Below are 69,494 nucleotides of genomic sequence, written 5' to 3' on the forward strand. Positions count from 1 at the left end.
CTACCAATAATCACATTGGTTGAAGTTTGAACCAGTGCGCCATTATAGACCATGTGATACTTGGTTGCCCAAAACCAAAGTGTTTCGAAAAGAGCTACGGTGGAAAGCACCTTAGGGGAGAAATCAAAGCCATGGTATAACGTTTCGTTGAATTCGCGGGATAGGATCCTCATGTTTGTATGCATTTTCTCTAAAGAGAGTTTCAAAATTTCGTAGAACGTATCACAAGCATTTTGACAACTTAGTTTCTTGCAGATATTACAGAACACGCGTTGTGAAAAGGATGACGTCCTTTCCATGCAGAGGAGCACTTTTCAGCGAGCCTGTACGGCTACACGATCAACCCGGTAGCATTTCATCGTACCGTAACCGGACTTAAATAAGCCCTGTCAAGGCCGGGAGGAGAGATCTGCTCAACTGGGCGCAGTGAGGTCGGGCCGAGCCCACGGCCGCTGGGCTCGGCACGATCCTCCTCGGTCGCTGGCGGGGCCACGTCACGGCCTGTCCCAAGCTGCGGCCCGTGACGTCACGCGGTGCGGCAGCGGCCACGGTGGTTACCCTGGTCGGCGGGTGCAGGGCCAGCGCGGTGACGCGTCCCGGTGCAACAAATGGCCGCCGCGCCTGCAGGGGGGGGGGGGGGGGAGCCGGGAGCCGCGGATGTAACGGGAGGGGGAGGCTCAGGTGAACCCCGGCTAATGGAGCAAGAGCGATGGACGGGTGGGGAAGGAACGGCGCGTGATGTCTGGAACCGGGACATGAAGCAGCAGTGGTGTTCCGGCTGGAAGGCTTTGACTAGTCACTGACATGTGGTATCGCATGAAGCGGTCATGGGGCTCCAAAGGGCCGATGGACGCCATGTTGTAGTGTTAGCCGTGGGCCAACTGTGGCGACGTGGAAGCAACGTCATCAGCCATTCGCACCTGGGAGGACGGATTGGGTGATCAGCAGTTTTCAAGCTATGGTGCACGATCCTGCGGGTGATAACGAAATACAGTCACCATTTCGGTGTACCGCCCGGGCTGAAAAATTCAACCCAAACCAAACGGCCTGCATAACATCAGTAGTGTATACATTTCGGCATTGTTATCATAGCTTGTATAATTCCAGGAATAAAACGTCATGCGGGCTATTTTAGGACGTCTGCTACCATCGGCCCTCGCCTGTTATATAACGACATCTGTCGGGCCGCGCGCACGGCGCGGTGAAGGTCTCAGGGCTGTTTTCAGTGCTCATTTTCCTGTTGACCCAGTGAGACCGGGCTGCCACATGGCCGGCGCTGTGCAATGCCAGCGGAAGTTGCACTGCAACTGACATTGCATTGGAGTGCACCGACTGTGCAGCGATCGCCGCGGTTGCGTCCGCCGGCGCTGGTCTCTTGCTTGATCTGTGCCACGGAAGCGGCGCACAAGGCAGCTCACGTGGATTCAAAGTGAACCGAGCCGCTGGAGGGGCCGTTGTCCCGCTGCCGCTGCTGATCACGCGGTAGCGCTTTGCTACCATGTTCTGTGCCAGCACAAACAGCAGGGAGAGGCCCCGTGCCCATGCTGGGCTGCCAGCTAAACCATGCCACGAACGCCCGATCGTTGCCAGGTACACCAGCGGGGGAAAGTCCCGCGTCGTCGTGACTGGCACGTTTTCTGGCGCCCACGGCGTTTCGAATGCTGGTGGCTGACGCTGCTGAATTTTACTGCGATGCGGTCCACGTGGCCTATCCGCATGCACTTAAGATCTGTCCACCCCGCACTTCCTACGTGCGCTGCCGGCATGTGCTTTTTCCCTGACCTGCCTTCGTGCTGGCTACTCGTGCAAAGTGCGTGTCTCATTCTGTCCACCACTCACATACTGTGCGGCGTCCACCGAGACTCTGAACGGGCACACTCCACCCGCACGCCCTATCCGCAGTGTGGAGCAGTTCTTTTGACCCACGCTGTCGGTGTCGGGGAGATCCTAGGATAACGTCACTTAATCGTGCCGTTGGGCTGCGAAACTGCACTGCCGTAGGTGAATTTGCTCCGGTCGTGCATGCGCTGTGGCTTGTGAGGAAATGACCGCCGGTGTGGTGCGCCCATGTGCTAACAATGGCACGGCCGCGCCCGCAACGCCGGCTGACTCACCTTGAGATGACACGGCAGATTTTTGTCGGCCAGCTGTAACGTCATAGGAATCCTTGCGCCGGAAGAAATATGTTTGTCGGGATTGCAGCTGGTACACGTGCCATTTGTCGGCGGGCTATCGCCGCCTTGCGAGACCGCCGATTCCAAGCTTACCAAGCGCTGATGTCCGGGACGTGAGCTTTGTCTGCCCCGGATGATAGGCTGGTCAGAGTGGCTGCCGTCGGATTCACCCACCCGTGGCGGGCTGGGTTCGAGTCGCCTCAGGCGCTCACTGTTCGCCTCTGGGGTCGACGGCGGCGACCGCGCGGAACGTCAGGTGGCGTCACGGGTAGGACGGACCGTGCCGGGCATTATGGTACGACGTCAGGGGTGGGACAGACCGTGCCGGGCATTATGGTACGCTAAGCTTTCGCCGCAATACCCCGCCGTCGACTGGGAATTACGATCGGATGGTGGGCCATGGCTCACGCAGCGAGCACTGCTTAACGTGTGCGCTGATCCAGAAATCCATCAAATTAGAATGTTTGGACCGAACTTTTGTAAAGAGCCCGACGCTGAGCCCGCCGGATGATAGGTCGTGGTCAGGGTCCGGGTCTCAGATCGGCGCGCGCAGACCTGCAACGGTGAGGCGTGCAGCAGGCTGAATTATCTGCAGGAGCGCGGGAGCGAGACCGATGTGAAAGCCGGCATGTTGCGTAACAGAGGCCGTTTAGAAGTGGTGATGAACGTCATCCAACGAACGTTATCCAACCTAGCCAACAGCACCTAAAGTGGTTGAGGCAATGCTGACGTGCGCAAAATCTGATGAGGTAGCAAACATAGCTCATTTGTTTTGAGGACGTGACGTTTCCCAGACTTGGCGGCACTTGGGACCTCATCGTATACTCCAGTGACTTGTGAAACATTGGCTGCTGTTCATTTTTCACGCTCTCTTCTTTCCTCCGCATGGTTTAAGTTGGCAGGGTGGGGATCGGAGTCTGAACTAAGTCGATCTAAGCTGCTTTGACTTCAACCAGTGCTCCAGCGCCATTCACAAGTTTTGAGGAGCGATAGCTGTGGCCGTGGAGCTATACAGCTAACAATGTTTACCTCGAATACATGTAAGCTGCCTGCAATGCAATGCTGGATGCAAGGTAAAGTCATCATCTCTAAGTGCATAGTTCACGGCGTGCCGTTCAATATTGATATTTCCTTCATCACTGGGCAAAGGACGGACGACTGCGACCGGACGCGAACCCGCATGGTGTAGCGTCTCGAGCGTATGACGTCCGCCGCCCGTTGAGACGAGACCGGGACCGCCAGACCGCGGGACCAGCATTCGCCTAACACCCGCGCCGTTCTGTCCGTTGCAGTGGTGAAGCAGCGGATGCAGATGTACAACTCGCCGTTCCGCTCGTGCCTGGACTGCGCGCGCTCGGTGTACCGGCAGGACGGGCTGCGCGCCTTCTACCGCGCCTACGGCACCCAGCTCACCATGAACGTGCCATTCCAGTCGATCCACTTCGTCATATACGAGTGGGCGCAGCGCGTGACCAACCCGCAGCGTCAGTACTGGCCGACGGCGCACATGCTGAGCGGCGCGCTGGCCGGCGCCGGCGCCGCCGCCGTCACTACGCCGCTCGACGTCTGCAAGACGCTGCTGAACACGCAGGAGGCGCGGGTGGTGGCCGACGCCGGCGCCGGCCGGCCCATCTCGGGGCTGCCGGCCGCCGCGCGCGTCGTGTACCGGCTCGGCGGCGTGGGCGGCTTCTTCCGCGGCCTGCAGGCGCGCGTAGTATACCAGATCCCGTCGACGGCCATCTGCTGGACCGTGTACGAGTCGATGAAGTACGCGCTGAGCCGGGCGGGCGTGGCCGAGCGCGCCGCGGCGGCCGAGAGCGCCGCCTCCGCCGTGTACCCGACAGTGCCGTTCAACAGGGCGCACGCCCAGGCGTCCGACTTCTCACCGCGCTCCTTGTGAGCGCGCGCGCCCCGCGAGATTGACCGATGACGGCTCGGCTGGGACGCGCCGGCCGCGCGAGACCCGGGCTGTTGTCGGAGGCTGCACGGCCGCGCCGGGCGCGCTGCTCGCTGGTGATGGTGGATCCGTGCGTCTGGACTTTAAACACACGCACACCTCTATTTTGGTGCTCTGGTGCTTTCGGAGTGCGGCTGCAGCCCTGACCGGCGCGAGCGGTATTCTGGCCGCTGCTGTTTCCCCGGGAGTGTAGCTGCCCGTCGGAGGTGACGACCGGCGCCGGCCGCGCGCCGGCGCCGTCGCCGTCGCCGGCCGTCAGTCAGTCCGTCAGTATTGACTGGCCACAACGCGGCAATATTTTAGACCGGTGATCGCTGATGTACCTGATGCTAGTCTCGTCGCGCAACATCGAGACTGGGCGGCGCCTGCCGCCGCCGCCCGACTAGCTGGGAACTGTTAACCGTCGCTCGCCGCAGCCTCGACCCCCGTCCCGTCCCTCTCTCCCGACCTCCTTCTGCGCCGATCCGGCGTCCGACGCGCGTGTCTGCAGGCGCTGATGGCCCCTGACGCCCCGCCCCGAGGGGCCACAAGCGGCCCCGGTTCGCGATTCGGCGCCGTGAGGGCGGCCCTTCTCACCTCTGTTACCTCCTGTACGGTGTGCGTTCAGGTTTGCTTGTTTGCTTTGCAACGGCCTCGCCCGCTTTCAGTCGCGTCGCCACGGTTCTGTCCGTCTCGGTTTTCGGAGCAGGTGCGATGACCGCGGGCGTCCGCGTCCGTGGCCGGGCCCGGGCCTCTCGAGCGGTGTGGCGCGGCGGCACGGTGGCCGCCGACCGCTGGGCAGTGTCGCCGCCCCTCCGCCGGGTGCCGGCGGGCACGGTCTCCTCGCGACCACGTCCGCGCACGCAGCGCATGCCTGTTCCACGCGCACGGATGCGACTCTGGAGGATTGGAGTGCAGCTGGTGTCGCCGCTTCATTTGACCACGGTGCGTGATCGGCGCGCAGCGAGAGAAAAGGTTTTTGGGCCCCCTATCGACGACGCCGCCAGTTTGGTGCTGGCGGCCCTTCTGGTTCAGCATCACCGTCCGGTGCTCGCCCGATGCATAACCGCAGGGTTGATCAAATTGGGTTCCGGGTTTAGTGGGGCGAGTTCGCAGCGCGGTGATGCTGAACCTCTCATTTATTTACCTAGTTAAACCCTATCCGTAAGGCAACAATGGGCAGGGAGAGAGATTCAGGTCCAGAGGCGGCTTAACCTTTCCCAGCACCGTTGTTATAGCTGTATGCGTTTTGTTACTTGCTGATAGTCAATACATGAACAAGGAAACATTGGCTGTGTCGTGTGAGGGAAAGAGTTGCATGAAACGCGACCCAGCGTGGAACAGATACATGTTCGTTGCCATGGTTACTTAGGCCATGGCGTGCTTAAAATGACTCGATCTACGATTTCGGGCGAAGTCGCCATTGTGAGCCTCTTGTGCGTTCCTGGGCCTGAAAGCCTGTTCGAATAGGACATCCGTTCATCAGCTACGTTCCATACCTGCATGGAATGCATGGAATGCACGGAAAAAGCAAGAAGGCGCAGACGGCGGTCAGAACGCTTGCAGACGGCCGGAACCTCAGTGGAGTCATCCCAGCACACCTTGTCGGTGGTGCGGCCGACTGGCTGGCAGGCCTGGACTGAGTGGATCGGCGTCAGAAACTGACTGGTCTCAGTGTGCTCTGGACCGGGGAAGGACGCGTCTAGCGTTGGCTGGCTGGAACGCCGATGAAGGCAAGTCCTGGTAAAGGCGGCTGGGCTTTTGATTGTCGCTGTGACCAGCTATGGGCAAGTCAAGCCATAGTTACGCCCTGCAGGTTACAGCGGTTGGGCTTCGCCATTGAGGCTTTCCGACGCACTCAGCTGCTGAGGCTCTAACGCGTGCCGCTGGTACGCAACGTAGTTGAAAAGGACATTCGCACACGACACTCCGTTCGCCCCACTTCTCGGCGATATGACTTGGTTAAAGGGAATATTTCACATTTGAAGGTATTAAAGCAAGCATCAGATATGATGGAACAAGCTCACTGATAAATGTCGGTATACCTTTCAGTAGAAGACTATTCTAGACAACACAATTTCACTGTTGAGTAAGTATGCTCCCGGACACGTCATTGTTTGATTACGTCATCGTACCTTGCACGACACCGAAATTGGCGGCCGTTTTATCGGGAAATCTTGCTGACGAACGCCAGTTATGATTCGAACATTATATTTTTCTCGGCATTGGTCACCACGCGGCGTATTAAATGGCACGAATCGAATGACGTTATTATGACGCCATGAATGTCAGGGTGACCTTTGAATGCTTTCCAAAATTACTTTCCCACATCTCTGCGGCTTTTAAGCGCAAGAACCAGAGGGCTTTAGGTCTTTAAAATGCATAGCTGTGAACTGCAACAAGGTTCTACAAGGTGGCTTTATCAGTTCAGAACCAAGTACAAATGTGGAACGCTTTCTTTAACGGAAATGATTTGCCAGAGGAGCCGTGGGGTGAACAGTCCGAGCATGGCCCATGCAGTTGAGGACTAACTTGTCTGCCATTGAAACAATGCGGGTGCAATTTTGTACGTGAGTGCGAATACCTCGCAAGGGCAGATGTCGCAATCCCAGAGCCGACAGTCGCCTGGGTATTGGAGGCCGGAGATGATCCAAACGGCTCTCGCCTCGATCCGACAATAATAGAACCACTCTTTCTTTTTTCTGACCACCAGGCGTCAGCTGAACGTTGTTTTATCTAACTTACCGGCAGGACAAGTAAATGATTCTTAATAAGGATTTGCTACAGTAACGCTACGGATTTTCGAACCGAGTTCGTTGCTGCTTGCGAACAGCAGGACCCAAAATCAGTACTCGAATCCGATAGGGAATATCCGACTTAGAGAGACTTCAGCTGTCTCACGTCCGTTCGTGACAAATGTAGGCCCACGTGCTGTGTACATGAAGTCAGTTGATATTTTCAATCTCTAGTGGCACCTTTCAACCAACGTTGCTGAAAATCATTTCGCAGTTGGAAACCCGTCCTGATTTTTACATTCAAAATGGCGTGCGGACAGAACGACGGCATCACGCCTACGTGACATGACTGGGTGGCTGATTTTGCTCAAATTCCTGCCAGCGGCCGCTTGACCATGCGCATAATCCAGTGTTTCTTCAGTGATAGGGAATAACCCAGTGACAGCTCATGCTGACTTTCAATACACTGATCAACGAAGTAACGTACTAGTTAAGCTGATACAGATCCACATGTTCTGTATATCCTTGGTCATAGAATTGTATACTGAGGCTGAAAATGTCTTCGTGCCATCCAGAAACATTCATGCTGGTGAGTTATTCGGCTTTGAAGTTTGCTGCAAAACTTACTTTATCTAAGCTGATTATCTTCCACTCAATGCCCGTTTTGGTCGATTACCATCAAAGCAGGCATAGGTGATAAAAAACAAGCAACACATTTTCCTCCACTGACTTAGGTTCCGGACTCGCCTTTGACCCACTTTTCACAGATTACTTCGGGTTTAGACCCTTTTAAAGCTGAATTCAGCTTAGGCTTCACCCTTGGAGCATTTGTCACAGTCAGCTTCGGCGTCGTCTTCATCTTCGAACAATTTCTGGACCATGGCCCTGGATTCGGCTTCATTTCACCTCACAAAACAGTGTCGTTCGTCCGGTTATCCCAATGTACCGCACGCCTGTCGAGCCTGGGACACATACATGGCTGAAAGCCAAAGCACGGCCGGTCATTCTATTCGGTCAAAGGCCAAATAAAAGAGGACGACGGGCGGAAAGCAAACTGTTCAAAACCTTGTGTACATACAACATATAAGACGGGGACGACAGTCCGTATCCGTAACACTATCACCTCGTCTCAATCGTATCTCGTCACTTCGTCTCAATCAATACGTCTCAGTCACCCCCAAAGCCCTGATAATGTTCGCTGATCACATGCGGTTTTAGCAGACATCCGAACGGTTTTTGATTTAGCTGTGTGGCACACTGATTTCGGCTTTGGCTTCGGCACCGTGGTTTTACACTCTCAGGCTCATCTTTGATATCGCGCTTTCGAAGTTCTGACCGTTGACTTCGGCTCCAGCTTCGCGTGTACAAGTTTGAAGTCGCTGGCTCCGGCTTTGACTCCGCAGTTCCAAAATTCAAAACTACTAGCTTCGGCTTTGGCTTCACAGTTCCAAAATTCAAATCCACTGGCTTTGCCTAAAGACTTCGGCTCCATGTCATTGTCATGGCGTCGCATTCGGCTTAGAAGCCGGAATTCCGGCATTGCCCCCCATATATATATATATTATATATATATATATATATATATATATATATATATATATATATATATAAAATCATCAAAATAGCACAGGCGGCTAAGTGCCCCCGGAGAAATGATGGACCATATTGTAATATGCCATATCATATCCATATCATATCATATCGACCATATCAAAATATGTACAAGTCTGGCTTGTAAGTTGTGAAGTGCATTTGCGAGAAAACACTATTCACAAAGGTAAGGCGGCAGTATAGCCTTATTCCTCGAAGAAAAAAAAACAAGGGAGTGGAGATATAGTTATATATCTTTATTCTCCTGGTTTTTCTCCGGGGAATAAGGCTATTACTACTGTCTTATCTAAGTCCGGTTCGTCGCAAAACATAGACGATCTTAACATAGTCATGAAGTTTAAGATCAAGTCCACGACTTTCTATAGTACAGTCACGTCATGTCTAACCAATGTGTATTTGGCAGAAAAATACAAGATGAGATGTCACACACTGCAATGTACCAGTGGATGTGAACAAACATTTTACTATATTGGCTAACATGAATCAGGGAAAGCGAACGATTCGACGGGGAACAGCAACTTAAGAATGAACGCATATACCAGCCAAAACAACTGCATTCAAGCTACGTGGCCTCTCGCTTTGATCGGTGCCGGCAATGCGATAAGCATCGTATAAAAGAATCCCTGGAATCACGACACTTAACCATTCGAGTGGCCGCTTCTTGGCTTGCCCGCGCTAAATCTCACAGTAGAATACAAACCGATCATCCTCCTCACATCGCGAAGCCAACTGGGGCTCGGCGAAAGCCCCGCCAAAGCAGTTAACAAGTTCCAACATGGAGCGGGGTCCGGTGTGGAGCGACCCAAACCCGGCGACTCCGTCCTCTCGGGCGCCGCGCCAGCTCGCTCGCTGCGCCGACCGCCAGGCGCTCGCCGAGGGCCGGCCCGCGGCGGCCGCGGCGCATCTCCGAGACGCGCTCCCGGCAGCGGCGGAAGCCGCCCCTCCGGACCAGCCGTCCGTCAGCCCGGCGCCGGCCGGCGGCTAGAACTGAAACAAGACGCGCGTCTCACACGCAGCACGGACGGGCGCGCGCCGGCCGCGCGCCTCTGCTCTGGCGACCGAACAGGCACGCATCGCTTGCACAGCTGCCACGACCAACCCGGCGAGCAGAGGTCAGCAGCGCTAGCTAAAGATGCGTCCTCGTGAGCTGACTCCGATCAGGCGATCCATACGTCACGCCGCTCAGCTTCGACGAGAGATATCGAAGACCGCAAGAACCTGCTCTCTCGTGAGGCCTCATGATCTCTCCCCGCCATCACGAAGGACGTAGAATATACGTTTTACATTGTACATTTTTTCCACGACGGCCGTCGTGGCAATAAGATGTCACCTTGAACCACAAAGCATGGGTTGGTGTCACAGCCGTGCGTGAGGTGAAAACAATCCGATCTGGCACCAGACCCCTCTGCCCAAGGACCGGGGCCAAAACCCCGTCCAACTGGACCGGCACCACCTGGCAGGTGCACTCAGGGTACGAACAACTGGCCCCGCTCGGTTTGTAGCCGGCAGCCTGTTCCAGATGTAACCCTCGCAAACCTTTTGAACTTAACTCACAAATGGGATAAATGAAAAGGCATCCCTCATTTTGCAGGTGGGCAAGTTCTCAGCAGTTCAACAGATACAAAAGAACTGGCAATTCAAGAACAATGATTTCAACGCATACTAAACAATTATTGGCAAGGCACGTCCAATTTCTGTAACGTATTCGCACACAAGCGTTGTCGAGGGTGCAATCAAAATATTTCAGCAGTCAACCGATATGATTTAGAAATCAACAATGTAATATACTCGTATATAAAACGGTAGTATTTGCCTTATTCCTCGGAGAAAGCCAGGAGAATGGAGATATAGTTGGGTTGATATTTCGGCAACGTGCCTCTATCGAAACAATGACATAAGCCTGCTGTTCTATTTTTCTGTTGTTTCGATAAAGGCATGTTGCCGAAAAATAAACCCAACCATATCTCCATTCTCCTGGTTTTCTCCAAGGAATAAGGCTAGCACTATTGTCTTATCTATGTGAATAATGCTCCTCGGTAATGTACTGAACAACTTATGTAATACACCCGATTCAACCCACGTAATATACCGTGATTCAACACATTTCTCACAAACTAGCGTAAGCAGACCAGCCAGCAGACAAATGATGGGTGACATTGCATACCAAAGAGTGTGTCGAAAACCGTTCACCCATTCACTCAGTGTGCGCGAGGTCCTGCGCCTCTACGCGCTCACCGCACCGAGGTTTAACGGCAGCTATCCCTCGAAAAGCGGCCAAAAGAGTTGAGATATTTGTTCGCATTACAATTTTCGGTGCTGGCGTGAGCGAAGTATGTATCTCACAAGAAGAAGAAACCGACCTTATGCTCGAGAATCCAGCAACCGAACTAAAAAATAAATGAACTGCTTCAAGCCACCGACATTCTTAATTTTGAATCATAACGTAATCGGCACAAAAAGACGGAACAATGAAGCTCAACTGACCCGTTTAAGAAACTCCTCGGCGCATATCCTGGCGCGCGCGTTTACCGCCAGCTTCATCTCGCTGATCTCCTTGTCGATCTCCTCCATGAACGTGATGACGAAGTCCACCAGCTTATGTTTGTACATCGCCTCCGTATGATGGTTCGTGATCAGGAAGCTGATGTCATAGCCCTGAAATCAGAGGCGTTAGCCTGCTCAGTACGTCCAGTCGACCTTCAAGACAACGTAAAGTTACACACGGCACACGGCCGAAATACAGCCAGCGTGGCGTGCAGACACATTTCGAACGCCCGCACCAGTTCACCACCACTCCGGACCGAGAACTCGTTTCGGCGGAAGAGCGGCGCCCCGCCGTGTCGACGGCCGGGATCCACCCCTGACCGCACGTCGGTGGAAAACCCGGCTCACAGCACGGGACGCTGCACCGCCGCCAGCTTCGGTGTCCTTGCCACCCTTTCCTAGCCTTGGGGCGGGTAGATAGGAGGAGTGAGCGCTCTATCTTAGGTGACCAAGTAACCTCGGTAATCTCGAGAGGGAAGGGAATGGGAATGCATGCCATTTTCGACAGGGAATGCATGCCATTTTCAAACATGTGCGAAATTTTTAACTAAACCTGAGGTCTGGGATAGCTAAACACTTTTCCTTCGCCAGATATCCAAGGTACCAAAAAGCCCTTTGGCCAAATAAAAAACGTCTAAGATCTCACAAGATCATTCCACAACATCTGAAAAATCTGGAATCCCAGCGGATACTTCGCAGAGCTTATTATTATCCTTACATAACGTTAAAAAGAGATCCAGGATCCCAGAAGAGCCCTCGATAAAATTTCAAAAACAAATCCAGGATCTCAGAAGAGCCCTCGGTAAAATTTCAGAAACAAATCCAGGATTCCGGAAGATCCAGGATACAGATGAGAAATCCGATCCCGGGATATTTGCTGCGACCTTGGCGCACGGCCGTCCATCACGGTAAGAGATCCTGACGTCGCTTTCTGCACACTTTTATATGATTAGTTACAGCAATATGATGGGCTAACTTGACGGTCACTCCAGTACTTGACCTGAGATCACTGTAACCTTAAACAGTTCACCCGTGGGTCACCAGTAAGAAGGTCGGCAGGGCGTGAGGTCAGATCGAGCCAGCCGACGCTCTGAAGAGGAACGGGCCGTATCTCGGCAGGCGAAGAGGGCCATATCTCGGAACGCGGAGGGGGACGTACCTCGGCGGGCGGAGGGGGCCGTACCTCGGCGGGCGGAGGGGGCCGTATCTCGGCGGGCGGAGGGGGCCGTACCTCGGCGGGCGGAGGGGGCCGTACCTCGGCGGGCGGAGGGGGCCGTATCTCGGCGGGCGGAGGGGGCCGTACCTCGGCGGGCGGAGGGGGCCGTACCTCGGCGGGCGGAGGGGGCCGTATCTCGGCGGGCGGAGGGGGCCGTATCTCGGCGGGCGGAGGGGGCCGTACCTCGGCGGGCGGAGGGGGACGTACCTCGGCGGGCGGAGGGGGACGTACCTCGGCGGGCGGATAAGGACGTACCTCGGCGGGCGGAGGGGGACGTATCTCGGCGAGCGGAGGGGGCCGTATCTCGGCGGGCGGTGGGGGCATATATCGGCGGGCGGAGGGCGCAAGACGGCTGTGGGCTCCAAGGGAGCAACAGCCCCTCCCCCCAATAAGTGTCAATCCTGGTCACAGGCATCAAATGATGGCCGCACATACTCATTACACCCTTCAGAACCACTAGAAAGTTACAGACAATGCAGCCTGTGCACACAGTGTGCGGCGGATGACGCCAATTTTCGACATTTTCGCAGCCAAAAACACCTGATAACGAAATCAAGGTTCATAGTGGCATTGCCTGCCAGAAAACTGAAACTTTCAGCCTGGTTACGGGCCAAGATGCCCCAATTGTACAGTTGTCCTTCACACAGTTCAGGAGATATCTCCGAAAAACGACACGGGTTGCATCGAACCCATTGGGTTAGCGAGGGATAACATTCCAGGCATCAAACGAATACTTATTTCGTAGCTGCATCCTTACAAAGTTGGAGTATGGCTCATTGTTCCTATGCTATCTTCTTATTTACAGCTGTTAGCCTTTGCACTCGAATGCCTTTAAAACCGTTGGCGGTAGAATGAACCACATGGTACCACTACCATGTTACTGGCGGTGGGGCGCCACATTCAGGTCATAGCATTACAAATAAGCCGAAGGCTGCACAGCAAAAGTGGCAAATGCGCCAACAATGCATCACGGAACCCAGCTTTGCTACATTTTTGCTGTGCAAAGCTTTGAGTACGATGTCACGGCGCCGTTACCTAACCAGTCACAAAGCCAAATCTTTCAAACCGGCTGTGAAACGATCAACACTCAGACAGTGCCAGAGTTGTCACGATCTGCCGGACCTTTAGGGAGGCACTTCCGATCATATGGAATGGCCAAGATGCAGCCCTACGCTGAACTACAAGCCCTACAGCCTTACAGGCTGACGCTCTCCCAGGAAGCTCGGTTGCCGCCCATCCCCGCCCAGCCCCCCAGCTGACCGCACCCACACCGGGCGCCGCCACCCATCCCCGCCCAGCCCCCCAACTGACCGCACCTACACCGGGCGCCGCCACCGCTCCCCCGCCCAGCCCCCCCCCCCCCCCCCTCAGCTGACTGCAGCTACACCGGGCGCCGCCACCCATCCCCGCCAGGCTCAGCAAGCCCCAGGATCCTCCCAGGCCCCAGCCTGTCCCAGGAGTCCCCAGCCCCAGCCGGCCCCAGGAACCCCCAGTCCCCCCCCCCCCCCCCCCCCCCCCCCCCCCCAGCTGACCTGCACCGGCTTCCGCCGCAGAATGACGAAGTTCTCGGCGCGCATCATCATGAAGCGCATGAACTTGTGGCAGAGGATTTTCTCGATTTCGTCCGCCTGCTTGATGGCGATGCTGACGCGGATCGAGTTGATGGACGCCTCGATCAGCACGCGCTCCTTCTCGTTGCGGCTGATGATGACGGGCGTGAGCAGCAGCTCCTTGCTAGTCCTGCCGGCCGGCCGGACGCGCCGCCTTAGCGTGCGCCTCTCAAGCCAGCGCGAGCCGTGCCCACAACAGCAGCACGGCGCCGCGTGCTCCTGTGCTCGTGCGGGTGATGCAACAGCATGGGTTTTGTGTGAGCGCTCCGTGCTAATGCTCGTGATGGTGTGAGTTCGAGTCGGTTTAAGCACTCATCGCCACTGCAGACACGGTCTGCTGCCAACTGGGAGGGCCTTCGCCGGCGGCAGCCGCTGCGCTAAAGATCAGGTGACGTCGGAGGGCAGGAGGACCGTGCCGAACACCGCGGCACGTTCACCTTTCGCCACTAAAATCTGCCGTTGAGCTGGAATATCATGATCGGGTGGTGAAGTCATGGCCACACACACACACAAAAAAAAAACGCTGCTCAGCGCGGGTTCTGGTGCCCAAAACCCATCCAATCAAAAGATAAAGTCCCGGTCATGAAAACATGACGTCCATTGCTCCCACGTGTGCTGACGGGCTAGACACAGCGTCACGGCCAATTGACGTGTCCCTTTTGGTGATTCAAGACACGTCCAGATCTGCGAGTGTATGGTCACAAGAGCGGGCCCGCTGGTGGCCCTTGCCGTGAGTGTGGCCGTCAGCAGACCTAGCCTCGCGACGACGCACCCCAAACTCGGCAGCTTCGGCACCCCGACCCAAACAGGCACAGCGCGTGACCCAGCCTGCCACACCTCTGACGGCCGTCAAATCTGCGCAGCAAATGACCGCACCCACGGGCGGCGAACCAGGGGGTGGGGGGCTGACCCTTATCCTGGTCAACACTTAATATTAACCCTATGACAGTGCATAGAAACAAACAACGTACATATCACGATTTCCCCATCTCAACGAAGGCTTCAACGCCATTAACAGCAAGGGCATGCCATTATTCAGAACATAGCGCGACATACGTTACGCTGGACTTATTTCCAGGCATGTGCACGCAGCTGTTTGATCGGGTTTTTAGTATCAATAAGAAAGGTATTCCGATCATAACCAAGCTGAACTCATTGCATCAACAAATAAAGCGAATAGCATAAACATGTCCTTTGTGCGGCAGTCGTCTGTCTATTAGTGCGTCATCTTCGTAAATATACGTTTACTCCGTATTGTTCCATATAACAGCTAAGTCATACACTCCGAAATGTAATCGAAATCCCCCAGCTCAACAGTCTGCAGCCCGACCAGTACCTCAAGGCGGCGTCGTGGTGTCTGGCATTAAGCGCGAATTTGTTCATGAACGGGTAGATCGCTTCTATGGACTGAATTTTAAGCAGGCTTCCATTTAAGGCTATGGCCCGGTACAGCGCAATATATAAAAGCCAGGGCATGGTGCTGGATTTCATTTCTTATGGCCGCTTTTCCGAATATTTGGGCAGGAGGACCGAGGCATAGTTCCCAAATATTTATGAGATCCGAGGTAGCTGTAGAGCCCACGCCGTTCAAAAACTCGTAACCTTCTGCCCCGAGATACTTTCTACACGCTTTGCAGCAGTTGTTGGCCCAGGCAGTACATCCAAACATTAAAATAAAGATGCAAAGACCGGGCCCTGTGCCAATGAATGGCACAAACACAAGCAAAAAAAAAAACAGCATTCATTTAAACCAGCAATATCGATTTCCCAGTTTGCTTCACCAGCCACCTAAAAGATGGTTGTGGGAACATCGCAATGGTGGAGACCAAACTCTCCTGATCGGTGCACGACGCCCTCCTAGCCAAACAGGCCCGCACGCAGATGCTTAAATATTTATACAACACACGAGGTTTATAAATCTGCGCCTCTTGCCGAAAATTCCATAAACCTAGCACCAGAGGGTGAAAAACATCGGCCCCTAAAAAAGTGTGACGAATTGGGCAGATTACTCATACTTCAATTTGACGAGTTCACGCAAGCCTCCCGTCGGCTCGCCACTCAGAAAAATGCTCGCCATTAGCGAACTAATGCGTACACGCCACACCAGCAAACCTACACATCAACTTGTAAACCCAGTAACGTGACAGGCCAATGGCAAGACTCATCTACGAGGGTTTCAAACGTGCCTGGCTGCATAAGCTTAGGTGTTAGCACCCTGGTACTGAGAACTCATTCCTGTCCGGACAGGAATGCGTGACCGTGACCGGACAGGACCGATGCGTGACCGTGACCGGACAGGAATGTGTGACCGTGAGCGGACAGGACCGATGCGTGACCTGATCAGACAGGACCGATTCGTAACCGTGACCGGACAGGAATGCGTGACCGTGAGCGGACACGACCGATGCGTGACCGTGACCGGACAGGACCGATTCGTAACCGTGACCGGACAGGACCGATTCGTAACCGTGACCGGACAGGACCGCTGTGTGACCGTGACCAGACACAACCGATGCGTGACCTGACCGGACAGGACCGATTCGTAACCGTGACCGGACAGGACCGATTCGTAACCGTGACCGGACAGGACCGATGCGTGACCGTGACTGGACAGGACCAATGCGTGACCGTGACCGGACAGGACCGATGCGAGATAACTGCAGCGACCGCAATCCCTGCACGCCAAGAACGGCACACTAAACATGTCTTATTGAGGACAGCTTCCCGCTGATCAAGCGCGTGCACAGCCAGCAGAGAATGATGCCATTCGCGACGAAGGGGCAGTGCGTAACGTTTCAGCACATGGGCTTGCAACCTGGACGAGGATCATGGCCAGCGTTCGTCAACAGCGTGTACACGGTTGTGCCGCATACATCACAGCCGCCCCACATACCGCATCGGCTACGAACCTGACTTCCACCTCCGGCTTGTTGTGCCGCTCCACCACCTGTGAGGAGAAGTCCTCCAGACACATGGCCGCCGTCAGAGTATGGCGCACAGCCGTCAGATAGGGCTTCAGGGTGGCCGCCTGAAACGAAGACACCGACTGGATGCGTGACTGGCGACGGTGGCTCTGGACAGAATGCACGCTGGTCATGTGATGCAAATGCGCTTATGTGAATTCTTTTGAAATTGAAAATGAAAGTTCTAATTGAAATATAAAACCAATCTTAAAATTGAATTGAAAGGTCTGACTGATACATTTCCTTTCTTTTTTTCATAGATTACGTGGTGACGTGAGACATGTTGCAAGTAAAAATCGATTGACTCATATTACCGCACCATTCGTCGAATATAGAGCGGATAGATGTCGCCACCCAAACTTACCATTTTATGGTGGGTTTTCCTGATATTGCTTATTCAAGTCACTTGGAAAACCTTAGTGAATGGTCAAAGATTGATACCAAGTCTATATTGTGCAAAACCGGTGAAGCAATTTGGTCAACCCGTCTGAAAAAGAGCAGGATTGACATCAGAAGACATTGCTTCAGCTCATAATCAGTAAGTGTTTGGCCTAGGGCCTCGTGCATGGTGCTCCAAAGTTCGAGCTCCGCCTCCGGCCAAAAAGTTTCATCGGCCACGCGGCAATCACCAGGACAAAAGAAGGGGCCAAATAATAATAATAATAAAACCGTGAACGCATCGTTAAAGCCATAGGATATTAAAGGTGAGGCTGCACAGCACGTAAGCACATACGCTGGAGACATGTGGTGTCTGCGCAGCGCTGCTTGGGGTTCTTCTCCATAGGTGGGAGTCCGGATCGGTTTCAGTACTGGAGAATTCCGGAAGGAAAGCTTAACTGCATCATGATTATGAAATCGACACCAAGTCACGGGCGCAGATGATGGAGCAGGTCGGCACAGGAAGGCCAATTTTTTGCCAAGATATAAATAAAAAAGGATTGAAGCCAGTGAGACTGATTCGCCTTCGTACGCGCATAGACAACCATGGCGCGTTTTCTTGCATCCCGTCCAGTAATTCGTATAGCAAGCCGACCTGTCCCAACACCGCCAAATTCCTGTTCAGTGCTGCTTTCAACATGGGCCCGAGGGAGCATAGTACAGGAATAGTGTACCTGTGCTGCCGTTTAGCTCGCTTCCTCCATGACTCGCATCCGGTGTTAACGAACCAAACGTGCCCAATTCCTCATCAGAGACGGATGGAACCCAGACCTCGTACGGATGGAACCCAGACCTCGTACGGATGGAACCCAGACCTCGTACGGATGGAACCCAGACCTCGTACGGATGGAACCCAGACCTCGTACGGATGGAACCCAGACCTCGTACGGATGGAACCCAGACCTCGTACGGATGGAACCCAGACCTCGTACGGATGGAACCCAGACCTCGTACGGATGGAAACCAGACCTCGTCGGATCACGTGGATAACCTTAAGGGAGCGTGCATGTTCCCCCAGCATTGCACGCTGCACGTTTACAAAACGTTCCTCACTCACCCCCACCTTTGATTCCCGCGATCTTACTGATGTAGGACGTTCGGCAAAACATTTTTCGTCGCAGCTTGTTACCAAAGGCAGCCCTACAGACAACAACCTTCAGCTCGGCAAATTTGTTTTGGCACATCACAGTGGGCAAGCCATTCAATCCACGCCGCTGCACGAAAGGGCGTGACGTCAGCCGCGAACAAATTGCACAGGCATCTTAAAAATACCTCGCACAGTTCCCGAGTCATACAGGACCAGACGAAGCCAAATCAAGTGTATGTCAGCTGTGCGGACCGTTTCCGGCGCGCAGACATACTTGGAAGCTATGCCGGAGCTGGGGACGAGCCTATGCAGCCCTCACGCTATCTCAGTTGACGGCGGGGGTGGTGGAGGGTCATACAAAGGTATTTCATTATTAACAGTGGTTGAAATACAGCACTGCTCCATACCATTCCTACTGCATTGGTGAATGGTGCACACGTCGTAGAAGATTCATATGGCTACCAATAGGCTAATACATCAGATAATATACAGATACCTGTGCTGATGACAACCCTGGTAATGCTCACCTTTTCAGTCAACCAGCCAGTGATGTGCAGTATGTATTTTCTACAGGATGCCAATACATACATACATACATACAATATATATATATATATATATATATATATATATATATATATATATATATATATATATATATATGACAGGGCTATATTGGGGTAACAATGCACACACACACACACACACAACTTTAAGAGGGAAGCAAGCCAAAACAGAGTAGAAATTCGTTTTTCAGTCAATTTTGAGGCAAATTTTAACCCTTTTCCCCACTCAGCCTCCCCAGCTTCATTTATTCAACTACACCCTCAAGTGTGAACTATAAACCAGGTTCTAGCCATTGAGAAGAAGCATTGAGAATTGAGAACCCATAATTTTTTTGTACAAGAGCCAGTGAGGGCACTGACAAGGTAAAATGGTGCAGTGTTTGCAAAACAACAGATGGGATCTAGGAGGCGGGGATGGAGATTACGATAGAACCAGCCAGAACCAGAATCTACTATCTGGTTTTCAGGAGGAGGAAGTGGGAACCAGCAACCAACATTGGGAACCAGGAACATGTCTGTCCAGCAACAGCACTAACGAAAAATGGATTTTGAAACGGACGGCGTCACTGTTCGCTACCTTTTGCTATGAGCACCTCTGTTGCTTCCAGCTGGCCCAGCCCATGGCTAGAGAAGGAGCTTTCAGGAGCACGGATAGAGGCTAGCAGGGTGCTCATAGTGCATCAGCCCCCTGATAGTCTCAGGGTGCCTTGCGCGTGGTTCGGTAATGGAGGCACGAAGGCTAACTGCCGTCGGCAGCGTTTGCCAGTTGGGGGCGGGCTGGCCAGGATAACAGGCGAGCAGGCCATGGTTCATGCTCGGGGTGTAGTCTGACAGTGTAAGTTGGGGAACGGGAGGCTGAGTAGAAAAATGGCCGAAGTTGGCTAAATTTGGCTGAAATGGCTCAAAGGCCAAAGAGGTTTCACCACAGACTTGGCCCACTCCTCCCACAGATTTGGAGGGGGAGGGGGGGGGGGCAGGGGCTACAGGGCTGGAGTGCCCAGAGATGCAAGGCATCAAAACCCACTGATTCATGAGCCCATCTGATGCATCTGGGAGACATCATCTCTCATGCCACTTGCATGCCATCAAAACCTGCTATCTTAACTTTTCAAATCTTTTGACTACCTGTTTGTTTATTTGGATGTCACTAAAATTTTGTGCATGTTGTCCTCTTGTCATTCAAAACAATCCCTGACCCACTTTTTGCCATCAGTTTTTACATGTTTGAAACTTTTGCCCTTCAACATCATCAGATTTCACTCTTGCTCTTGAATTTTGTCTTTCCTTTTGTGGACAAGGCAACATTGAAAGAAAAAAATTCATCCAAAATTTCCACTCCAGCCTTTTCATTCAAATATGACATAAAACAAAATTACTCCATTTCTATCTGGCAGGGTGGTGTGTTGATTGGCACTAATATGGTACCAACCATGTCCCAACAAGCATGTTGAGGCCTTTAAATGATGCTAGATGTTTGAAACAAGCTAGCTGCCAAAGAGCTTGCTTATGTGGTCATTTGACTAGCTTCTAATGGCTACCTTTTCTTAACATGTCACATAACCTGTGTTGTGCCAGATAAGCAATACATTCAAAAATTTTATTCTGAAGTTTTCTTTCCTAAATAAGAACAGCATTATATACATTTTGTGACACCCTACCACACAGTGGCTTCTTCAGCAAAACCTCCTCAGTGACAGCTGAGCATGTTTTGCACCATACACTGTCACTTGGTTGTGGATTGTTCAGCCAAAATACCAAGTGTTCAGTCTGCAACATATTGCAGACTATGACAAGATCTTGTTGGGGCAGGGTTGTGCATTTTGGTCATGTTTTGGAAATTTTGTGACAGAAATTCCTTAATTGAAGCAGCTCACATTATTTTGGGGTCACCCTGGCATCTTGGGGCAGGTTATGTAGAACTGGGGTAGAGGTCAGACAGAGCCTCAAACCACACTTATGAGTTAAAAACAGAAAGGAATAACACTCCCCAGAGGCAGGGACAGCCCAAAAACCAAGTTCCTGATAAGCATCCCAACCACATCATAGTTATGCTAAATGCTGGAATATTGTTCTGTCCAATCCTGCAGCAGCTGCTCACAAAAAACCTGCAGCCTGAAATCCACCAATGATATTCAAGCACTTAGACTAGCACAAATATGTTTTCCTTATTCTAGATTTTGCTGCTTGCACTTGACAAATAAACCAGCCCTGCCAACAGCCATACAGCAGACAGCATTCTGCATGAAAACTTGAAAGCTTTTCTTGTTGATACTGAGAAATGTTCAATGCCCTTCCTTAACATTTTAACTTTGTTTGGAAAATACAGATGCAATGCAAAACATTGGAAAGCAAATTTGGTGTAATTTGGATCCTTCTTAAAGACACCAGAAGAGGCAACCAATAATAGATGCAAAACATATCAATGGGAAAATATTGTAGACCACCTCACTAGTCATCACATCACAAGCCCCTGTCCCAACTTGGGACTCCCTTGCATAGAAGCTAGCTGTCCCATTTGAGGCAGGCAGGGTCAGATCTGCCTAAACATCTTGCTGTCTGATCTGCCACCTTTTGACAACCGGCCGTGACTGATGAACTCAAATCAACTATGTGGTACTGTTCCACTAATGCCCCCAAAATAGTTTCGACCTTGACATGTGCAAGCTCTAAAACATATTTTTTTGTAACAAGTTCTTGAGATAAGCTCCTACGAGTCATTCAGGTAAATAAATGGTCGATGCGCAAAGTTACCTGCGCTCTACCATCACGCGTATCTTATTCGACATTCTTACTCAAGATCAAAACGCTTCAACGGCCAATTTGAGCCACACTCCACGAAGCCTAACAGAGGTCGCGAAGGAACGAAACATTGCACTGTTGCTTAAATCTTACCTGAATATTTTAGTCTGGAACTTTAACCGCACTGAAAATTCGTAGTCTCAAAAGGCCACCACGTAACGCCTGCCGGAATGATGCATTGTATGAAATCTGCAGTCCGCACCCATTGTCGTCCGGTCGTTGCAAATGTCTCAGCAGCTGATGTCGTATTCGCTCACGACTGCTAAATTGCCGTTCAAACAATTTTCATCTCGCCACCGTCCAGGGACGGAAATTTAATTGGAAAACTAGCTCATCCTGTCATGAAAACATGCAGAGATATCCGTGTTTTCAAGTTTTGTTAAGGCTGTTATTTCCATCTTTTGAACTAAAATCTGGCTTAGAGCCAAGTTTGAATTACTTCCGAACAATGTCACGCAACTTTTTTGTCCCGTCCTGCAGTGCGCTTGCATCGATCAGATTTTGCCCTCGTTGGGTGAGGGGCTGGAGCTTCAATGGGGAGGAGAAAAGGGCTCAGCTCCCTCGCCCGGATAACTTGTGAAGGACTCTGCCATTCTCACATATGTCGCTTCGCCTGCAGATCGCTGGTCAGTCACTAAACGCAGTAAGCAGACCAAATGGCCTTCGAATGCGACTCACAACGCGTGGGTTGGATTTGAACTCCGAGCGGCTCCGGATTCAACTCCGGATTTCAACTCTGAGGGCAGCCTTGGGTGGGTGGCCTCCGATCCCAGGTCAAGATGAAGGGCTGATTGTGAAACCGACGCCGCGCAAGTGCACCCCCGCGAAAACAATTTGTGAGACAATTCGTGGCTATCATGATATAGGGCTTTCCATGCTTTGGTCGTCTCAGCTCCAACTAACTCCAGAACTCGATGTGGAGGTGGGCTCCATCACCATTGAAAACAATGGATCCACGATGATTGAAACGAAGCTCGGACGATCTCGGAGGAGACCCGACTGGACTCACAAATATGTGCTTACCAGGCCTCGAGTCCGCTCTTCCCTAGCCACCGTCAGCGTACCTCATCCGACCTCCTCCGCCCAACACTCTCCGTCCAACTAGCGGAGGTGCGATCCGACTCAGCGCAACGCATTCGCAATCTTTACTAATGGTTAACGGAAGACAACGCAGTGAACGCTGCCGGCTAGATAATGATGACGATTATCGGCCACCAGTACCGAATTGGCAGGGGCGCAGCCTCACAAAGTAAGTTGGGAGAGCAAAAACGAGAAAATGCCTAACAATACCTCCAAAATACGTCCCCCAAACAAAAAGATTTCTCACTAACTGTGGCCAGCTTTCTCCTCGACGTTGGAGGGGCTGGAGGTTCCTATCCAAGAGGGAAACTACGCCCCTGTGAGTGGATACATTTACGCTGCATATTTTTGGCATCACCAATTAATTGCATATGAGCTGTAGATGAAAGACGGTGCACCAACTGACTTTCGGATCCTCTCGTAAGGAAGCGTCGGGCTTCAGTCCTGCCGAACCAGTACCCAGCGTCCACGGCCACGATACTGGCTACCACTGGGCGAAACCAGCCGATCACGCGTAGTCTGTGCCCACCCATCCGAAAGCACGTGAGGTCCCATACATAGCATGGTAAACCTGTGCGTTGAGTAATTGTTTTGCCGTTTCTTACGCCAAACACCGATCACACTCCAGCATCAATGACCTCGGCGACACTCCCCCACCAGTCGCCTAAATACGTTGTGCAAGAACACAGGCATGCGATGTGCGTCCACGCATCGGACAGACAAACGATGTCATTCCCGGATCGTCATATTTCTGAGCACGCTGCTGCACGCATTCCACAACGGGCAAGTATCACGAGACTGTAACCAATATTATCCGTTTAACTGGCCACAGGCATAACAGGGATTCATCATGCCATCGTAACCAAGACTTGGTATTTAACAGACTACAAGCAGTAAAACACCCATCTACCGACAGTCCACACCGGCAGTGCTTCCGTAAAATGAAGGCGAAATGCGCGCAGTTCTCACTATTACTGCTTCTATAATACACCACAGCCGCGTAACTCCGATCCCAGCTCCGCCAGCTGAGCACGGCGGTGCTGGCAGCCGCGTGCGGGGCGTCGGCCGGCCCGCCGTCAGCTGGAGTCGCACGCGCGCGCTCTAGGCGGGGAACTTGGTGACGGCGTCGTGGATGGCGGCTGCTACGTGGTCGAGGTTGGCGCTGCTGAGGCCGGCCATGTTGGCGCGGCCGCTGCGCAGCATGTAGATGTGGTGCTCGCTGATCAGGTACTCGCACTGCTGCGCTGGGGAGCGGAGCCGGGCCGGCGTCAACACTAGCTGGGGAGCGGGGCCGGCGTCAACACTAGCTGGGGAGCGGGGCCGGCCCGGCGTCAACACTAGCTGAGGAGCGGGGCCGGCCCGGCGTCAACACTAGCTGAGGAGCGGGGCCGGGCAGGCGTCAACACTAGCTGAGGAGCGGGGCCGGGCCGGCGTCAAGACCAGAAGGAGCCGGGCCGGCGTCATCACTAGCTGGGGAGCCGGGCCGGCGTCAACACTAGCTACGGAGCGAGGCCGGCGTCAAGACCAGCGGGAGACGCCAACCAACGTTTCACCAAGAGCTGGTTCATGCGTGGGCGCTGATGGACCGCCCACGTGATCAAGCTATGCTATAGGTTTGCACTGCTCGCCAAGACGCACCGGCGCTTTGGAGTGCGCCATCCAAAGTCATGACATGACTGCCTGCCATAAATGTTTCCCTCCCAATGAAAGCAGACCTCGTGGACGGGAACCGGGGCCACGGTGCGCGAGCGAGCCAGCTGTGTTCGCGTCACCTGAGCACGCTCCTCGCCGCGGGGCGAACCCTGAGCACTGACACAACACCCTCGGAACGGGGCCAAGCAGGGACCGGGACGCATCGTCTCCACGCCCGAAGCTCGACGCTCAGCCGCCGCCACCAACACAGACGGGACGGCGCGCTGCTGCCGAGACGGCACACACACACATACACAAGGAGTTCATTGGGCCCGACGGGCAGGTGGCGACACAGCTGGCTGAGCGGCGGTGTCGCGCGCCGCGCCACAGCTGCGGTCGGGTGACACCGGACGGAAGCGTGCCGGTCCCGTACACCGGCTGAAAGACCGCCCGAGCCCACCCCTCACCACCGACAGACCAGCTTGCATTTCTGTCCAACAACACAGACTGCGACGCGCCTCCGCCCGCCGCCACCGGTCGAGCAGCGCCGCCGAGCGCACGTGCCGCTCCGGGAACGGCGGTCCCGCGCGGCGCACTCACGCGTCAGGCCGGTGAAGGAGAACATGCCGATCTGTCTGGTGATGTGGTCCCAGGTGCCGGGCGTGCCCAGCTTCACCAGACGGTCGCGCAGCGCCTCCCGCATCTGGATGATCCGCGCCGACATCACCTTGATGCAGTCCTGCCTGCGGAGCGGCGCGGGGCCGGTCAGGCCGGAGCACGGGTCAGACTGGAGCACGGGCTAGACCGGAGCTCGGGTCAGACCAGGGCCCACGTCACACTGGTACCCGGGTCAGACCGGAGCCTGGGTCAGACCAGAGCCTAGGTCAGGCAGGAGCACGGGTCAGGCTGGAGTCCGGGTCAGGCCGGAGCCTGGGTCAGGCCGGAGCACGGGGTCTGACCGGAGCCCGGGAGCAGCGGTCCCTCGGCGTGTCCGAGGCGCGCGCTGCTGACTCCCCTCCGCTGACCCGGAGGCCGCGCGGACGGCACCGTACCGGGTCACCGCCGCCGATAATCCGCTGCTCCCCGCAGATCATCGGTCGGCTGACCCCAACTGACGCAAGCGACCCACCACCGATGCCACCATAGGCGCGGGAGCGGATCCCTGTCATGACGCGGTAGCTTTGAAGAGAGCGCAAGATCGCGGCATGTCACCGATGCGAAAGTCTTACAAAGTAGGTCTCCGTTTCCACCCACCCCGAACGACCCAACGCTCCGCCCAGCTCCGGTACCACCAACGCACCAGCGGCACGCGAGCCTGTGCCGCATCGGAGAGACACGAGAGCCGCGCCCGCTCCCTGAGGCGCTCACCACTCGGCGAAGAGGTCCTTGTTGGTGAGCGTGGCGGCGACGACGCGCGCCCCGTGCGCCGGCGGGTTACTGTACGTGGCGCGCACCACCAGCGTCAGCTGAGTCTGCACCGCGGCCGCCAGCTCCGGGTCCGACATCACCACCGTCAGGTTGCCTACCCGCTCGTCTGGGGACGGGGAGAGCACGCCAATCAGCCCGCCTCGGATGATCGCGTCCCTGATCCGCCAGCCCTGTGACAGTCAGGTGACCACGACCCGTTCGTCTGGGGACGGGGAGAGCGCGCCAATCAGCCCGCCTCGGATGGTCGCGTCCTTGATCCGCCAGCCCTGTGACAGTCAGGTGACCACGACCCGCTCGTCTGGGGACGGGGAGAGCGCGCCAATCAGCCCGCCTCGGATGATCGCGTCCCTGATCCGCCAGCCCTGTGACAGTCAGGTGACCACGACCCGCTCGTCTGGGGACGGGGAGAGCGCGCCAATCAGCCCGCCTCGGATGATCGCGTCCCTGATCCGCCAGCCCTGTGACAGTCAGGTGACCACGACCCGTTCGTCTGGGATTGTCAGGTTACTGATTCACCCGTCTCATTGGTTATGGTGATTGATCCGCTCGTCCGAGGGGAAGGGTCGCGTTATTACGCCATCAGTCTGCTGAGGAGTGTCAGGTTGCGGTTCCTCTCGTCTGATGGGGTCACGCTTCTGCTCCGGTCACGTGTGCGCGGGGAACGCTGCCGATCCGCCGCTTGAGGGAAGGGGTCAGGGTGTGGTCTAACTCATCTGATAGAGTCAGGTTAGCGTTGCTCACGCGATGAAGGGGCAGCTCAGGGCAAGGGAGCACATATCCGGTCCGCTCGTCCGCAGTCACTTTCTCCTACGTCCGGGTACAGAGACTGCCTGTTCACCCACGCCACACTCACTGTACAGCCCGAAGTTCTTGGAGAATGACTGCGAGCAGAAGAGTTCCAGGCCCTCCTTAGCGAAGTGCCGGACGGCCTTGGCGTCCTTGTCCGGGTCGCCCGACGCGAAGCCCTGGTACGCCGAGTCGAAGAACGGGAACAGCTTCTTCTCGCGGATGATCTCGCACAGCTGCTTCCACTGTTCGTCCGTCGGGTCGCAGCCGGTCGGGTTGTGCGCGCATGCGTGCAGGATGACGACCGAGTTCTCCGGCGCCTGCCGCAGGTCCTCACACATGCCGTCGAAGTCGATGTTCTTGGTTTTGGGGTCCCAGTAGCGGTAGGCGCGGCCCTGCTTGAAGCCCGCTGTGTCGAAGATGAGCTTGTGGTTTCCTGAGGGTGCAAAACGGGTAACTTTAGGTGAATTTACCATGTAAATGGATAAACAAATAGCACCCAGGTGTGCACTAAAGCTGTCGCACTGACCTTGCATTGATCACTGATGCTGAAACAGATACATCATAAGGTATCAATAATTCACGACCCGGACACTCGGGGGATACAAACGCCGCACGATCGGACACAGCTACATCAACTGATAAAGCCACCCCACATGATTGCAATACAACATCTTGCATGGGCTACGAGCTCCTTTGGCTGGAAGCGCCCAGATGCCGTGTCGCGACCCACGACTTCTTACGGCCCTCGACCACCGCCACACCCAAGTTCCGACTCAACGTCACATGCTGCAGCCGGTCCCAGCTACCCGACCATCGCCCTGCCCCCGCCAGCTCCGCCAGCCGCCGCGCCACACGCACCCCAGGTGGGCTGCGAGTAGTAGTAGGTGTCGTAGCCGAGGATCTTGCGCAGGAACAGGGCGCCGATGTAGAGCGCGCCCGTGCCGGACAGCGCCTGCACGCCGATCGCCTGCCGGACGGAGGGCGGGTCTGATCAGAGGGCGGCGGGCGCGGACCGCGCGCCTCCGACAGACGGCGGCGGCGGCGCGCTCCGCCAGCGGCGGGCGCCTCTGACGGACGGCGGCGGCGGCGCGCTCCGCCAGCGGCGGCGGCACGCTCCGCGCTGCAGCCGGCCCGCCAGCGAGGCGCCCGCCGCTGACGGGGCGTGGACGAGTCACCATGATCGCGTCGGGGGTATACAGGGTGAGCTATGTGGATGGAGAGCCCTGGACCTCTGCGGAGACGTTTGAGTTGAGCCTGATTGTACCATGCGATCCGCTTGCTTCCGTGCCTCAATTGTAAAGGAAAACTGAGCCATTCATGGGTGACCAGGGGATGAGCTAAACCAGAATCCAGATGAGAGAAGTGGAGATGGGGTTCAGGTCTGGTCTGGCCTGGTCATTTCAAGTCAGCTCTCATCATATCAGAGCCAAGTCAGGCCAAGTGCTAAGTGGGATCAGGACACCAGACATGACAGTGACCTGTGTTCTGTTTATGCAGCTTGTGCCACATCCTGTCATGTCAGGTCATGCTGGTTTGATTTAGTTTGGTATGGTTTGGTTTGGTTTGGTTTGGTTTGGTTTGGTTTGGTTTGGTTTGGTTTGGTCTGGTCTGGTCTGGTCTGGTCTGGTCTGGTCTGGTCTGGTCTGGCCTGGCCTGGCCTGGCCTGGCCTGGCATGGCATGGCATGGCATGACATAAAATTAAATGGCATGGCATGGCATGGCATGGCATGGCATGACATGACATTTCATGACATGACATGACATGACATAAAATGACACAATATGGCATGGTATGGTATGGTGTGGATTGCTTGGTTTGGTTTCATTTGGTATGGTTTGGTATAGTTGGCTTTGGACTGGTTTGGTCTGGTCTGGTCTGGTCTCATCTGGTCTGGCCAGTTCAGTTCAGTTCAGTTCAGTTCAGGTCAGGTCAGGTCAGGTCATCTGGCATGATCAGGTCAAGTCTGGCATGATCAGGTCAGGTCTAGTTTGGCCAGGTCAGGTTTGATCACATTTGATCAGGTCAGGTCAGGTCAGGTCAGGTCTAATCTGATTTGGGCTGTGCCCTGCCACATCTCCATGTCCAGTTGGCTGAGTTGCCCATTTGTCAGTGAGCACTGTAAGTTGGTTGGGCCACAGATCTAGACAAGCATTGTTTGTCCCGAGGCCTTGTCAGTGATCAGCGATGGTGCTACTCTCCATACCCTGTTCTCTATGACAGCAGGGCAGTCTGTTCCCAGAAGCAAGTGCACAGCAGCCTTGGAGAGGGCATCCAGTCCAAGCACCGGTAGGTACTCGTGGTTCAGCGTCTCGTCGGCGGCCAGCATAACCTCCAACTTCCGCACCACTGGCAGAACCCATGGCTTTCCCTCTTCTGATCGGTATGCTGGGGAGAATGGGCAGAGATCATCTCAATGACATTAGTGTGGAAATACACAACTTGTATGGTGGGGGAGAATGGCTTAGATCATCTCAATGACATTAGTGTGAGAAACACAACTCAAACATTTAAAATCAATACCAGCCCTCTAGTTTATGCAGACTTCAGTAAAAAAACATTATGCTACAGGTTATGGGTATCGATTGCCATGCTCTTATCATAAAGATACTCATGGCAATTTTGTTTTGAATGTTTTGATAACTGCTTTTGAGCTATTGCAAAGCTTTAAGAGAAACACAAAATGATTTCTCATGTTGTTATGTAATGGTGTCCACAGCCCAAACATAGGCTGCAGGTCACTCAAAGCCTATGCAAGGTCAAACTATGGTTTTCCAACTTGTGTTGCAAAATGTTGGCGGAACTCAGGTTAGATAAAGTATTGAAAAAACATCAATTACTAGATGGTGATCACATGTTAAAAATCTGAAGGTCAGTGCTCAAAACAAAAGGTCATTCAAAGTCAAATATTTTCTTAGCAATATTGTATGACCTTCTCTACGCACCTGGTGGAGTGCCTTATCTTTGAGTAACAAATAGAATCATGTCCCAGCAATCAGCTCAAACTGACCAATATACCAGATGGTGCTGTGTTTGACAAAGCATAAACCATTTGACCCTACAGTACAAAGTAAAAACACACTAAAAAGAACTAGTGGGAGTCAGAATCCATATCAAATTTTCATGATGACAAGGATGGAAACAAGATTACCCAGGGAGCCACCACTAAGATGTACCTAAATGCCTTTGCATGCAAGTTTTTGCAAGCTAATTTCCTTGCATGCAAGTTTTGAGCATGTTTAGACCAGGCTTCAAAAATGCACTTTACAGGGACACCAGGCAATATTTGCCACAGAAGCAGTGCTACGGGAATTCCATCAACACCCTCACAAACGTGGCGAAACTGAAGTTATGGAATCTCAGTTTGGTGCAATCACCACCAATTCCAGCCCATAACCAGCCAATTTTTCAAGATATTGTCATGTCTAAAAGGAAAATACAGACAAAAATACTTAACATATTTTTCACAGGGAAATCACTTGAATGTTCAATGCCATTTGGCACGCAAGCGCGATGTTCACCACACCATGTCAAGCACCGTAGGCGTCCACCGCAATGGATGGATTTTTTGCAGACTGGTTAACCCCACCCAGATTGCGTTTCATACACTCACCTCCAACTCCCAAGTTCACTTTTTTGGGATGCTGATCGGCATTAAACCCTCTTGTCAGGGCAAATACTTCAATTGGTGGGGCAGTCTGAACGTCGGCGAAGCGGCTCATAATCGAGGATTGTTCGCCCTTTTCAGCTTTAAAAGTTATGATCAAATGCGTGGACGACCCTGGGGGTACGGACGGCCAGTTCTATGTCAGAAAAAAATGATAGCGGGCGGCCCGGAACAGGAATAACGACCCGAGAAATGCACCGCAGCCTCCAAGCCAAGCCAGACCGCTCCGCTCGCACGATCACCTTCACGAAGGTCACGTCCCGCCCCGCCCCCTTCCCCAGAGTTGATTGGAAGCGTTCGGAAAGCGTGTGCTAGGTCCACGTAAAGTACTGCCGTCATTAACGCAGTTACAACTGGTAGCAATGTGATATTCTGGCCTTCTTTGTGTTCCGTTCAACAACCATAAGTTTCCAGAAATATGATCACACATCAGCCAGGCACCAACCACTGCTTTTGTAACCAAAACTAGCTGTGAGCCTCAACACTCAACCCAGACAACGGAGAACTCCCGGTTCCCACCAGTCCCTACAACACCAATACTTTATCGTTTCTCAGTGCGCGTATCGCCGGAGGCATAAGCTTAAGGGTAGAGTGCGGGGCTCATGTAAAACACATCCCCCCAGCATTTGCACGATGTAAACATTCATCCACAAAATAACTACTGGAAGATCACGCTGAAGCGAGACGGCTATGTTGACATTGCAATGTATGCTACAGCTCGAAAGCTTTCTGACCTTTAATTTTTGCATGGAAATTGGGGTTTCTATGCCGGGAAGCTGGGATTATGGTCTGTACAGCAAGTTGTGGTTACTGAAGAATGTCCTGCCCAAACCAGGAGTTTTCAGTCAGTCAAATTGAAAATAAAAATGTTTTTGCTGTTAATAAGCCTGGCAATCGGGACCAGCCAGCTAACTGGAGGTTCATTCTTTTTAAAACGTAATCATCTTTCATTTCTTTTGTGAGATATTTGGATATTGACCAGAAAACGTTTTGGAGTAATACATGCGTACCACAGCTGAATTCAAGGCCGCCGTATTGCGAGCTGCGCGCGCAGGTATGAGATTGTAAATGCTTCGAATAAGTCTAAGTTTTTTATATGGTCCATGAAGTTTCATTCTCAGTTTTCCTGCACACAAATTAATAGAGCTTATAAACAATTTAATGCAAATTGACACAGTTTTAGAATCAAATATCCTTGGAAGTCATCCAAGTTAGGTAGAAATCGCGTCGTAAATGCCACACAAAGACGAAAGTTTGTTATTGGTTACTCATTGTTGTTCAATGCGTATGGTGGTGGGGCGAAATCGGGCTGGTTGTTTTCTTTGATGTGAGGTGTTTGTTCATTATTGTTGCTTTGTCCAAAAACAAGGGCAAAGGTTTTCAAGCTCTACCAACGCGTTGATGCCTGGTGCGTGTGGTTACCATTTAATAAGTCAAGTGCCTCGCGTGGTGAGGGATCAGGGAATATTAACTTCCACGTTAAAAGGTACGCATACGGTGTCAGTAGTTCAAAACCTGAATGCCTTGCTCAGCATCTTCCATCACGATAAGCATATATTTGTCAGTGTGTCAAATTCGCGTCATTTGTAATGTTCCTGCTACCAACCCAGGTACAGGATCCTATTGCAAGTCTGTTTGTGTTGTTGAGGTGGATAGGTGAATGACCTGTTGCCCCAATTGAAAAAAGCATTGTGGCAACAATTTCAGAGACAATGCACCTCAAATCTGAGCAATCAAAGTTTGGTGCATTGTTATTACCAGTCTTGGTTCATGGAGAGCCAATGCTTCAAAGGGTTATGGTGTTGCAAGAGCAATTTCAGGCAAATATGCTCCAAAAATATTTATTTATGCAAAATTGATCAGGATATTAAGTGCAATGCACCCAGGTTTGAGTTAAGTGCATTCTTGTGCAAGTGTTAGCTCACCAAGCTAAACATACTACCCACTGGGTGAATTTCTTATGACCAAACATAAAAGGCTAAACATAAACACTGCAAAAGTTTGCCCTCCTCTGGTCACAACATTTAAGTGCTATATTTTCAGAAATTTAGGGATTCAGCCCTGTCTGGCTCCTGCAGTTTGTGTGTCTCTGCTGGGAATGCTGAAAACTTGGTTTTTCTTGTAATTAAGATGGTATGTGTAATAACTGAGCATGGTTGACAGACAGTATGCATTGGCATTAACAGTGTATTTGATACACAGCCAAAGCTGATAAGCTATGGGTGTGTTCAAACATAACTGTCCACATAAACTGTCCTGATACATTGGAAACCTTTTTTGCTGCTAGTTTTCTGCAGACATTGATTATTCTGTGAAGTTATGCTGAATTGTTATCCTTGAGATAGTTATATCTTAGTGCTGAATTCATCATCACATTATTTTACTGCAGCAAATGGTATTTAATAACCAGTTATAGAATTGCTTATTTTTAATTTTAGAATATGCATGCTGTAAAGTTGCATTGCAAAATTAAACATATACCTACTAAATGAATTAGTGGCTATGAAAAGAAGGTTGGAGCTACTTACAGGTATGTAATATGCTCTGGAGCTAATTACAGGTGTGCAGTAGGCTAGCTTATCACCCCTAGTCATGCTGGTGACTAGGGGTGGGCAACCCAGGTAGAAAGATGACTGATTAGCTATTTCAAAAATAAGCATATGGTTTATTATTGAAGTTTTAGTCTGAGCACCACTCTATCAGGACCATGGATCTAAGTCCAGGTCCATGTTTGATCAATTAAACCATAAATGCACATCCCAACTTCACTGGCTCAGTGTAAAATACTACATAAGCTCTCAGGGGATAAATGTTATTTTTAATAGAGCCATGATTATCATGATCTTATCTCAATTATTAATTGATTGTCATTATCAGCATATCAGTTTGCCCTCCTCTGATCATCATGTTATAGTCTTTTGATAGCCCATGGGTGGCTCCATGATATCTTGAAGACATATTCTAATATCAGTTATTTCAACTTTTATGTCACACAGGACACTGAATTGCTATCGTAAGGTGCGAAATAGAGCTTTATGATGTTGTTTACTTGTCCAGGCAAGCCATATCTGAAGGCATTGCAATTTTTCTTGTAAAACTATTTGTTTTTGGCTACTGGTCAATTGGATAAAATTGGGCACTATCCAGAGTTTCAGGATATGGTAGAGAGACAAAGTTAGTTTTCTGCCCCTTTATTTTCAAGTGATGTTCCTTCTCTTGACTTTGTGGTTAGGGATGGCTTGATATGTGCATTAGCAGATATGTGCAAGACCACAACTAGATTTATTGTTTTCACCAGACATTGGTTTTAAATTGATATTTTTGTTTTTTGACAGGGGGTACAATATTACCATGATAGTTCTCATACCTTAAATCCCAGTTTTTGCTTCCCACACACATTATCTGGTTGAACATTCTAGCTGTGGCCTGGAATCAGAGCCCCAACCAAGAGCTGATTTTTGTGCAGGTCCTGCCCTTGGCATCCAAACAGAGCACTTCTAGTTTAATATACAGCTGTTGCCAGATATTTGCAATTGCCACACATGACTGTTGCACAGTTGTTCCAGCCTAGCAGTCCCAGGCAGTTGTTTATTGGCCATCAATTTGGGCCATGCTAGCCCAGTTTCTAGGCATGGATGATCATGCCTTCCACAATACCACATATTAGAGTTTTTGATGTTCCACTAATTGGGCAACAGAGGCAGTAACTTGCTGAATGATGCTAAGTCTACAAAACAGACATGCTTGAAGCTCCCAAAAGATCCTAGGATGCCATCAAGATGCATGGAACCATGTGGGATCTTGAATCCACCTATGGGACCCTGGCACATGTTAACTACCTGGGCCAAATTAAGATGTGGAAGTGCAAGAGGGATGGTGTTAGGTCTAGACATGGTCTGTGTAAGGTGTTAGTTCTGCCTCATGTGACTTTAGTACATACTGAGTTTTTGTCCATCTGAGCTCCAGTGAGTCATGAGAGTTGTACTGGACTACAAACGATTGTTGAGAATGAAAATGTAGTATGCTGTTTGGTAGGAAAAGGTAGTTATCAGAGGAGCTTAACACTGAGTACAGGATTGGCTGTTTCTGAAAACTCACCCTGCCCCAACCTGAGTGCACTTTCATCACCTGTGATTAGGCTGATCACTTTACAACAGGTGCAGGTGTACACATGTCATGCTGGGCTGAACAGGTCACTGTCATTAAGCCAACCTCCTGTCTGTACAATGTCTCAGATGCCTGGGTGTCCAGCTGAATGCTTTCACTTCATCACAATGGTCTGTTTGGTGATCACATCAGGTATCTAGGCCAACCCAACACTAGCATTGCCAGAGACACATGATCTTGACTGTGTGGGTTGTGGGCAAAGCATTTGCCAAAGCTCATTGTTTTTGAACTCTCTGTTTCTGTGCAGCTGAACAGCCATCCTGGAGTATCAAGCATTGTCAAATGTGTATAAACATCAGGTCCTCTATCATCATCCTCATTGTTCCTGTTAGTGTGCAGTGTCACAGTGGTGAGCAGCTGGTACTTGATGCTGTGCAGGGGTAGTTTAGGTTTGTGTCCATGCTGTGGGGTCAGGTAAACACTGGGGAGGCAGGTGGGAGCACTGGCCAGGAGGTCGCTGCTGTGTCAGTTCATGTTACACAAAAATGCTTCGCTAAAGTTGCCTTGTTGAACCGGAATCACGATTGTGTGTGTGGCATTGAGTGGGAAGAATGTTCTTCACAACCAACTACACATAACATAGTCTGCTGAAGTAATCTTTGCAAACTGATAGATATCTGTATGAAGGTGCTGATGCTCAACAAGGTGTAGTTGCCTTCACTGGCAGTGCTTTTTGCTCATTGGGAGGAATTGCTCAATGTTACATTACAGCAAAATTATAAATGTCAGGCTCACCACTTTTATGGGCTTTATGGTATTTGCAGCCTCATCTGAATAGAGGCTGTGGTTTGTGTTGCAGGCGCTGAGGAGCGGTTGAGTGCCATGTCGCAGTAGCGGGCCGCGCCGCAGTCCGCCCGGCCCGCGTTCAGGCGGCGCCCGGGCCGCCGGCAGTCATGAGCTCCGCCGAACACAAGTGGGCCTGCGAGTACTGCACGTACGAAAACTTCCCATCCTCCAAGAAATGCACGATGTGCTACGCGCCGCGCGTCGTCTACCTGATCTCGGAGCAGGCCGACCCAAGTATTTACATCTGTTCGTCGGCTGGCGGCGGCGGCGGCGGCAGCGGAGGCGGAGGGGGAGGCGGCGGCGGCGGTGGCAGCAGCAGTCCGCCGGCCTCGCCGCCGGCCGCCGACGAGGCCGGCCGCAAGTGGCCGTGCGCGCTCTGCACCTACCTCAACTGGCCGCGCGCCGCCAAGTGCGTGCAGTGCCTGTCGCCGCGACGGCGCGCCTCGCCGCTCTCGGCGGCCGGGCTGCACGAGGCACTGGCGCCGCTGCGCATCCGCACGCCGTCGGCCGAGAGCCTGGCGCGCCGCGGCTCGCCGCCGACGCCGTCGCCGCGCCACCAGGAGCCGGCGGCCGGGCCGCGCAAGTGGGCGTGCGCCGCCTGCACGTACGAGAACTATCCGCGCAGCCGGCGCTGCGCCATGTGCCAGGTGTGGCGGCCGGCCGGCGAGCCGGACGAGGGCGGCGAGGGCGGCGGCGCCGCGGCCGCCTCGCCGCCGCTCTCCAACTACGAGTACGAGCGCCGGCTGAAGCAGCTGCGCCGCCGCCAGCGCGAGGCCGACTGGGGCTGGCTCAGCGCCTGCCTCGCCACCGTCGACGGCGACCCGGAGCCGGTCGACGCGTACCTCGCCTCAGGTGGGTGCGGCGGCGGCCGACGCGCCGCCCGGCTCATGCGTGTCGGGACGGAATGCGTTACTTTGGACGGCAATGTGGGCCTGCTCTTTGTATCAGGCTACGCTATGGCCACTGCGCGTCTTGGAAACCAGAGCTACGGGGCTCGATTCCCCGCGGTGCCCGCCTTTCCTACCAGGGTGAGAGGCAGGCGACGCCATGTAGCATCAGCAGCTGAGTGCGTCGTAAAGCCTCAGTGACACACACAAGCTACCATTTTGGTTATCGTGGGTCTCAGTGGCTGAATCTACGTTAGGGCCGTGGTGGTTCTGGTGTGTGAACGTTGTCCGTGTGGCTGGCTCCCGTACAGGAGGTACAGTGCAGATCTCCCACGAAACGTGTCCGATATCAGCGTGGGTCGTCGCGGCGGCGTGTTTGTGTGAGCCCGCTGTGTCCCCGTGCGAGCTCCCGCGTCGCCGCCTGACGCGACCTGCCGTCTGTTCGCGGCCAGGAGGTGACCCGGCCCGCCAGCTGAGCAAGGCCGAAGTGACGCTGCTGAATCGACCAGCCGTCTTCGAGCCCGGCCTCACGCTCGTCCACCTGGCCATCAGGTCAGTATACATGCTAGTACACCTGGTAGTACACCTGGTCATCAGGTCAGTATACGTGTTAGTGCACCTGGTCATCATGCTGGGAGGAATAGCAGTTCACCTGGCCATTATGTCAGGAGGAATAACGGTCCAGCTGGTCATCATGTCAGGAGGAATAACAAGGCAGCTGGTCATCATGTCAGGAGGAATAACAATCCACCTGGTCATCATGTGAGGCAAAACACTAGTCCACCTGGTCATCATGTCAGTTAGCGCACCATTCCACCTAGTGGTCATCATTTCACAAGTCACGGTTGCACGTGTCATCCTGCGGCACCGTCAAATGCTCACCTTGGCACCATCTAAACACTGAAAAGTGAATAAGCGCGGAGCTGGCAGTTCCTTCATAACTTGCCTGCGCCGGCGCGAGAACGCATATTTGCGTTTGCGAATTATATGGGAGAACGTGCTATTATCATACGTGGCTCGATTTTTGCTTTTGCTGCGTAAGGAGAGACCGCGCATGCGCAGGCTGCGTGATCCAGGCTGGTGGCGTGGTGAGGCCCGGCGGTGGTCAGTGTTGCTGTTTGGCGCGCGCGTCCGCTGACGGGGACGGCGCGCCGCCGCAGGTTCTGCCAGGACAACATCCTGTCGACGGTGCTGACGCGCATGGAGGGCTCCGGCTCGGGCGTCAAGCGCGTGCCGTCGTTCGTCGCGCCCGATCTGGCGCAGGCCGTGCGCCGCTCGGTGGCCACCACGCTCCGCCAGAAGAAGGTCGCCTTCCCCTGCTACTTCATGACCGACATGACGTGGTTTTCTCTGCCCGCCGGTGGGTGCGCGACGCTGCGGTTGGCGCGCCTGCTGCCGCTGCTCGGGAGGGAGGGCAGGGGGGGGGGGGGGAGGGGAAGAGGGAGCGACCGGTGGCGCTGCGCCAGGCCCGAGGCCGGCCGGCCACGCGGTCCTGCATCGTTTGCGTTAGACAGTGTGACGCTGGCGGCGCTGGGCGGATCGGAACGGCGTAGGGTGAAAAGGAGCGCGGGGACGTGCTGTGCTGCCCGCTGCGTCCATGGCGGCCCGGCCTGCCGAGTTCCGGAGGTCGTCAGGGATCGTCAGAGTCGCTCGGGCGACGAGCGTCGCCGCCCCGAGGCCGGCGCACCGTAACGCTTGACCCGACCCCTTCCCCCCGGCCCGCAGACATTGAGGAGCTGCCAGAGATGGTGCAGCAGCAGCTGTTCGAGGAGCTGCTGGACAAGGACGCGCAGAAGGAGCTGGAGGTGGACGCGCCCATCATCAACTGGAGCCTGGACGTGACGGAGCGGCTGGGCTCGCGGCTGCACGCCGTCTGGAACCGAACGGCCGGCGACTGCCTGCTCGACTCGGTGCTGCAGACCACCTGGGGCGTGTTCGACCGCGAGAACACGCTCCGACGCGCCCTCTTCGACAGCCTGCACGAGGCGGCCGGCGCGTGAGTGGCTCCACCCCCAGGCATGGCTGAGCTGACCGGGCGCGCGCGGGGATCGACCCGATGCTTGGATTCTTTTAAAGAGCTTCTAGTGGGGTTCGTTCGTCGTCAGGCGTAGAACGTGCGGGCTATGGGGTGACGCGCCGTCTGGTGCGGCAGGCGTCGTGAGCCGCCGTGTAGTCCTCGTGTCCTCCCCGCCCTGCGCCGGACCGGCCGGCGCCGCGTCAGCAGCCGCCTGCCCTGGCCGACAGGTTCTACCCGCGCTGGTGCGAGTATGAGCGCCAGCAGACGGAGCGGCTGCAGTACAGCCTGGACGAGGACCAGCTGCGCCACGACTGGCTGCAGCTGCTGGCGCTCGGCAAGCCGGGCATGCCGCTCGAGCAGCTGCACATCTGGACGCTGGCGCACATCATCCGCCGACCCATCATCGTGTACGGCGTCAAGTACGTCAAGAGCTTCCGGGGCGAGCCACTCGGCTACGCCAGGTTCGAAGGTCAGTGGCGGGGCGGTGCGGCCTGGCGGGAGGGGGCCTGGTGGCCGCTGCAGCTGTGAGAGGAGCGGCGCGACGCCGATGCTGTTAAAGCTGAGGACAAGCTAGTGTCCGTCTGCGTGGTACGCGGGAATGGGCATTTGAGGTGTTCGTACTGCCGCTGATAGTATATTAGCTCGTTACAATTGAGCGGAACATTTTTTTTTTTGTGCGCTGGGTCACAGGAAAGTTCCCTTTTGTAAATGGTGTTGTCAACCACATACAGCTGTGCCGAATGTTATCGAACCAAATGTGTTAGCTGGGATTCACGTTGCCTGGGTACGTCACTTGCTGAAACGTTCTCGTAACTCGACGTTCATTGCGTGACTTGGGAACCAGATTTGACATCTCTCGGGCCGACCCGGTCGGGTGCACTGGCGGGCGTGCGTGGGCACCCAGACCGCGTCCGGCGCTGTCCCCGAGACCAGCGCCGCAAGCCGGCGGCGTGTGCTGTCCGCCGGGGGCGTCTCAGCCTGAACCCGCTGCGTTTCAGGGGTGTACCTGCCACTGCTGTGGGACTCGTCCTTCTGCTCCAAGTCGCCCATCTGCCTGGGCTACACGCGGGGGCACTTCTCGGCGCTGCTTCCGGCCATGCCGCCCACCTCGCACATCACCGGCGCCGGTCAGTCGGCGGGCGGTGCGCCGCTGCGGCTGAGGCGGCGGCTCGCGTGGGCGCGAGTAGGCAGCGAGTGGGCGCTAGAGGGCTTGATAGGACTGCGCACGCGGGGAAATGCTCTGGCGGTGATGTGGCGAGGGCCGCGACCGTTGGCTCCGACCAGCGGCGGACGGATCCTGCCGAGCTTCGGGTCGTACAGACGGCCGCCGTGGCGCCAAGGCTGTCCAACCACGGCCTCCAGCGGACCGGAGCCGTTCCGCCGGCGTTCGGACCGAGGCCCTGCCCCCCCCCCCCCCCCCCCCATCTGACGCCGTCTCTGCCGACTGGCCTCGGTCCTGACTTCGCCGCTGTCTGCAGGCGCCGACCAGCACAGCCCGGAGGCGGGCGGCGTCGTGTTCTTCCCGCTGATGACGCACGACGGCAAGCTGCTGCCGGTGCACTTCGTGACGCGCGCCGAGCGCGGCCGCGAGGAGGCGCTGCTGCGCCAGTGGCTGGACGTGTGCGTAACCGACGGCGGCTGTCTGGTGACGCAGTGCCAGCTGCCGCGGCCGCCGCTGCTCGTCGCACAGATGGTGCAGGAGTGGCTCAACTACTACCGCCGCATGTGGTGAGCGGCGCCGCGTGGGAAGGGCGCCGGCGGCGGGGCGCCCTGCTGCCGGCGGCGCTCGAAACGGACTGACTGTCCTCACAGCGCTAATGGTCACGAATTAGATGATACACTGTTTGAAATTCTCAAATAGGTGGGCCAGACGACTGACTGTCTTACTCGTATGGTGATTGGCTTCTGCCCTGTCGTCTGTTCAGATCAAAAACGAATTGATCAATACGTATTACGGCCCTGTGGCATCTCCATGGCCATTGCCTTGTCTTGGCATTTGCACGCCCATCCTGGGCGTCCTATTGACAATCCCGTGGTGCATCACCAGCATCTGAGATGCAGCCTGCGAGCGTTGCGCTGTCGAGTCTCGTCGCCATTGGGGCTTTGCGACGCACTCAGCTGCTGGGGTACATGGCGTCGCCTGCCTGTCACCCTAGCGGAAAGGGCAGGCACCGCGGGCAATCGAATCCCGTAGCTCTAGTTTTTTTCAGATGCGCAGTGGTCAGCTCATATGCGTTAACCGCCGCGCCACCGGCACCCCGCCGTCCAGCCTGGTGCCGCCCGGTGGCGCCTCACTGACGGCGACCTGTCGGCGTGTTCGCAGCCCAGTGACCGGTCCGGTGTTCCCCACCAAGCTGCCGGCGGCCGGCGACGAGGCCAGCTCCGAGAACGAGTCGGAGGGCGAGTGACGACCGCACGCGCGCCGCGCCGTTTAGTCCAGTGATATTGACGTAGTCACGTGTGACCGCCGCTGCCGCCGCCCGTCTGCGCGCGCGCCCCTCCCCTTCGTAGACGAGTCTAGTGACACGTACCTGATACATAGAACAACGGGCGGCCGGCGGTCGCGGCGAAGCCAGCCGCCGGGCTCTACACGCATGCATACATATACATAAGATATATAAATATATAGAGACAGCGCGCGCGAGAGGGGCGCGCGTTGTGGGCGGACGGGCTGGTGGCGGCCTTGTTCGCGCTCCCCGGTCGACGGCCGGTGCCGGCCTCCTGTTTTGGGATGTTATCTACTGCGTAAATGCATATTTTGCCGGCGCAGCTGCCGCCGACGGACGGCGCCGCGCGTCCGGGCACGCTTAGTGTTGTTGGAACGCCACCCGGGTTGGTCGTATGTGTATTTGCTAAAAGCCCTGCCGTCCCAGCGTCCCCTAACCCGGCCAGTGAGGCAATAAATGAAGCGGAAAGCGGAAGCACTCTGCAGCGGCGGCTGCGGACAGACCGGGCAGAAGGCGGGGGCGGGCTCGCCGGGTATGTACACACGCGCCGCCTCCGGCAAGCCGGCTGGCAATTGGTCGGCGGTGGTCGTCCTCTAGCTTAAGAACGGTCCAGCGACCGTCAACCCAACACGAAAACTACGACTACTGACATACCAACAATGATCGGCGTTAACATCCCCAGCCGGCGTCTGCTGCAGACCAAATGTGAGTGGGATGGAGTAAAACTACGATGATGGTGGCGGTGGCGGATTGTCCGAGCAGAATGCGCGGACCGTACGCAACTGACGGCCAGCCGGCCCACTCACGCGGGCCACGGCACTGACGCGAACGGGCTGACGTCCCGCCGCCGGGTGACGTCACGGCAGTCATCGCGAGGCACGCGTTCGCACGACCGTTCCCGCCGGCTCCGGCAGCCGCCGCCTCTCCGTGCTGGGTCTCCTCGGCGGGTGGCGGCGCGGCGGGCCGCTCAGGGCGCCTCCTGCGAGACGAGGAAGTCGTCGAGCCGGTGCGAGCCGGTGATGCGCAGGCAGCGCTCGTTGGCTGTGTGCAGCAGCGCCGTGAAGGCCAGCGCGACGCTGAGGTTGTCGGCCATCTTGGTGCTGATCCGCGCCGGCAGCCGGTGGTACAGCTCGCGGAAGCTGTAGTCGCGGTCGGGCGTCATCTGGTCGGCGGCGGCCTCCTTCCGGACGGCCGGCGGCGAGCCGGACGCGTTCTCCTGGTGGTGGGCCGGCCGGCGTCAGCGCCGCGCCGCGGCCGGGCGGGGAACTACGGGCCGGACGGGACGGTGGGCAGCGCCGTGCCGCGGCCAGGTGGGGGAAACGGTGGGAGCGAGTGGCCAAAATAAGGACCTGCTGGTACCGGTGGTGAAAGTGGTGGCGAACGTCACTCTTGACAATGCTCGCGCGTAATCGTAATTGTAGCAACAATGAGTCTGACGTGAAGGGACTATGTCAACAAGACAACGTTACCACGACCAACTTTTACAAAACACCGCACTGGGCTGGCTAGCTGTCTGATCCAGCAGTACCCAGGCTGACCACTGCAGCCAGCGGCATGGCAACAAAGGCCACAGACCCGGACTTGGACACGCGTACACAGCACGCGACTGCTCCCAGGAGGCACTGGCAAGGGGCGCAGATTTCAGCCGATGTGCAACGAAATGGCGCGCAGAAGGGGCGTCACTTGCCTTGTCGTCACGTTTCTTGTCCAGAAGTATCTCCCATATGGCGACTTTCAGTTTCCGCATGTCCATTTTCTTCGCCGTCCTAGCGTATGCAATATGGATCTTTTCCACCTAGGGCAAACAGGATCAGTACGGTACAGACAGCAAATAGCACGTACGAAATTATGGGAGGCGAACGATGACATAGCAAACACACTTCGGCATTGAGCGTCAGCCGGATGGCATGCACTGACGCTCGCAGTCTGTTCAGTCAACAATGACGCCGCCATGGCAAAACACGGCAGACGCACACAGGCAGGCGCTAACCAGGGGCAAGTGGCCGCACAAACAGGGTCGTGGCGGCCACATAGCAGCGGCGATCCCGCGCGCGACGACACACGGTAGCGCGCGGTAGACACACACACGCACACGCACACGCACACGCACACGCACACGCACACACACACACACACACACAAGGGCCTCCCGGTGACCAGCTGTCCCACTCCGCGCCACGACGGGGGCGGCGCGGCGGCCGGCGCGCGCCGTCACCTTGTGCGGCGCCTGCACCAGGCTCTCGCCGCTGAGCTGGGTGGCCGACGGCGGCGGCGCCGCCTCCTGCAGCTCGCTGGCGTCCCACACGCTCGCGCCGCCGCCCGACGGCAGGAACGTCGCCTCCTGGTCATAGTCGTCGCAGTCGTCCTGCGGCCGGTCAGCGCGGTCAGCGTCGGCTCGGCTCGAGGGCGCGGCGGGGCGGGGACGGCGGGCCGCAGGCACGCAGCGCGCGGGCACGCAGCGCGCGCCGGGCGCGCGCCGCACGGAGCCCGGCCCCATGGTGCCGCCCGTTTCGGCCCGACGCGAAACAGATATGTCAGCCCAGCCGTCTGTTCACCACACTTAACCGCGCGAGTCACTCGCCGCGCTGGTGTTCGGATAAGCCTTCGACCAGTTGGAACACCGCCAGTTGGAACACGGTCAGTTGGAGCCAGTTTACACACATCCCGTTGCATTGGCTTGTGATGCCGTCATCCTACGTGATTCGGACCGCACAACTCGGTGCATTTCCCCCTATATTGCTGCGAATTTTAACGTGTTACCAAAAGCAACGACAACACTTCCTTTCTCATACTCACCGGAGGAATTGGACGCCTTAAGCGACATCGAGCCTACTGTGTCTACCAATGTTTGTGAAATGGACTAGGGCACTAATCACTTCACTATCGGGACCAGCGCATCAGCCACTTCCCTATCGGGACCAGCGCATCAGTCACTTCACTATCGGGACCAGCACACCAGCCACTTCACTATCACGACCAGCACACCAGCCACTCCACCATCGGGACCAGCGCACCGACCACTCCACTATCGGGACCAGCACACTAACCACTCCACTATCGGGACCAGCACACGGGACACCACTACCACTCCATATCGGGACCAGCACACTAACCACTCCACTATCGGGACCAGCACACTGACCACTCCACCATCGAGACCAACAAAAAACTGCTCTATCAGGACCAGCGCACTAACCACTCCACTATCGGGACCAGCAAAAAAACTGCACTATCAGGACCAGCGCACTAACCACTCCACTGTCGGGACCAGCGCACCAACCACTCTCCACCATCGGGACTACTACGCTGAATGACGACTGCGGCAAGTACGACAAGCACTCCAGCCAGAGAGCAGCACTCACAGTCTGCGGCAGGTCGGGACAGTAGTTTTGCGAGTCGCGCTCGTTGTCGTAGTCGTAGTCGGCCACGCTGCCGTCCAGGTCGTGCTGGGCGTCCGCCGCCGACGCCACCTCACGCACGATGCCAATGTCGGGCCGCAGGAACAGCCTGCCGCGTCAGGGCCGGGCACGGGTCAGACGGAGGGAAGGAGGCGCTGGCCGTCCCGGCCCCAGTCCGCGCCAGCTACAGCTGCGGCCGCCGCCAATCGTGATGATGGGTGTGGCCGGGTGCCGCGATCAGAATTTCGGGTCACGTGACTTTCGTTAGCGTGACTTCCGTTATTCACGTTAGCGAGAATACGATACAGGACTGATGCACTCCAGCGGGAATGCCTGCGAACAAAGATGCCCACATTTACGAACGAATGGGCATGCATCGGGAATGAAGTAGTGAGAACAAAACTAAATTCGACGATCTCACATGACAATAAAGCAGCCAAGGGCGTGATATCAGTAGAGAATACCCTGCATGGGACACTAATTTACACTAAATCATTTTAAAACGGCAGTCAATTCCTTAACAAATTGCTACCCACCCAGTGACACCAATTTGTCTTGAAGGTCGACCTTATTTACACACACTTCCTACTGTACCACAGTTTGATTCCATACACCTACACTCAGCCTAAAGAATTATTGAACTTCTGTCCAGAAGTAATAAACACATACATTTTACTATTCGTTAACCAGTGATGATTACCTACAACCATAAGACAATTAGCTGGAATATAATTATGTTGTGTCGCATGTGTGACACAGTTCTGGCTGGTTTGAGAACAAAATAAATCCACGCAATCGAACCCGACTTGTTGAGAAGAAATCTCTCATTGTCTCATATCACTACAAAACATCGACATGCTGACCCTGGCATTATAAGGATGTTTGAATCACACCACTCTAGTTATCACAACCAATCATTCATGCATCCTTCATTGCCATTAGACACACGTAGTCGGCGGCAACTAATAGCCAAAATGTGTCCCAGGCTGCTTAATCCCTCACCGAAATTTTATCCCACACCATTGTCGACGATTTTTTCAGGACTTGGGGAGAGCAAGGGCCTGAATAACCGCAGTTTTAACCTAGTTTCCTTCTAACAGCTTACGATTGCAGCCTAATTTTGCCAGCAATGACTGTCTCGTCCGATATCCCCTGATCCACCACCATTGTTAAGCCCTGCTCCCTAGACAAAGCGTCCTCATATCCGGGACTTGGTGAGCTTTGCCACCTAGCGACCTAGTTGATGAGCTGATTGTATCGCCCAGGACGGTGGGCGCGCCAGAGGAGCACTCTTACATCCACTGGATGTGTCGGCGAGTCAATATATATATATATATATATATATATATATATATATATATATATATATATATATACGGAACGTCAGGCGTTCTGACGCCATCCATGAGCCGGAAGCCAAACATATCCAATTGCTGTAACAGCGCTCCTCCGCTACACGCTTGCATTAAACACCAGTGATTCGCTTCGGGCCATTCCGCCGGCGGCAGACCAGCCGAGCCAATGCCGGCTGGCTGCGAGCGGCGCCGGTCAGCGGGCGGGGCCGGCCGGCAGGTGGCGGCCGGCCCCGTCTGCCGGAGCCAGTCTGCGGCCCCGGAGGACCGATCCCAGCCTGGCCGGCCGGTGATCTCGGACACTGCTGACGCTGCCTCCCAGTCTCCCGGGTCCGACGAGCGGAGCGGCGGCACCGACACGGTGCGGAAATGACACCCAACTGGCGTTGTCGTCATATGCCTCCCAAAGCACTTGTGCATTCTCGGATAATCATTTGCATTTGGCGTGCACGATGGCCACATTTTAACCTCCACACGTCTTCAAAATACGTCGCAACAAGAACAAGCCTACACTTGGCTCACAGAGGCACGATCGATTGAAATCTATCGGCCACTTCCGCACGCAAAATCCACACGCGCAGAACACGCTCCTCCTTCTCCCCTCCCGCCCGGTCGGCACCGGCCGCGGGCAATCTGCCCCGTCAGCGCCGGCTCCGACCGGCGGCGAGCGCGGCGCGGACGGCGGCGGGCCGCGCGTCAATATTGGCACCGCAGATCTGGCGGCCACCCCGGGGACCGCCGGTCGCGCGCGCCGGGCCGCTCCGCTTGTTTTGCCGACTGACTGAAGGGCCGACGCGTCCGCCGACGGAGCGTCGAGCCGGGCGAGCGAGCGGCGCCGCGGCCGCGGCCGGTGCCCCCGCGTCTCGGTGGCGAGCCGCGCCACGGCTCGGCACGGCGGAGGGCGGAACACCACACGAACAAACGGAGACAGATGGTTCCGCCTGGCAATTCTTCGGGGAGGTTCAATGCTACCGTCGATTCATCGACAGATTCTACGCCGACAACGGCTATTCGATGACCAGCCTATGGCCGTTCACAGTCTGGGGACTGCATCATAAATCACTATGCCGTTTGCATTCGCGTCTATAACGGGACCGAATTCCAATTAGACGACCACGCCCGATCAGCATCGGCCTTATTGGAATGGCCGGAGCGGCCGAGAGGCCGACGAAGGACCGAAATGGCCCGCCACGGGACGGCCCAGCTCACAAAAACGGGAGCGTGACGGCGACACGTGGTCACCTGCGTCGTCCACCCGTTCCCTCGATCAGCGCCCGGCTGCGTGTCCAGAGCGCACCACATTATCGCCACTCGACGCCGTCCCATCGCGGGGCTCCGTTCATTAGTGGCGATCGGTAATGAGGCGGCGGTCCGGCCCGCGAGTGGGCCTAAATTCGGCGCCGGCATCGCCGCGCTGCTCTCATAAGCGGCCGGTCTGCGCCGCGTGCCCGAGGGCCGCTCTCCGGGTGCGGGCCACCGGATGGTCCTCCTCCGAGCCGAGCGCTCTTCCGAGCCGCCCGGCTCGCTCGGTCGATCCCGGCCGACGCGCGGCCGGCGGCCGGCCGCGGTGTGACGGAACCTGTCGTCGCCGCCCATCTCACGCGGCCGACGCGTCCGCTGCGATAGAACAGGCGCCGCTCGCTCCCGACCGGAATAGCCGGCCGTCGTGCCGCGCGCGCTGTCTGGGGGCGCCTCCAGGGCTGCTGGGTCCGCCCGCGACGGCGGGCGCGGCGCTCAGGGCGAAGACAAAGGGCAGCGGAACACGAGTCAAAATCTGTTAAAGACTAGCCCCATTCTTCTGGTCGGAGTTGGAGCAACTCGCGACAAGCGCAGTAAATAAGATCAGTCTGACAGACCGCGTACCTGATGAGATGAATAGCAGCATAACCGTTCTCGTCCATAAAAGGTAACGTTGAAAACAAAATGTCACCTGGGCCTATTAGCTTCCCGAGTATATATATATATATATATATATATATATATATATATATATGCAAACACACATCCATACATATACGTATATAACTAAATAAATAAATATATATATATATATATATATATACCAGATTGCACACGATCCGCTCAGATGCTGCTATTAAGGGAATGTTCTAAGGTAGCTTAGAGCTTAAGCTCTCCAGCAACACCGATCACATTGGCCTCATGTTGGACGGGATTCCGAATCCCTGCAATCTAACAAGAAACTTTGTCAGGAAATCAGATAGGTCTCTGGTTTAGAACTGAACCTGCGGAGAACGCGGACCGGAGCAGCATCGTCGCCTGAAGTCAGACACGCGGCCATCAAACACCTGCAACGACGCCCAACCAACGAATTCCGGAAATGCACACCACCCAGCCACACAGGTCATCACCCTGGAGCTTAACAGGGTCAGCGACCGTTCTCCCAGAAACTGGATTGCGTGTGTCATTGGGGCTTTACGACGCACTCAGCTGCTGAGGCTATATGGCGTCACCTGCCTCTCACTCTGGCAGGAAGGGCGGGCACCGCGGGGAATCGAACCCCGTACCTCTGGTTGGAAAGAGAGAAAATGGATCACATCCCCACATTTCAGCTGTCGGTCGAGACCGCGCCATCCCTCCTGGACCGGGAGTGTGCACGCGACAAGCGCACTCGGCGCGGCCGCGGCCTGGACCGGAGCGTGGGGGGGGGGGGGGGGAGGGGCGCCTGCTCCGCTGCATTGTTAACGCGCCGATGGATGGTCTGTCGCGGTTGCTCTCGTCACACGATCGGAGCGCACGGGGCCGGCCCAGAAGGTGCGCCCCGAGCAGGCCGGGCCGTTCAGGTCGGCCGCGGCGACAGGGCACGCCGACGGCCGCCACCGAGGACACGGACCGACAGAGCTCCGCGGGGTACGCGGACTCGCGTCTCCACAGACACAAAGGCATGCAATCGGCCTCCTCTCATCCGGCACCGGTACACCTCGTGTTTTCGGTCCGGGTTCCCGGAACACACGGCTAAGCTGTCAGCAAACCATTACGCAAGCCTTATAAATTGTCAGTTGTCTAGCACACTTAAGTGATGTCGGCAACATTTACACCTGTCACCGGCACCCGTCATCACATTTTTATCGTAAATAGCCGGGTCGGATAGTGCAAAAGGCCATACGAAGAGTTCTGCGGAGGACATATTGGTTGAACGACTTCAAAGGTACTCTAAAAATATTCTAAAATAAAAAACAGCGGCAATTTAAAGCTTCATTTTACAGAAACCAATTGGTAATAAAACATCTGGACACCGCTTGATGTCAGTTTCACTTCCTTTCAGAGGTATTCGCCCGCGGCAGCGAACCGTCTCGGCCCCTGCCCAACTGACGCGAGACGGCTCTCAAACGTTACCCAATGGCCCGCATCGCTATAAGGTGGAGGTTGCAATATGCGGAAGGTCTGGTCCATGATTAGAACGGCTGAGTCGCCGAAAGAGATCAAGGTAAGTGCTTTATGTGAGCTCCAGTGCCTGCTATTCAAGCCAGCAAGTACGGCTGTTCACATCGATTCAAAACCTGGCTGCCGTCGCGAGGCACTGAAAAGTTGCGCAGCTCGTGTGATCACACATAGAAAAAGCCTTTGGCAGATACATGAGAGAAAAGGCGAAAGTTGGCCGCATGAAAGAATTGACGCTATATAAAATATCATACAATTGAGCCACCACTTTTGCGAACGATGCTTTTGAAATATCAAAATTTAATTACTGGTTTCAACTAAAATATTTATGATTAACATTCCGGCTTCGCACAACGCTTTTTGACGACACCTTATCATCTATGACAACTAACGCTCTCCTCTTCCTAAGCGGGCACACAATCCTCCTCACGTTACCCAGGAAGAAATCTACATGACGTTGAAAAATCATCAGCCAGAGGGTCCATTTTTAGGCGCAGTTAACTGTGCCGGACGTCCGGACCAGCCTGCGCCGCCGCGCTCCTGGCGGCGGCGCCCTGCGGTTGGTGGCGCGCGCATCCCGGCGGGAGGCGCGCCGCCGGCCAGCCTCCCGAAGACCCCCCAGCCGGCGGTGGCCGCTGATGAACAAAGTCGGCAAGCTCCGGCTGACCGCAGCCCGCTTTTAGCAGGCGGCCGGCATTGTTTACGCGGGTGTTGGCGGCCCGCGGCGCCGCCGCGCGACGGCACGCCAGGGCGCCGCACAACTCGGCAGCGGCGCCAGCCGCGCGCCGGCGGGACCCTGCCGGGCGCCGTCGACCGTCGACGCCGCCTTATTGCCGGCACATCCGCGACGGCGGCCTGACGTCCGCCCGCGGCTCGGCTCGGCGACCCACTTGAACACGGCGGCGATGTCGTAGTGAAGGTCCTCGGGGAGCGTGGTCTTCTCCTCGTTCCACTTCTTCATGGTGGCCGGCTTTAGCTTGATGGACTTTTTGGACGGCGCGAAGGCGTCGGCCCAGTCGCACTCCTCGGCGAAGTCGATGGCCTCGGTATCCCGCTTGCGGCGCGGCTTGGCGGCGTCCGGCGCCGGCCCCTGGCGGCCTGCCGGGCGGAAGGGGCGCGTCAGCCGACCGGCTGGCGGGGCGTGGGCAAGACCCCAGACCTGGCCAGGGACGGGGCAGGGCAGGGACAGATACCTGGGCAGGGCCGGGGCAGGGCAGGGACAGATACCTGGGCAGGGCCAGGGCAGGGCAGGGACCGAGGGACGGAACAGGGCAGGAACCGAGACCTGCGCTGGGCGGGGGCAGGGCAAGAACCGAGACTTGGGCACGGACGGGACAGGGCAGGGACCGGGTAAAGTGGATCACGGCCAGCGTTGGCTCGTCACCCGGCTAAAACACCATCTTTGACGCGTTCAGGTTCGTGCCGGTTAAAACTGGCGCAAACCAGCAAAAGCTCAGAAAACCATACTCTTCCTTACTTCATCAAGCATATCATCATATTGTAGTTACGATGTTCCCTATCCAATTAAGCCAATGCCAAAAATGGCGATGTGAACAGCGCTTCGCGCCGACGGCGGATGGAAGCACGCGGTGTATTTGCTACAACTGACACGTAATTAGCATCTGGACCCGTGCTCCAGGACCAACGGTGACAGGCGATATGGCGATGACTGCCCCTGCCGTCAGGGGTAAAGTGCTGTCACTCAGACGCGCGGCATCATTACCCATCAGCTAGTAAGCATGGACGCACGCACGGAGGCCGCCTTGAACGACATTGAGCACTATGGAATCTAGTCCAGGCGGTGGGCGCTATAGTGGACGCTCGACATTTTGTAATGATGTAAATACGATAAAGCCGTAATCAACGCTGATGCCGCGCTGTTACACTTGCGAGGTGCATTTGACCTGATGAGTCTGTAAGCAGACACTTGACAATTAGTCGGTTGCTGAGCTGGTAAGTAAAAATAACGCCGTTGAATAACGACTAGTCTAGTTTTAACAATAACGTTACGCTTGTCTTGGGCTCACACTTGCCGCGTTATCATGCATTTACGCCGCATTTTAAATCACATGGCGAACACCTTTGCATTACCAACAGGCGGGACGTGCAGTACGACAAGGGTATCTGACACTGATAGGCCAGACCATATAAGCGGACATATTCCTGTAGAATGCGTCTGTTTTGCGGGACACCGGACTTGTGTGCTCATTGTCTCGTGATGTCGTAACCGAGGGGTCACCAGTCAGCTGACGCGCTTTACGATGTGACAGTCTTCCCAGCCGATGCAGACGCCTGTTCCATGCGTATGTCTACAACGTCTGATTGCGCGGGGGTTGTTCACGTTAACCTTATCCGTGCATGGACGTTAAATAATATTTTTACAGCGCTTGAGTTCTTGTTGCTTTCTACACTTATTGGCCACCGAAAGTAACAGTTTCTGCTGATCCGTTCGGACTGGTAACACCTGACGGGCACACTTCACTAATTCTGCCTGCGGCTGCTAATGCCGGCTGTGCCGCCCGACGCTGGGGACGGGTAGGGGCGGGTCAGCCGGGGGTCACCGTGACGCCACACAACAGACATTTCAGAACTGTCCTGGGGGCTGTTCAAGACAACACCCCACAAGGAGCCGGTTACAGGCGCTTTTCAAGTGATGCTGGTGCGAACGTCGTCAAGCGCGTCTCTTTACAAGGGAGGGCGAGGGAGGGGGGGGGGGGGATATCCGTTCATGCGCCCGCATCCCTTGACCATTCACTGTCGCAGCTCAGAACCCTACACACACAAAACGGCGACCAACTGCGCGACGGTCCTCTGACTTCTGCGCGCACCGGCCCGGTGGCGACAGGGCGCCAGCGGCAGGCGGCTGACCCCGCGGCTGACCCCGCAGCTGACCCCGCGGCTGACCCCGCGGCTGACCCCGCGGCTGACCCCGCGGCTGACCCCGCGGCTGACCCCGCAGCTGACCCCGCGGCCGACCCCGCGGCTGACCCCGCGGCTGACCCCGCGGCTGACCCGCGGCTGACCCCGCGGCTGACCCCGCGGCTGACCCCGCGGCTGACCCCGCGGCTGACCCGCGGCTGACCCCGCGGCTGACCCCGCGGCTGACCCCGCGGCTGACCCCGCGGCTGACCTGCTGTCAGCGGACGCAGCTTCCAGTGCCGGGGCCCGGCCCAGGCCAGCAGGCGGCGCTGGTCGAAGTACGAGTACTCCTGCGGCACGGCCGACACCATGCTGAGCAGGGCGGCGGAGGCGGCGCCGGCCGGCCGGCAGCCGGCGCCGCCCAGCGTGACGCCGCCGTCTCCGGCCGCCGCCTCGTCGTCGTCGCACGCGTCGTCCATCGCTGCCGGCAGAAGAGCGGTGACGGCGGGCGCGCCGGACGGTCGCCGCGGACGGGGGACGGCACACACGGGCGCACAGCACGCCACCGCGCGGCAGGCGGGTTGCAAGACAGCGGGATGGTGAACACAGACGTGTGCAATTGGCAGGGCCGCCAGCTGTCGCGCAAATCTCCCGCTGGCTGTGATTTTCCAAGGCCGAAGAAGCATACGGCGGTCGGGACTCGGTCAATGGACTTTCCGATGACGAAACGCAAGCCCTCGACACAATGCCTCTTCCGCCCACTCCAAGTCCGTGGGCCAAGGCGCACGGCACGCCAAGGCACCATAAAGGAGCCTGGCCCGTCAGGATCGGCTACACCGCAGCACTCACAAAGCGGGTCAGACAACACAAGCCATGAAACACGACCGCGCCGTGCGCAGGCCATCCGAACACAACGCGCCAAAGGTCGCCGCCTCCTGCCGCAATCGCTACCTCCGCACGCCAGCGCGAATACTTCCTTTCCCCGCGCGCCCCGCCCCTGGCGTGCCGGATTTCCGAATGGGGTCGGTACAAAGCGCCGCATATTGGCACTCGCCAATGGCCGGCCGGCCGCGGCGCGCGCGTGAATGGCGGGCCGCACCGCGGCCGGCCGGCGCCACATTCGTCACGGCAGGGCCGGCGCCAAGCACCTATTGATTGCGAACGGTACGCTGCTAATGGTGCCAAGATATATGTTCGCGCAGGGCCATCTGCCAGCGCCCGGCGCGAGGCACCGCCGCGCCCGAGCGGCACACGCGGAGCAGTGGCCGGCAATGGCACCGGCGGGTGGCGTCTGCCGCCACGGACTCGCAGCCGGCGGAGGCGACACACGGGACAACAGCCCCATCTCGTCCGCTTTCCCTGCGTCCGCGGGCGGGTCTGCCGCCACGGACTCGCAGCCGGCGGAGGACGACACACGGGACAACAGCCCCATCTCGTCCGCTTTCCCTGCGTCCGCGGGCGGGGTTCGCGACCGAGGAGCTCGTCACAACGCGTCTGGTGTTGAGGCTACACGCCGCTGTTACACTCGACGGCGGAGCGGCGCGGCGGAGACGACACCCGAGTATGCAGCCGCTCGCACAGAGAAAGCGGTCAACACGCGCGCGAAGAGTCGCAAGTCCTCAGCGCTGTACTAACCAGACGTTTACCACAGTGACTGATTTATTGATTACGGGAGTGTCCGACACGTCAACTGGTGGGGTCATTTCGCGCCGGATGCATAACGCATGCTTTTGAGGAAAATTATTCCCACGGGTTTTGGGGAAAGCTACAGCTCCGATAACCTGCCCCGACCATTTGCTTACTCCTCCATGGGCCTTGTAACCAACTGCATGCAAAACAGATCAGCTCTGAGCAATTAGGTTACAGCGCGCAAGTGTGCTGCGAACAGAACGAGAGTTCTCATGCGTAAACAGTTCCCTAATAGGTTTAAGTGAAGTAGATTGACCGTCGGAAACGCCGAGTTCAAACCATTACACGCAGCTTCGCGTTATTCGAGTCGAGGGAGAGATGTGCATATCAAACTCACACCTGCGCGAATGATCCGTAAGGCGGACATTTGGTTCACGGCACGAATGCACAACACGATAATTTCGACCTTCTGGCGCCGCCACTGCATGCCCAAATTGAGCCACCGAGGGGATATGTTTTAACTGCGGCGATCATCACCCAGACAACGAACGGGTCGCCCCACTCATCCCTGCGCTTGTCCACTTTACCCGACACCAGCCTCGTCATTTCCGGCGCCGCGCCATCCACGCCGCGACACCGCCCCGGACAAATTGGCGGGAGGCACGGCTGTCCCGGCGGACCCGCGCCGGCGCCTCACTCACCGCCAAACTCGTCATCAGCCGGCTCCTCCATGATGACGCTGTGGACCGCGTTGATGTCGAACCTGCCGGCGGCGCAGCGGCAGGCGTCAGGCCGACGCAGCCAGCTCCGGGGGAAAGCGAGGGCGTCCCTCGCTACCGCGCGGGTACCGGCGACCCCGCCGAAACACAGCTCCACCTTCGGCACACCCGCACGCCCGGGCCTGGCCTTGGGTGCTCCTGTACCCGTGTCTGATTCGGCACACACCGCGGCCGGTTCTAGCGCCCGCCCTGGTACTGCCACGTCCTAATCTGGCACGCCTCCACTGTGCATGCGTCTGACCCGGGACACCTGCTGCATAGAGCAACCCCCATAGGTGCTGCGCGTCTGCTTCTCGCCTGGTCTGTATCTCGTCTGATCTTTGCCTCGCCTGGTCTGTGTCTCATCTGGTCTGTGTCTCGCCTGGTCTGTGTCTCCCGTGTCCATGTCTCGCTTGGCCTGTGTCTCGCCTGGTCTGTGTCTCCCGTGTCCATGTCTCGCCTGGTCCGTATCCCGCCTGCTCTGTGTCTCGACTGGTCTGTCTCGCATGGTCTGTGTCTCCCGTGTCCATGTCTCGCCTGATCTGTGCCTCGCCTGATCTGCGTCTCGCCTGGTCTGTGTCTCATCTCGCCTGTGTCTCGCCTGGTCTGTGTCTCCTGTGTCCATGTCTCGCCTGGTTCGTGCCTCGCCTGATCTGCGTCTCGCCTGGTCTGTGTCTCATCTCGCCTGTGTCTCGCCTGGTCTGTGTCTCCCGTGTCCATGTCTCGCCTGGTCTGTGCCTCGCCTGATCTGCGTCTCGCCTGGTCTGTGTCTCATCTCGCCTGTGTCTCGCCTGGTCTGTGTCTCCCGTGTCCATGTCTCGTCTGGTCCATGCCCCGCCTGCTCTGTGTCTCGACTGGTCTGTCTCGCATGGTCTGTGTCTCCCGTGTCCATGTCTCGCCTGGTCTGTGCCTCGCCTGATCCGCGTCTCGCCTGGTCTGTGTCTCATCTCGCCTGTGTCTCGCCTGGTCTGTGTCTCCCGTGTCCATGTCTCGTCTGGTCCATGTCCCGCCTGCTCTGTGCCTCGTCCGGTCTGTGTCTCGCCTGATCTGTGTCTCGCCTGGCCTGTATCTCCCGTGTCCGTGTGCCCAGCCGGCCGCCGGGCCTCTCCGGCCGTCCCCAGCCGTCTCACCTGTGCCGCAGGTCGGCGGGCGGCGCCGGCGGCGGCGGCGGCAGGTCGGCTCCGGCCTCCTCGGAGCGCTGACCGTCCCGCTCGTCCGCCAGACTCCAGCCGGAGAAGGAGAAGCCCTGCAGCGGCGCGCACAGCAGCCGGCCGCCGAGCTCTGCCGGACGGTCGGCGGTCAGACAACGCTCAGACGTCTGGTCCCCCGCCGCGCCGCACCGCCGGGGGCAGACGCCTGGGCGTCAGCAGACGCCCGCCTAGTTTGGTGCGTGGAGGCGCTAGCTTGGGGAGAAATACAGGCCAACAGCCAGCCGACTGTAGGCAGAGTGCGCGGATTAGCGACAGGATGCCAACTGGGTGTGCAACCTAAAAGCATATACAAATAATAAAACCCCGTTACATGGGACATCCTGGACATGGCCATCCCAGCTTTTTTACACAAGCTGCAAGCCAAATGCTTGCTGGAAAGGAAGACCTGGTACGCTGCGCCATACCGTTTATGGTGTCACTTTAAAAACGTATCACCCAGTGATAGCTGGCGTGTTTGGCAGTTAGGCCGCCGTCGTTCGCTTGCTCTGTTGTTCCTCACTACGTACCACTTTTCTACGTAGTCCGCTACGCAGATTGCACCAGATCCCAGTATTTCGACTATTTCAGGCGTTATGCTCTGTTGTTCCTCACTACGTACCACTTTTCTACGTAGTCCGTTACGCAGATTGCACCAGATCCCAGTATTTCGACTATTTCAGGCGTTAATCATGTAATGGCCGGGAATATCCTGGTGACTGTCCTGCTGTCCCACCACCTCGCTCAGCTCACAGCTCTCCACAAAAGCTGTCCTGAAGGGGAGTACTACTGACCGCCCTGCAGCCAGTGTCGCTGTTTTGCTTCCCCGCGAGTACATCGCTCGAGGGGACAGAACTGTAGCGGAGACATGTCGCCGGACCCCCAATGCCAGGTCAGCATACTCTAAGGTCACGGCGCATGTGTGCACTGCAGCGCGAACACGCATCCGCGGAAGACTGACGCGATGAACGTCAAAAACGGTCGAATGAATGCAGTAGTGTCACGGTGGTGAAACTGTCCCGCAAAGCAATAAAAATAAAAAAAACAAAATATGCGACATCACAAACTACCACAACTGCGTCTAACGCATACAGCTAGGACATCTGACCCGGCTGGCGAGTCCCTGTACCCGTTCCGGTTTCGGTCCCCGTCCCGGTCCCCGTCCCGGTCTGGTCCCGGTCCCGCTCTGGTCCTGTCCCGGTCCGGCCCCGTACGCTGCCCATCTGAACTGACCGGGCGGCGCCAGGTCCGGCCGCGCGTCATGCTCCTCCTCGCGCTCCTCCGGCGGCGGCGGGCCGGCCTCGGTCGCGGCACCGACCTCCACCAGCAGCTCCTGGGTGTCGTCGCGCGGCGGCAGCGCGCCCAAGAAGGCGGCACCGCCGGCGCGGCCCTCGTCGGCCGACACGCGCAGCAGCCGGGCCAGCAGCGGGTCGGCCGGCGCCGCGTCGCCGCCGCTGGCGCGTGCCGTGATGTTGGCCAGGTTGCGTTCGACAGTGGCGTGGCGGCGAGCCTGGCGCGGACACAGCGGCGGCGTCACACCGAGCCGACGACACAGACGCGGGCAAGTCGTCACAGCGGGCAAAGCATAACACGATAAAACGATTAAATAAAGTTGGGTTACCTTGCCGAAATGGGGGTTAATAAGGTGTTTTGTCGAAGTACAGCTTGCTATGACATGCCCATTTCAGACGGGTGATCCCCATCTCTCCTCTTCTGCTACGAACATCTTTACAACGCGGCCTGATAGCCTAAAAGCTGGAAAAGGCCGACGCACCGCGTAGCAAAAGCACAACTGAGGATGACAAACTATCCCACGAACACGCCAGCGATGCGCCTCAACAGCTCACATCACACGCCCCATGAAGCCCCACGCGTCGTTCGGCGCCCTCGCTCGTCCGCCGGGCAGCACCACTGCGCCGGCGGCGGCGCGCCATCCGGCCGTACCTTCCTGCGCCGTTTGTCGGCGCCGCCCGGCTCCGGCTGGTCGCCGTCGGCCGGCTCGCCCTCCTCGGCGGTCTTCTGTTTGTTGTCGGCGCGGCCCAGGCCGCCGGCCATGCGTAGCGTCTCGCCGTGCAGCACCTCCACCCGGTAGCCGTAAATCTTGGCCGAGGCGTCCAAGGTGTAGCTGGCCACCTGTGGCAGGCGGCGCCGGTCAGCCCGCCGAGTCGCGGTGAGGGAGTCTGGTCAGGTCACAGTGTGGGAGTCTGGTCAGGTCGCGGTGTGGGAGTCTGATCAGGTCACAGTGTGGGAGTCTGGTCAGGTCACAGTATAGGAGTCTGGTCAGGTCGCGGTGTGGGAGCCTGGCCAGGTCACAGTTGGAAGTCTGGTCAGGTCACAGTGGGGGAGTCTGGTCAGGTCGCGGTGTGGGAGTCTGGTCAGGTAAAGGTGGGGGAGTCTGGTCAGGTCGCGGTGTGGGAGTCCGGTCAGGTCGCGTCGAAAGTCTTCTCAGGTCATGGTGTGGAAGTCTGGTTAGGTCAGGTCACTGTGATGGAGTACAGTTAAGTCAAGATGGTGGAGTCTGGTCAGGTCATGGTGTGGGAATCTGCTCAGGTCAAGGGGTGAGAGTCTGATCAGGTCACAGTGTGGAAGTCGGGCCATGTCACGACGCGGGAGTTTGGTCAGGTCACGGTGTGACAGTCTGGTCAGGTCACGATGTGACAATCTGATCAGGCCGCAGTACATGATCCTAGTCAGGTCATAGTAACAAAAGATCATGTCACGAAAGCAAAGACAAGTCGGTCCACGGATACACGACTGTCTCACACCAGCTCGCAGAGACAGCGTAACGCGGCACCACGCAGCCCCCAACGACCCGGCCAAATGCTGACAGAAGACGCCAGCCGACCGTTCAGACGGCGCTGTCACGGCGCCCGCCCGCCCCCCCCCCCCCCCCCCTCCCCCTCACCTGGAAGTTGTCGAGGTCCGACTTCTTCTGCCGCAGCATCTGCGCCATGCAGTCGATCAGCTGCAGGCTGAAGGCGTTCTTGGCGCTGATCTTGTTCTCGGCGCTGAGCTTGATGCAGTTGGAGTAGTGCGCGGCCAGCTGGCCGTGGCTGAGACCGGCGATGGCCGGCAGCGAGCGGCGCCGCTCCGTGGCCTGCGCCGCCTGCTGCCGCTGCAGCTCACGCTCCGCCTCGTCATCCAGCTGCCGGCCGGCGGACTCAGGTCAGTGGTCAGAGATCAGCGGTCGGCTGTCAGAGGTCAGCCACAAGAGGTCAGAGATCGGCTGTCAGAGGTCAACTATCGTTCCACCTGACCGGCATGGTGCGAAATACGATTGAACACGTGCCGTAATGTAACCAGCATGCGGAAAGTTCTCCTTTAATCACTCAACGGTACGCTGGCCAGGCAATTGTCACCTATCCGCCCTATCTGTGTCCACCCAACAGCGCTATAGCAAGGGTCAGCCAAGGCCGAATCAGGCCGGAAACCAATGCCTGAGATGCGGACATGAATCGCACACATTGGATTGCAGATAATGACTGAAGCAGACTTGAATGTCATTTTGTCGCCAATCCCGACCACTTGAGAAGCAGCGGCGTACCGACCCAGATTGTCCATGCCCGGAACGGGTCGATACAAACGTCATCATTTTCTCTGGGCGTCCGAGAAGCGCATCGGTGAGTTCGGGTCCAATCCGCGGGCAGCCACTCCCCGCTACGCCGTGTGACGATCCAACCCATCCCCCGCCAGGCTGAGCGTGGCTCGCGTGTCTCGGCGTGCACCGAGGGCAGCCCCGACCGACCGCGGCGGCACCGGCGGACGCGCACCGCCGGCGGGCTGGGCGCGCCGCCCCGCGCGAGCTGTCACCAGCCGCCGATACCAGCCGCCGGTGGCCGCGGGGGACGCCGCACTCACGCCACACCGCGCGCTGGTGCGCCCCCGGCGCGGCGCGCGTCCGCTCCGTACCTGCGGGATGTCGAACGGCTCGGGCTGGCCGGCGGCGGCGTGGCTGGCGCGGCGCGAGCCCGGCGGCGTCTTGGCCGCCTCGGCCGCCGCCAGGCTGCGCCGCATGGCTGGCGAGGTGAAGAGCACGCTGCGCCGCGGCGGCGCCGACACCACGTCGGCCCCCATCGGCTCGGGGACGGCTGCGCACCGGCGGGTGGCGGCCGGCGCTCACCCAACTCCTGGCAACCGCCAGCCACCTGGAGATGGGTCACATGTGGTCACTCAATCCGGCCCTCCAGCATAGACAACTGAGCTGAATGGTTGATGATGTACTAACATCTCCACACAAATTGCTTTCAGATCAGTGAAAAGTGGTAAGCACAGGTGGTAAATCATGGGCTGCATGGTGTGCACATGAGTGGAGCTCATCAATCATTTATATATGGCATGCTACAAGGGCTGATTTTTGGCTAGTATGATCAAACCTTACTGCCCTATCATGTAGGGCACTATCATTGCTGAAACAAGCTTAGGTTTCAAAATGTGAAATAAGATGCCTCTCATTCTGTGATTGCTCAAACTGAGCACAAGTGGGATTACATGGCAGTCACAGTGTTGACACTGGACACACTGACATAAAGTGATAAAGCTCAAACCCCCCTGAAAATAATGTATTAGCTTTGCAAGTCAAGCAGGTGATATATCCTGTTCTTTGGCATTTTTGTTTGCAACATACCATTTTTCATTATTTCAAAATGAGATGATGTCAAAGACTCACAGTTTGAAGAATGGAATGTGCAAAAGGCAGAAGGAAATTGTAACTGACAATTATTACATGGCTTAGAACAAAGCAAACTTATCAGCAAAAAAGTGGTGTATCGACATGACAATTTTGGCATGTGCATGCACTCTATCTGATAATGTGAGTGATAACTTTGTCCAGAAGTAATATTCCAAGTCATGTTACAAACATTTTTGCTCACAATCAACATTGTTAATTCTTTGGAACTTTGCCACTTGATGCACTGGAGCTAATTTACATTACATTATAGCATTTTTCTATTTGATAATTATAATTACATAACCATGTAGAAAATATGATTAAACCTAAGCACTTAACATGTTACTTACAGCTCAGTTTTCCATAGCATAACAAGCATTGGCAAAAGAACATCTCAGAAAGGAGGAAACCAAAACTAAATCTTAAGTTGAATCTTTCCAACCACCACCATATTAATATGGACCATTGGTTTGTTCTTTGCAAAAAAACAAACAAACATGGGGGCACCATGACACCAGTGCAAAAAAAAAACATGCATGACGCCCATGCGGCATTGGTGCACACAACCTTGTGCTCCCATGCAGTAAGCTCAGGTCAGGCTAAATTGTACAATTTGGCCTGAAACAACCTCTCCAACATCATAATTCCTTGAGAGAGAAACATGCAGAAACATTTGGAGTACCTCATTTCATTTTGCAGGCTGGCTGGGGCATGGAAACTCCTTTTCCAAGCAGCTTAGAGAAAAAACAGCCTAAGGAGGCCTCTTCAGCTCATTTTCCACTTCTGCTTCACATTCTTTAGTCTTTCACAATGCTATTAAGCAGTGACCACATAATGCTTTTGTCAAACTCTCATGCATGCCATTGGATGCAAGGCAAGAACATCAGCACCATGCTCTGATGTGCTGATTTTCAGTGACAGTATCAAACCCATACTAGCGCTTTTCAGCCATGGTTGCTAGCAGCCCATTTACATGCCTCTGGTAACTTACCAGACACGTCCGATGAAAACGTGTTAATAGAATTCGGGAAGCAGCACGTTCCCAACTGTTTGAGCACGTTTTTACAGCAGCACGAGAATAAGTAACTGACGTCGCTCCTGAAATCTTTCAAACTGTTGTGGGATTACTGTACGGGAGCCGAACAGCACTGGCTCACTAATGCATCATATTCCACCAATGTTATACGGTTGCTGTGTGATGAAACCCGCCGCGCCACTTTGCTTCCAAACTGGCGGTTTCAAATTGTTTACATTCTCAAGAACGATAGAAAAGAAAGGGGCTTGATAGAAATAGGCAGCTAATTTACCGTAATCCCGAAGTGAAGTAAAGAACCTGTTAAAAGTTAACACAAGTTAAGAAGTTAAAATTGAACTAGAAGTTGAAATAATGAAAGTTAAGAAACCTACGCTGTAATGTCACATTACAGCTCTGGTTTAGCAGCATTACTATTTAGAAATATATGCGCCATAATTGCGTACCAATGCCTCTTTATTTCACAGCTGAGGCCAATTTTTAGGCATCACGTAAAACCAGTCTGTTTTTAAGAGGCCCCGGATCCGACTACTTCCTAAACACAAAAGGAAAAAAGCGTTGGCGCGCGTGGGCGTGGTATTTTCATGAGGAGATGATTGGGGCTGCGATGTCAAAGCATTGAGACATATTTATCGATATGGCTATGGTGGTGCATGGAGTACGACGGTTATGACTATGGTATGGTGTGTATCCTATAAGTTTTCCCAGCGAGTTTTTGCATATATTAGCATTACCTAGAACTTCTATTTGCCAGCGCATATTCATATGAGGAAAGATGTCCAGTTCAACCAAGATGAACACAGAAGTTGACGCACAATGGGTACCGATCTGTATCCTGTTGCGAGGGCCCTGGTCGCTGATGATGAGTTGTCCTGTTAAGCATGGTACAAAAATTGAAATAACGTTCAATGGCTGCCTTTTCCAAACATCATTTGCTTGCCACGACTATAATAGTGCTCCAGTAGAGGACTTTTCCAAGAATGACTCAAAAATCAAAAACATAGAATTGCTATAGGTTAAAAGAAAGAGCGTTAAGACTGATAAGGAGCACTAATTTTCAGCGGAAGGTTAGGTTGCCTGGTCCCCGGCTGCTCCGTCCCCCCCCCCCCCCCCCCCTACACAATCATTTACCAAAGCTACACTCCTATGACAGCCGGGATTTGTGGAGAGTGCTGAAGCTGCTTCAACGGGATTAGCACGAGAGTGGTTCGTTCCTTTCTGGCCGAACATTCATTAACTAAGCGACGGATGTTTGGCCATTTCAGCCTCCTGCTCTGTCGCAGCTACATACTGGTTGCGTTGGATGAATACCCTTTCCCCTTTGCGTACGCTGTGTTTGGCGTGAAGAGCACTACCGGACGCGTTGGTCGGAAGCAACACACCCGTTATTGATCTCCGTGTGTTTTATAGGTAGGAAGCCAGCGGTTCCATTCATTGCGGCTTAAAACTTATAAAAAATCATGGCATGACTTGCAACCACAGCGTTACACACCAGAACGTAGCGTTACCTTCTCCATCCCTCCCTCCCCTGGTCACGCTCAGGCTATGCTTCGTCAAATTGCCCCCCCCCCCCCCCGATTATGATTTTGGGGTTCTTATGTTCAGATATCAACCAGGATATGTCAGAAGGCAATGACACAGCCAGGGGGTACATGGGGGCAAGTGTCCCTCTCCTCAGGTTCTGAGGGGTCCCGAAGGACCACTCGGAACTTATAATTAAGGACTCTATTAGAGCGCCTGAGGAGTCCGAAAGGCACGCCGGAGGTCGCATTAAGGGGCCCTGGTCCGCGGAACCGGGCACTTCAATGCCAAACAGAGGGCTCTGCGCGCTAACCAGGGGCCCTAGAATCAATAAGGGCTTATATGTCAGTCAGACACCACCAGTAACGCACAGTAGGCCCCTTGTCGGCATGGGCCTGAGGGCCCGTTTCCCAAGCAGGGACGGTGCCGGAACCAGTGATTTACACTGGTCGGAGCCCCTGTATCTGTCAGGGACACACAGGGGCAAAATAACGCTTGCACTTAGTCAAAATAACATCGTGAAAGGAAACCAAAAACTATCATTTTTGTAGGCTTCTGATAAACCAGTTTTGGACGGTGACTTGACCTGATTTGGCCTTTGTTGGGAACAGAACTGGTAAAAACGGACTCACCACTATCGTAAGGACTTATTTCTGTGCCTCAACATCCGTCTTAACGTGCCAACACACGTTTTAACTGCATATGTCAGCACGACCTCTTTTTCTTTCGTGGCCTCTGGTGACCTCACATTTGACCTAAGGCAAACAAAAAGTTGGGATGCATTCTTCATGATGTGACGAGACCTTAACACCGGTAGTTTTGTCTTTCTCACGCGACGCGTGGAAGTTGGAGATCCGGGGGGGGGGGGGGGGAGTGTCAAGTTCCCCGAGCCGAGCGCAATTGTCTCAGCCCCGACCGGGCTCAGGTTAATAAGCGCGCACAGGCACACGCACGCCGTTCAGGTATGCATTTAAAGTAGGTCGAAATAGCATTTGCTCAACAGTATTCTATGTGAGCGTTCAGAACAGCTGGAATGCTGTAAATTGAGCATAATACAATTTGAAGCGGGTGGAATCCGGTGGGCGACATGGTTTGCTACCTGCGAATACTTTACTTTCCGTACTGCAAACGGCGTCCTACAGGACCATGGCTGTTCCATTTTTGTTTGGCAGGTTTTTTTATTCAGGCGCCACCTGTTGCTCACAGGTGTTGAGCTGATGATTAAACCCATGCTTCTCCGCAGAATTTGTCGCACCTTGCACAGAGAGGTGTTCGCGTTTGGTCTGCATGTGAGGTGCATTAATACGCGCCCGGGTGGCCGGCTAGATACTCTTCGCTCGGGTGGGGGGGGGGGGAGGGGGTCAAGTTGACCTCCTGAGATCTTGGAAACTAAGAGAGCTAGAGACACTAAATTTACAGGGTGTGCTGACCTGTACGTGAACTCACTTAGGTCAAAGTTTTAGGTTCCCAGGTCATGAACTTCGGGTCAAATAAGGTCAAACAATGTCAAATTTCAGTTTGGTCTCCAAAGTGCCCCATAACCTAGATAACTGTTTCTAAGCAAAAGGTCACATGCTCAGTTAAAGTCAGTGACCTTGTTTGACCTTTTGAAGGTCATGGTGACCAAAATCATACAAGACTGCTCTGGGTTTTGCATTTGAATAAGCGACAAAGATTACGTGAGGCAGTATGCTCCTTAAAGACGCTGACCTGGGTCCTTTCAGGTCAATATTCCATTCTGACCCTTAAGAAGTCAATGGAAGATGTATAATGCGGTTCCCGCTATCAATAAATTCCAAATGAACATCAGGAACTATCCCATATAGTAAGCCTTAGAGTAATAAAGCAGGTTGGTTTTGGCCTTGGTCTGGCTTTTATACCTGACCTTAGGCTAACGTAATCTGCTCATTCAATATTTGTGTTGCCTAAGAAAGCATCTCAGGGACGTATGGTTTCGTCTAACACTGCATTGCTGCATCAGATTGAATGATTCCCTAGAAACTGACTTCGCTGAAACCATGACCTGACTTTGACTTGCCATAGGTCAGTGACCTTACTAGGTACATCTAAATTTTTGATGCCAATCGATCTGCTATTCAACTGTCGACAGCTATGCAAATTTTGGCGCGGCTGCGTTGCGCAGTTCGGAAACCATTCTGGAAAAACTTTTGGGGGATCAACTTGAACCCCCACCCGGGAGCGTGCTGAAGCAGAGGTCTGTAAAGTATTCCACGGTGTCGTTATCGTCAACGCAGTTTAGCATAAACGACGGCCCCGCAAAACAGTGGCCAAGTTTTGAGAGCCCTTGAACGAGATGAGCTGACTCCAATGCCGTGTTTTAGCTGATAGTGTAGAAAACTAGGGGACGCCTCCCCATAAATTTAATGTCTGCCTTTATACTGGGAGTTTTGCCTTTACGCTGTAGTAATAAAAAAAACAACTAAAAATTGCAGGGATTTGGCCTGCACATTGTGCACAGCACGGATGGGAACCGAACACCACTTTGTGGTAAATTTGTTATCACGTCGTAGTTGACGGCCCCATTTCAGTTCATAACTTAAACAAGCATAAAGACGACAGCATTCAAGATGATTCTGCTCAAGGGAAGGACCTTGTCTTTTACGAACTGGACTGTTCCCAAATTAACAACGAAGAGTCTTGTGTTGAAATTATTTAGCTAAGGACTTCAGGCGCCCAGTGTTGAAAAAAAATTACTCAAATTCCAGAAGAATCCTGTGTCTGATGTATTTCGAAAGTACGTGGAGTGACTTATTTCTGCTCAGCCTCACTATTTCTGCCCAGAAATCTCCCCTACTCGTAAGCCCCACGGCACAGCCACGGCTGCATCTCTGCCCGCCCGACATTAAAACTGAGTTTGGTCCGCGCACAGTCTATGTGACGGACGAGACAGCCGGACACCTCACCGCTCGGCCGCCTAGACGTGCTGACCCAGCCACCCAGGCGTGGTGACCCAGCCGCCCAGACGTGGTGAAGCAGCCACCTAGACGTGGCGACCCAGCCGCCCAGACGTGGTGACCCAGCCGCCCAGACGTGATGAACCAGGCACCCAGACGTGGTGACCCAGCCGCCCATACGTGGTGACCCAGCCGCCCAGACGTGGTGACCCAGCCACCCAGACGTGGTGAACGAGCCACCTGAACGTGATGACCCAGCCGCCCAGACGTGATGATCCAGCCGCCCAGACGTGATGGCCCAGCCACCCAGACGTGGCGACCCAGCCGCCCAGACGTGGTGACCCAGCCGCACAGACGTGATGACCCAGCGACTCCTCTCGCACCACTTGGCGGACACGCTAAACGTCTGTACTCCAGGCTTGACCACATTAGCCGTAATTGCGGCGGAACTCTTACACACGCATGTTTGTTATTACATATATATATAATACTGTAACTGCACGAAGTCAACACCTAGTCGTGTGGGTCACCAATAGGTGGCGCCAACGAGTGCTGTTGTGTGTGTGGCATTGTGCGTCGGGTGTGAACTGTGTGCGTCCCTATAGCTTCGCTGCACTGTTAATGTTAGGTAATGATATTAGTGATATGCTTACCACAGAACGGTTGATAGCATAGCCATTGTTGGCCGCTATTGGCATATTGACTACCGGAACCAGACAGATGTTTGCTGCTCTCAAGTGTGGTAGTCGAACCGAGCCATATCGTTAATATACTTTGTGTGCAACCTGACAGCACAATATTCTTTGCTCTTCGTGATCCGTCCCTCTCTGGACGCGCCTCCCTGTCTGTCATTCCGGGGCCGGCATCACCTCGATGCCGGCACCGAAGTTTCAAACCGGACCAGCACGACCAACGCAGCAGTGCTAGTCCCGGCCACTCGGCCGCAATCAGCCAGTCGACAGCCCGAGTCCTGAGGTGTGGATGATTACCCTTGTGTCGTACCACACGGGGGCTTCGGTTTTTAACTGAAGAAAACAAAGGGCAACTACTGCCACATTTTCTCTTTCGTCGCCGAATACAGTGACGTGCGCGACAATACCATATATTATATATGGTTATTACACACACATATACATATGCATATATATACATATATATATATATATATATATAATAGGAAGTACTACATAATGTTGACATTACAACGCAGTAGGAGAATCATGACTGTTAAAAACAGGTTGCAGCCAAGTGCCTCGGTTAGAGTCAATAACCAAATACACACAGAGCGTCGCCCAGTTTTGCTGAAACTGCGTGAAATTACGATTAATAGTTGCAATGATGCGGAATGCCGGAGAGCTGAGGCGTGACAATTGCGCCAGTACGGAGCGTCCGACTAGGAATGTTCTCACCACTCTTATAAAACTCACCGGTCTCGAACCCTCGCTCGTAAAAGCTTTCAAAAATTGTAAAAGCGTAAAGGCTTTCAAAAATTGTTTGGACCGTCCCCACCTAACCGGCGTTTCCCGAAATATGTAAGAAGATGTTCTTGGTTTAGTGCCTTGAAGCCAACTGTCAGCTTCTAACTATACTTGACAGCACTAACAATGACCGACATCTAGGTCAACCTCAGAGTCAGTTGTCGGCTCAGCTCGTGACTCACAATCTATTACCCCTTCACGTGGGCGTTTAGGCCTTGCCGTTCCACTGAAGACAGTTGGGTAGACGCCGTCGGATGTCTGCCTCGTTGGGTCGTCGCCGCACATGTCGCCGTGGCTACTGCCTTTCATTTCAGTGGAGCTATGGACCGGATGGGCGATGGTGTCCTTTGATTCAGCAGCATTGGCCCGAGATTGGCCCGACACCTTTCCAGGACTGAGTGATGGACGACGGAACGTGGTGAGACGCGACTTATTCTTTGTTCGGCGGTGTCCTCCGGCCGCGCTCGGCCGGTGTCATGCTCTTCAGCATCTTTAAGACCTCTCTTCCCCTCTGCCGCGTGGTCGCTTGCTAGTCCACGCCAAGCGATTATCAACTCCATTAATGTCGGGGCGTACTGACCAAGAGTGGTTTCCAGCTAACCGCCTGGCCGTGGACCGATCGGCTTATCCTAGGCACCCGACTCGGCTAACCGGTCGTCTCAGGTCAAAAAGCTTTCAAATCCAATGGGGTGGCAGCATTTTAATGATCTTTCTATGACGTCATGCATGCCTGAGTGACATTGAAGTAGTCTCCGCGAAAACGTCTGCACATATTTGCAGGCATGTAGCTCTTATGGTTTTTAGGTCGTACATTGAAATAGTCCCCACGAAAACGTCTGCTCATCTTTGCAGGCATGTAGCTCTAATGGTTTTTAGGTCGTAAGGAGTGTAGGGCCGTGACCTGCACCGAATTATCCTCATAGGGAATAGTCCACGTTTATATGGAGTTTTAAACTAAAATCGCCGTCTTAAAGACCCTTCGATGCTGTTCACAACCCTGCTGCTCTCAAGACCTCAGCCCCCCTAGTTTCTAAGCTACACACTCGTGAAAATGGGAAGGGTATTTCGGGGAGAATATTTCAAAGTCACCTTGGCATTCACGTTATACCGACGTCATTCAAATCCTGCTTTCCACCACCCATGCGGTGATCAAGGCCAAGCAAAATATGATTGTCGATGCGTTCATATCTGGCATTCGTGAGCGCGATTTCAGGGTGTAACGGCCGTCAATGGGCTCTCAATCGATGTTGTGCGAGATAGGATAACGTAATGAAATCCTGACGCATTAAGGAGCATATTTACTAAACAGAGATTGCGCAGTCTAGAGCGATCTTTTCCACTTAGAACTATACCATTAGAGCTTGTTTCATCGTAACTTATACTTCCTTGAGTATTTTTAAAGGTGGAACATGCCCTTTCAGACAGCTATTTCAGCTCAAAACGCCTTAAAATGTAGAACACCACCTTGAGCCATTCAGGCAGTGCCACGATTGCAGGTTTCACAGGTGCTAAATGCATTAGATACGCTTTAGTTTGCTTTTAATAATGACGGAAGAGTAATGACCAATTTTTGTTTTGATCTTCATTTGTAGACCTGCAGACGCAAGCCAAGCATCTGTTTTAAGCATATTTTTACGTCTAGCTCGGAGATACTTTCACCGGATGGTATGACAACGGTGAAAAGCTTCAGACGCTACATCGTCATGTATCGCCGGCCGGCGCCCACGAGCTGCGGCGATTAACACGGCAGAAAAGCTATGAAGGTTTTTGCCCTTTAGTTCCCGAGCCTTTGAGACCTGGGCCTGAAACATGGATGCTGTTATTAGTAAGCCGTCTTACAAGTGCAAAATACATGACCCCCGAACAGTATAACAACAAGCGGCTATCCAGAGAGTGATAGATGGGAATGTACCTCCTCCGCAACGTAACGCTGCGCCGCCTCCGCGTCGCCCTAGAGTCGATATTCCCTATGCAGCTATAGTACCGGCCAGCCTTATTGACGATCAGAAGCTGGCACGGAGTACATGGAAGCTTGTATTGCTTCGAAAGCTGGTAGAATATGCCTGACGCATTTGGGTGAGTTGTGTGCTGCGCTGAGTTTGTACTCTCCCGATTTGAGTATTTGGATGTTTCAGAATATTCGAGTGCTCATTCTGGCATAAGAATGTTCGGCAGATTCAAATATTCGGTTGCACATTCCAATATATCGACACTGAATACTTACCTCTAGTAGGCAATGCGCCATCCGAATTTGTGGGGCCAGAAGCCAGTCAGCAAACATTTTGTCGTGTCGCCGTTTTTCCATGTCACCATTTATTCAAACAGGACCGTTTAGCAGTGCTTTTTGTTGTACGCTGTTCTGGCATGTCGGCGTCTAAGCACGTGAAGTTCGCCAGGTAGCCATTTGCCAATTAAGCATGTCGACTTATTACATGTCGTCATTTCACAGACTTTTGTCATCTAGACTTTCGCCATATTGGTGTGTCAGATTTTTAACATTTTGCCCTTTTACAGTTCTCCATGCAGCCGTGGCCATTTTGCAGTCGCCACTCACCAGTCGACAAGAAGGCAAAACGACGAAAGGTCAACTGATTTTTCTTCTTCTTGTCCTAGAACCGTATGCCGAACGGCGCCACCGGCGAACAGCTTCCGGCTGTGCATTATTCCAGGTCCATCCTTTCCAGGAAACGCCACCAGCGTGATATCAAATTTCAAAAC

General features: G+C 54.9%; 5 protein-coding genes across 6 annotated transcripts; 2 read left to right on the plus strand and 3 right to left on the minus strand.

Moving 5' to 3' along the window:
• The first annotated feature begins 2,466 nt into the window (after positions 1–2,466).
• Positions 2,467–5,392, plus strand: LOC119090227 (mitoferrin-2). The gene is made up of 2 exons (XM_037213012.1): positions 2,467–2,476; positions 3,467–5,392. The coding sequence occupies exons 1-2, from the start codon at positions 2,467–2,469 to the stop codon at positions 4,072–4,074; spliced, it is 618 nt and encodes a 205-aa protein (XP_037068907.1). The 3' UTR covers positions 4,075–5,392.
• A 4,011-nt stretch (positions 5,393–9,403) lies between these two features.
• Positions 9,404–21,836, minus strand: LOC119089507 (actin-related protein 2/3 complex subunit 4). 2 transcript variants are annotated; one of them, XM_037212236.1, is made up of 5 exons: positions 17,154–17,276; positions 16,736–16,854; positions 13,749–13,956; positions 10,941–11,111; positions 9,404–9,443 (listed from the first exon to the last, which is right to left on the minus strand). In XM_037212236.1, exons 1-5 carry the CDS (start codon positions 17,154–17,156, stop codon positions 9,438–9,440), a joined length of 507 nt encoding a protein of 168 aa, XP_037068131.1. In that variant the 5' UTR covers positions 17,157–17,276; the 3' UTR covers positions 9,404–9,437. The 2 variants fall into 2 exon arrangements, with proteins under 2 accessions (XP_037068131.1, XP_037068130.1); XM_037212235.1 differs by lacking the exon at positions 9,404–9,443 and adding an exon at positions 21,773–21,836 and having other exon boundaries at positions 10,932–11,111.
• A 1,650-nt stretch (positions 21,837–23,486) lies between these two features.
• On the minus strand, positions 23,487–30,525 carry LOC119089506 (aspartate aminotransferase, cytoplasmic). Its single transcript, XM_037212234.1, has 7 exons — positions 30,221–30,525; positions 28,814–28,995; positions 27,467–27,575; positions 26,673–27,041; positions 25,760–25,925; positions 24,992–25,134; positions 23,487–24,003 (listed from the first exon to the last, which is right to left on the minus strand). Exons 1-7 carry the CDS (start codon positions 30,327–30,329, stop codon positions 23,861–23,863), a joined length of 1,221 nt encoding a protein of 406 aa, XP_037068129.1. The 5' UTR covers positions 30,330–30,525; the 3' UTR covers positions 23,487–23,860.
• A 1,043-nt stretch (positions 30,526–31,568) lies between these two features.
• LOC119090228 (ubiquitin thioesterase trabid) lies at positions 31,569–40,567 on the plus strand. Its single transcript, XM_037213014.1, has 11 exons — positions 31,569–31,760; positions 35,241–35,461; positions 35,516–35,867; positions 35,931–36,079; positions 36,567–36,666; positions 37,275–37,474; positions 37,840–38,110; positions 38,359–38,600; positions 39,130–39,258; positions 39,610–39,859; positions 40,455–40,567. Exons 2-11 carry the CDS (start codon positions 35,335–35,337, stop codon positions 40,537–40,539), a joined length of 1,905 nt encoding a protein of 634 aa, XP_037068909.1. The 5' UTR covers positions 31,569–31,760; positions 35,241–35,334; the 3' UTR covers positions 40,540–40,567.
• A 971-nt stretch (positions 40,568–41,538) lies between these two features.
• On the minus strand, positions 41,539–51,957 carry LOC119090229 (condensin complex subunit 2). Its single transcript, XM_037213015.1, has 6 exons — positions 51,858–51,957; positions 49,618–49,825; positions 43,941–44,085; positions 42,794–42,943; positions 42,266–42,373; positions 41,539–41,794 (listed from the first exon to the last, which is right to left on the minus strand). Exons 1-6 carry the CDS (start codon positions 51,955–51,957, stop codon positions 41,546–41,548), a joined length of 960 nt encoding a protein of 319 aa, XP_037068910.1. The 3' UTR covers positions 41,539–41,545.
• Between the last annotated feature and the right edge of the window lie 17,537 nt (positions 51,958–69,494).

The sequence above is a fragment of the Pollicipes pollicipes genome, unplaced genomic scaffold (genome assembly GCF_011947565.3).
Source record: "Pollicipes pollicipes isolate AB1234 unplaced genomic scaffold, Ppol_2.1 Scaffold_3087;HRSCAF=3621_pilon_pilon_pilon, whole genome shotgun sequence".
In the NCBI taxonomy this organism is placed as follows: domain Eukaryota; kingdom Metazoa; phylum Arthropoda; class Thecostraca; order Pollicipedomorpha; family Pollicipedidae; genus Pollicipes; species Pollicipes pollicipes.

What these genes read in the sequence shown, in the direction of transcription:
- LOC119089507 (XM_037212235.1), bottom strand. An exon ending in AAGCCGGAGGTGGAAGTCAG is followed by an intron (nt 13,957 to 16,735) that starts GTTCGTAGCCGA and finishes GCCGGCCGGCAG; the next exon opens with GACTAGCAAGGAGCTGCTGC. An exon ending in TGCGGCGGAAGCCGGTGCAG is followed by an intron (nt 11,112 to 13,748) that starts GTCAGCTGGGGG and finishes CTCTGATTTCAG; the next exon opens with GGCTATGACATCAGCTTCCT.
- LOC119089506 (XM_037212234.1), bottom strand. Translation starts at nt 30,329, where the DNA reads ATGAGCCGCTTCGCCGACGTTCAGACTGCCCCACCAATTGAAGTATTT. An exon ending in AGTGAACTTGGGAGTTGGAG is followed by an intron (nt 28,996 to 30,220) that starts GTGAGTGTATGA and finishes CATTCTCCCCAG; the next exon opens with CATACCGATCAGAAGAGGGA. An exon ending in CAAGAACTTCGGGCTGTACA is followed by an intron (nt 25,926 to 26,672) that starts GTGAGTGTGGCG and finishes CCCCGTCCCCAG; the next exon opens with ACGAGCGGGTAGGCAACCTG.
- LOC119090228 (XM_037213014.1), top strand. Translation starts at nt 35,335, where the DNA reads ATGAGCTCCGCCGAACACAAGTGGGCCTGCGAGTACTGCACGTACGAA. An exon ending in CGGCTACGCCAGGTTCGAAG is followed by an intron (nt 38,601 to 39,129) that starts GTCAGTGGCGGG and finishes GCTGCGTTTCAG; the next exon opens with GGGTGTACCTGCCACTGCTG. An exon ending in AACTACTACCGCCGCATGTG is followed by an intron (nt 39,860 to 40,454) that starts GTGAGCGGCGCC and finishes GCGTGTTCGCAG; the next exon opens with CCCAGTGACCGGTCCGGTGT.
- LOC119090229 (XM_037213015.1), bottom strand. Translation starts at nt 51,957, where the DNA reads ATGGTGTCGGCCGTGCCGCAGGAGTACTCGTACTTCGACCAGCGCCGC. An exon ending in GACATCGCCGCCGTGTTCAA is followed by an intron (nt 44,086 to 49,617) that starts GTGGGTCGCCGA and finishes CTGACGCGGCAG; the next exon opens with GCTGTTCCTGCGGCCCGACA. An exon ending in GTCCCGACCTGCCGCAGACT is followed by an intron (nt 42,944 to 43,940) that starts GTGAGTGCTGCT and finishes GACCGGCCGCAG; the next exon opens with GACGACTGCGACGACTATGA.